Source organism: Felis catus, chromosome E3 (genome assembly GCF_018350175.1).
Source record: "Felis catus isolate Fca126 chromosome E3, F.catus_Fca126_mat1.0, whole genome shotgun sequence".
Lineage (NCBI taxonomy): Eukaryota > Metazoa > Chordata > Mammalia > Carnivora > Felidae > Felis > Felis catus.
The window spans coordinates 10,389,576-10,451,033 of record NC_058383.1 but is presented as its reverse complement, the minus strand read 5'-3'; the positions used below and the strand labels follow the sequence as shown (position 1 = coordinate 10,451,033).

General features: G+C 52.9%; 2 long non-coding RNA genes across 4 annotated transcripts; one reads left to right on the top strand and one right to left on the bottom strand.

The window, feature by feature from the left end:
- The first annotated feature begins 9,036 nt into the window (after positions 1 to 9,036).
- On the top strand, positions 9,037 to 16,994 carry LOC109495162. The gene is made up of 4 exons (XR_002150414.2): positions 9,037 to 9,119; positions 9,493 to 9,870; positions 15,102 to 15,159; positions 16,936 to 16,994. It is a non-coding gene; the product is annotated as an uncharacterized LOC109495162 (long non-coding RNA).
- Positions 16,995 to 17,868: 874 nt separating this feature from the next.
- Positions 17,869 to 51,575, bottom strand: LOC105261297. 3 transcript variants are annotated; one of them, XR_006591156.1, is made up of 5 exons: positions 48,572 to 51,575; positions 45,805 to 46,584; positions 39,864 to 39,940; positions 39,378 to 39,471; positions 17,869 to 18,904 (listed from the first exon to the last, which is right to left on the bottom strand). It is a non-coding gene; the product is annotated as an uncharacterized LOC105261297 (long non-coding RNA). The 3 variants fall into 3 exon arrangements; XR_006591157.1 differs by having other exon boundaries at positions 39,378 to 39,940; positions 45,371 to 46,584; XR_006591155.1 differs by lacking the exon at positions 48,572 to 51,575 and having other exon boundaries at positions 45,371 to 47,044.
- Positions 51,576 to 61,458: the final 9,883 nt, after the last annotated feature.

Sequence of the window (61,458 nt, the reverse complement as noted above, 5' to 3'; positions counted from 1 at the left end):
TTGTTCTTGCGGTGTGGACTATGCGTGCTCCTGGCCCGAAAGCCCTCCAGACTCCTGAGGGTCGCCTCCCCGTGCCGCCCCGGGGAGGACATCATGAGTTAGAACTTCACTCCCGAAGACAGAGGTGGGGTCGCTGGGTGGGCATGACTCCTGGCCCCACGCAACAAATACCAAGGTGGACATGGTTTTGTGTGGTTTATATACTGGGGCTCTGAGTAACATTTCATTTGAAGGAGGGCTTTGGGGGCGTAGAAATCCTGGAAACGGCCACTCTGGTGGGAAGGCAGGGTCCCTGCCCATCCATTCCCTGACCCACCCCAGTTGCTGTGTGACCCTGGGTAACACCTCCCCGCTCAGGCTCGGACCCCCCTCTGAACAATGGCTGTGCAGAGCGGAGAAGGTGCCGTCCTCTAGCTGGACGTCAGAACCCGTGGGGGTTTCTAAGTCTCACTGCCCAGGCCGTACCCCGGACCACAATCTCTGGTCTAGGGCCCGAGTGTTGGGGTTTTCCCAAGACCTTCTGATGCACAGCAGAGCTTGCAAAACATTGGGGCCAGACGGCCCATCTCTGCAAGTGACTCTCCCACAGGGGACTCCGGCTGTCTGGCCCGCGGTTCTCAGGGTTTGATGAGCACGAAAATCGTTGGTTCTCAAAGTGCGGTCCCCGGACCAGCAGTAGCATCAGCACCACAGGGGACGAAACTTGTTAGCAACGCAGATTCCCAGGCCCCGCCCCAATCTTCGGACTCGGACACATGGTGGGGGGACCAGCGATCTGTGCTATAATGAGCCCACCAGATGATGTGTGAGCACCTTCAAACATGAGAACCACGGGCCTAACCTTGACCATCAGACCAGACCCCTCTGTGTGAAGGTCACCTGTATCTTCCACCCACAGCTGCTGCTTCTGGAAAGAAGGAGGAGCCACCAGAGGGTGTACTAGTCAGCCATAACCAAAGGACTACAGACTGGGGGGGGGGGGGTGGGCTCAGACAATAGGAACTTATTGTCTCGCTGTTCTGGAGGCTGACACTCGAGATGAAGGGTTGGTTTCTCCCGAGGCCTCTCTCCTTGGCTAGCAGATAAGATGGCCGCCTTCTTGCCATGTCCTGTGTGGTCATCCCTCTGTGTATGTCTGTGGCCTAATCTCCACTTCTTACAAGGGCACCCATTCTCCTTCAATGACCTCATTTTGACTTAACTAGCCTCTGTGAAGACCCTAGTCTCTCCTCCTTCCTGCCAGGCCGCAAGTGCAGCGAAGGAACATTCTGGAACTAAGCCCTCTGGACGCTCTGATTCCTTCCCTGACCATCCACACATTCATTGCACCTTCTCCCGAGAGCGGACCCTTTGGTTCTGATTCTTGCCTAGAAGGACAGAATACCCCGCACCCGCTCTGACCTCTCTGAGGGGTCTTTCCCAGTCACACTGTGGCACCAGCTGGTCCGAGTATCCAGGCGGGGGGATATCATTGTTTTCATTCATTTCTTTAAAAATACTCTCCGATTCCAGCTGAACTGCCCCCTCTTCTCCCAACGGCCCGGACGAATGAGACCGCTGGCCCCCAGAACCATGCGTGCGAGAGCTCGCTGATGTAGAGAAAGGGCATCTGAGAGTGTTAAGGGGAGGCCTGGGAGGGGGGATCAGGCAGAAGAGGTGCCAGGTGGGGGGCCAGTTGAGGAAGGCTTCCCCGAGGAGGTGAGATGCGGCTTTGGAGGCTAGCCTCTGCCGAGCTTCTGCCACCTGTCAGCGCCATTCTGGGAACTTCCGTGATGTCTTGGGGCTGCGTTGACCCTGGAGGGGCCCCCCCTCTGAGGGCGAGCTAATTCCTGGCGACAGCAAACAGCTTGTCTGGGGCCATGCTTTTCATGGATGAACCAACCCATCCAGAGCCTACACCTCAACCCCCAACTTTATGGGGCTCTCACGCTCCAGGCCAGTACCCACTGGCCCTAATCACGCCGTGGCCAGGCATCAGACAATTGGGGGCCATCTCTACACCCAAAAGCCCACCTAACTTATTCAGAGTAGCCAACTCTGAGTCCGCTTATCCTGACTCACCCTCTCCTTCCCACAGCAACCACAGCAAAGGGTCCTGTCCGCATTCCTTCCCCCATGGCCTTCTGACCAGCCCTGGGGCTTCCCCGTGTGGCTCTGCCTAGCTAGCCCCTCTCTCTTGGGATCTGCGAGTAACAAACTATCTTTCCTTTTCTTTTTTAAATGTTTATTTATTTTTGAGCAGGGTGGGGCAGAGAGAGAGGGCGAGAGAATCCTAAGCAGGCTCTGAGCTACCAGCACGGAGCCCCATGTGGGGCTCGATCTCATGAACCAGGTGAGATCATGACCTGAGTCGAAATCAAGAGTCGGATGCTTAACCGACTGAGCCCCCCAGGCGCCCCTTGGATCATCTTTTCAATGGCGATCCTCTCCTGATCTGTTGGCCTCACCATACCCGACCTGTATTTTGAAACATTCTCCTGCCATTATCAAAAGAGCAAACTGAGGCCCAGAGAGGTTAAGCGACTTGCCCAAGGCCCCACAACCAGTCATGGCAGATGGGATCTGAGCCTTCATTCAAGTCCAGCGTCTCTCCCCAGCCCCTGTCCTCAGACAGAGCAAGGCCTGGGAGGGATCGGAGGGGAAGAGCAGGGTGTTGGGAGGGGGGCTGATGCACATCTCCTGGAGCCGGCCCTTCGCACTGGGGGTCTTCCCCTGCCTGGCCCATGCCCTCCCCAGGCTGGCCTATCACTTCCTCTGCTTTTGGGATCCATCTCATCTCTGGATTCTTGAAGGAGGTGTGGAGAGAGGGGGGATGAAACACCGGCTCTCTCGGGAAGAGGGGCAGACCTGACTTAAAGGCTGGCCCCACTCCCTCTGGATGTCAGGAATTTATTTCACCGCCGGGAGCTCCTTGGGAGATGGCTCTAGTCTCGACGCCTCTGCGTCCCCAGCACCCATCTTGACCTGAGCCAGAACTCAGACCCAGAAGGGGGTAAGTAAATGGGTGGATGTCTCCCGCTGTCTGTCCCTTTCTCTCTATCTCTTGATCTGTGTCTCTCCGCCTGCATATCTCTCCTTCCAGTCTCTCTCTGTGTTCCTGTATCTTTCTCTGCCTCTGGGGGCGGGGGTTCACTTCTGCAGGGCCTGAGCATTTCAAGTCCCCGGATTTGCATTTAAGTAGTTTATGCTATGCAGACTCGGCTGCCTGAACTTTCCTTCCAGGCCCCAGGGGAGGAAGTGTGCCCCGTGGGATAGTCTCTGTGGCCCTGGGCATGGGTGGTGGCTTTCAGGTTTGGGGCAGATGCATCCCGTCTCTGCCTCATGGTCCACTTGAAATCACCAGGGCGGCCTGGCCAGCCCTCTTGCTGACCCCTGCTGATTGTACAGGATGACACCAAGGCCTGGGGGAGGTGTCCGTGAGGGTGAGTGGGCCTGCATGTGTCAGTCTTACGTGGGTGTTACCTCAATTCCACAAGAGCATTTCTTTCTTTCTTTCTTTCTTTCTTTCTTTCTTTCTTTCTTTCTTTCTTTCTTTTTTTCTTTTTTCTTTCTTCCTTTCTCTTTCTTTCTCTACCTCTCTTCTTTCTTTCTTTCTTTCTCTCTTCTTTCTTCTATTTTTTTAATGTTTATTTATTTATATTTGACACACAGAGAGAGACAGCATGAGTAAGGAAGGGGCAGAGAGACAGAAGGAGACAAAGAATCCCAGGCAGGCTCCACGCTGTCAGTGCAGAGTCCGAAGCGGGGCTCAAACTCGCGAACCGTGAGATCGTGACCTGAGCTGAGAGCAAGAGTCCGGCGCTTAAGCGGCTGAGCCAGCCGGGCTCCCCCCACAAGGGCATTTTAAAGTGGGAATAGCACACGCAAAGTGCACAAAGCTTAGATGGGCAGCTTGAGGAGTTTTGCATGTCTATACACCCTATCGCCACCCCCCACATCAACGTACAGACCATTTCCAGCCCCGCAGACTCCTCTATGTCTCTTCCAAGCAGTACCCGCTGGAGATCACCGCTCAAGCTAGTGTCTGTCACCATAGATTAGTGGTGCCTGTTCTTGGACTTTGTTGTGGGGTGAGTTGTGTCCCCCCAAAAGATACATTCAAGTCCTAATCCCTGGTGCCTGTGAATGTGACCGTATTTGGAAATATGGTCTTTGCAGATATAATCAAATTAAGATGAGGTCATACTGGAAGAGTGTAGGCCCTAAACACAGTGACTGGTGTTTTCATAAGAAGGCCATCTGAAGACATAAGGACATAGAGACACAGGGAGAAGACAGCCATGGGAAGACACGGGGACACACAGACACACAGGGAGGAAGACAGGCACGTGAAGACAGAGGCAGAGATTAGAACGGAGCACCTGGAAGCCGAGGAACGCTGATAGTGGCTGTCAGTGACCAGAAGCCAGGAACAGGCAAAGAAGTTCTTCCCCAGAGCCTTCTAACACCTTGATTTTGGACTCCTGGCTCCAGAGCCGTAAGAGAATACATTTTCGTTGTTCCAAGACACCGCGTTCGTTACGGCAGCCCCAGGAGACTCACGCAGACTTCGTATAAAAGGAACGTCACAGTCCGTGTTCGGTGTCTGATTTTCCGTGCTGTTACTGTGTCTGTGGGATTTGTCTATGCCGTTGTGTGTATAACAATAGCACATTCGTTTTCATCGCTCGTGGTATTTCATTTTATCAATTTACCACCGTTTATTTACCCGTGCTGATGGCAATGTACATTTGGGCTGTTCCCACGGTTTTGCTATCGCAAATAATGTCGCGGGGAACGTTCTTGACATTTTGCGGAGACGTGTCCTCATTTCTCGTGGGTACAGGGCTAGGAGCGCAATTGCTGAAGTTTATGGTAATTGTATGTATAATTTTTGAGGAACTTCCAGACAGCTACAAAGTGGTTGTACGGGGGCGGGGGGGGGGGCGCCTGGCTGGCTCAGTTGGTGGAGAGTGCAACTCTTGGTCTTGGGGTCACGAGTTCGAGTCTCACCTTAGGTGCAGAGGTTACTTAAAAATAAAATCTAAAAAAAAGGGGGGGTGCAGTGGTTGGCCCATTTAATATTCCCATCAGCAATGTCTGAGTACCAGTTGTTCCTCATCCTGTCAACACTTAGAATTGTCAACTTTTTAAATTTTAGCCATTCTGGTGGGTGTATACGGGTATCTCATTGTGATTTTAACTTTTATTTCCCTGATGAGTAATGATGGTGAACACTTTCCCACATGCCTTGTAGGCTTTTGAACATCCTTGTTTGTGAAGTGTCTGTTCAAGTCCTGTCCACTTAAAAAACTTTTTTTTTACATTTACTTATTTTTGATAGAGAGAGACAGAGCACAAGTGGGGGAGGGGCAGAGAGAGAAGGAGATAGAATCCGAAGCAGGCTCCAGGCTCCGAGCTGTCAGCACAGAGCCCGACGCGGGGCTCGAACTCACGGACCGTGAGATCGTGACCTGAGCTGAAGTCGGACGCTTAACCGACTGAGCCACCCAGGTGCCTCTCCATTTTAAAAACTGGGTCATTTACTGTTTTTCTATTGAGTTGTAGGTGTTCTTTTTATTTGCTGATATAATTCTGTGATTGGTTATATGTATTTGAAGGATCTTCTCCTACTCTGTGGCTTGCCTTTCTTTTAACGTTGCCTTTTGGTGAGTCGAAGTTCTTGATTTTAACAAAGTCAATTTTATCAATCTTTTCTCTAGTGGTTGGTGCTTTTTCTGTCCTGTTGGGAAATCTTTGCTTACCCAAATGTCATGTAGTTATTCTCCTAGGTTTTCTTTTAGAAGCTTTACAGTTTTACCTTTAGCTTTTATTTTTATTGTTATGTTTTTAATGTTTATTTATTTTTGACAGAGAGAGAGAGACAGAGCGTGAACAAGGGAGGGGCAGAGAGAGAGAGAGTGAGAGCGAGAGACAGAAGCTGAAGCAGACTCCAGGTTCCAAGGTGTCAGCCCAGAGCCCGACGCGGGGCTCGAACTCACGGACCGTGAGATCGTGACCTGAGCCGAAGTCGGACGCTTAACCGACTGAGCCACCCAGGTGCCCCTACCTTTAGCTTTTAACGTTGACCCAGAGAATTTTAAATCTCAGAGAGCCAGGCCTCGGCCTGCCCCCACATCCCCTCCCCGAGCTTGGTGGCCCCGGTGTCTGGGAAAACTCTCTTCCTCCTGGGTCACTGGCCTACTGCCGCTTTCCCTGGCCCCCGTTCTTCCTCCAGGCCCTGGAATTAATAAAAGCTCCGAGCTGCCTGTGGTTTTTGCAATGAGTGTTTGTGCCGTCAGGATTCAGGCAGCGAGTGGGGTCCCCCATCCCCTCTCCATCCGCACTGTTTTTTTCCCATCTGGTGCAGGACAAGCTCACCGGTTCACACAGCTCGGTCTGAGGGTCCCCAGACTGAATCTCCAGGAAGCCTCCTCACCTGATCTTTTCTTCCTCTTTCCTAAACCCACCCAACAACCTGGACCTTCCTGGTCACTCCTCTCCACTCGTTCATAGATTCAAGGCCAGGGAAGCTCGTCCCCTCTCAGGATGGCAAATAGCTTCCATCACCAACCATGTTTGCCTGGCAACGGTGGCCTGAAATGGGGTTAAGAAGGATTCTGAGGATATCCCGGTTTAGCGGGTGAGAACCATGCAGTTGCTTGGTAATGTCTGCCTGGGAGCAGGCAGTAGGGGTTGTGCTTTTCATGTCTCTGATCTAGTCTGAGTCCCCATTCCCCATTAGGACTAATCCAAAGTAGAGGTCAGATGCTTAACCAACTGAGCCACCTAGGTGCTCCCTCCTGCCCTTTTAAAAGTTTATTTATTTATTTTGAGAGAGAGCATGTGGAGGAGGGGCAGAGAGAGAAGGAGAGAAAGAGAATCCCAAGCAGGCTCTGCCCTGTCAGCACAGAGCTTGAGGACGGGCTCGACCCCACGAACCGTGAGATCGTGACCTGAGCTGAAATCAAGAGTCGGATGCTTAACCCACTGAGCCACCCAGGCGCCCCTCCCGTGATTTTCTTGATGCCAATATTCGAGATATAGAATGAATGCATCCGGGGTTTCACGTGATGGTCACCTGCCCACTTCCTCCACCCTCCAGCCCCAGTCATTTTAAAAAGAATGGAACTTGGCGGCTGACTGTGGTTCCCCCTTTGAAATAGTTCTCTCCAGGCGACTTTCAGGAAAGGCATCCACAAACAAGGCGGGTAAACACAAAGGTGTGAAGACCCTAAGTGCTGATGAAAAGCACGGGGGGGCCTCTGGGGTGTCTAAAACAGTCCTTGGGGACTGCTCCAGCACCTTCTGTGACAAACCCACCCGTCTTGACCTGACGTACCACCCTTTCCCGCTCTGAGCTGGCCTCGGGATCCTCCACCCTTCTCCAGACGTGATACACACTTAATGGCACGCATACACGTGCGTGCACACACACGCACACACGGGGACGTGAACACAGACAGTGTCTCTCTCTCTTTCTCTCTCCCACTCACATGGCAGTTAAGAGCCAAGGTTCTGGGCTCACGTATCTCAGGTTCAAGTCCCCACAGTCCCATTTTGAGCTGTTTGACTCTGGGTGAGTCACCCTCCCCGAGCCTCAGTTTCCCCTGTGGTGAGGAGTCAAGGAGCACGTTGCACACGTCGGCTGTGGGGTAGCCGCTCGGCAGACAGTAGTTGCAGCCTCCTTGCGGCCCTACTGGGATCCCTGGTGCAGGAAACTGGGGCAGTGAGAGGGGTGTGGCCCGGCCCCAGGGGTTCTGCAGAAAATTCGTCTCCATGCCCCCTGCCCAGAGCTCGGCACTGGGCCGGGGACATAGTAGAGGCTCAGTCAAGCCCTGTCTCGGGAGGGAGGGCGGGAGGGAGGACCAGGATTTTGCTCTCAATCTTGGGGTTGTTTTCCCTCCGCGAAAGACTTAATTTGTTTCAGAGGCATAAAGGGGCATAAATTCTGCCTGTTTCTGGACCAGCTAAGCTGGGAGAAGGCCACTGCGGCCTCCGCTGGACGAGAGGGGCCCCGGGAGGCGAGCCCCACCCTGCTGCTCGGTCTCACTGCCCTCCTGGGCCCCATGTTCTGTGCCTTCTGTCATGTCCGCCACCCCGGCTGGGCCCCGGCCAAGCCCTTGCTCGCTGGTGAGGGCCAAGCCGCGGCCGTGCCAGGCTTAGCGGAGGCCCTTGGCCAAGAACAGCCGAGCCGTTCTCAGGAAAGCTGGGGGATTAAGCCGCGGGCCAGCGGGGACTCAGGTATCTGCCTCTTGCCGCAGCTTGGGGATGAGGGGCACGGCGACCTCCCAGCTGCCAAGGCTGTGAATGCGCGGGGACCGGCGCGAGCCGCCCACCCGGGGACACGGGGACACAGTGCTGCCTGGGCCAGCTCGCTTGGGGACGGCCTTCGGGAAGGAGCCGAGGCCACATGGCTCCTGCCTCCTGTCTCAAATAGTCCTAGGTCCCGGGGCCTGGAGCACTGTCCCCCCCCGGCCCAGTGCCGGACTGAAGCCTGGATGACAGCAGCCTAGTTCCTGTCCCCGATGCCCCAGACGTGGGCTCTCAACTCCTTGGAGTCTCCTGGGGTTGGGTACGAGCTCTCCTCCTCACCTCCCATCTAGAGCGTGCCTCTCCAGTCCTGTCCCGTCCAGATCCAACCCATCCTTCCTTCAGGACTTGCTTGCCTCCGGGAGACTTCTTTGACCTCGGGCTGGATTGAGGTCTCCTTTGCCTCCCTCCCCCCCACCCCACCCCCCGGGGCCCTATGGCGTGACATCAACCACCTGGACTGCCACCACCATCTGCAGTCACCTCTGTCTCCCTTAGACAGGAGGCCCTTAGAGGTCACCCTTCCTGCCTCTACTCCCCGGACTCTCTCTTGTGACCCTAATGTTCTCGTTGCCCTCTGGGCTGTGCCTGCCACTGGCTGGGCCCCATCAGAGCAGGTGGCCGTCTGACCTGGCCTGGTCCTCTGTCTGGGCCTCCTCTAAGGCCCCTCCCTGTGGGCTCAGGCGGGTGGGGGTGTCTGCAGGGACGCTGACTCAGATGTTATTTTGGGCTCCCCTTGGGCCCGGCATGCTCTGGGCCCTCAGGCCTGTTTAGACGGCTGGGCCGGATGTGACCAACTCCAGGCACTTGGTTCTCCGCAAGGCTGGGTGAGAGGCAGGCCAAGGCAAATGCCGGCTGGGGATGGGGTGGGGGGGGGCGGGGCGGGCAGGAAGGACAGGCCTGGCAGGTCAAGGGACCCAAAGAGTGACCGAGGCCCTGCTCACCTCAGGCTTTGTTCTTAGCTCCAGGGGTCCTAGCAGAGGCCCTGAGCTGGGGGACAGGTGCACTCGGCCTTGAGAGGTCATTGTCTGGTAGATCCATGGTCTCAGAATCTCAAATTAGAATGCCGGTCAGAGGCGTCAGAGGGCATGGCCTCAACGGCCCTCACACAGACATAACACCTGTGCCCCTGTGGCAGGGGCCTGAGGCCCATCTCGACCTGGGTCTCTGACTGTCCCCCTCTCCCACGCCCCATTTTAGAGCTGTCATCTCAAAAGCTGCTCAGCCAGAAGCCAAGAGGCAGGTGTCCTGTGGGCCCTGGGCAAGCTTCTTCTCCCGGCGGGCCTCGGATTCTTTGCCTGTGGAAAGAGGTATTTGGTTCCAACACCCTTTGGACCCTGGTGCCCTGTTCACCTGTGGGCCAGGACAACCCCGGTTCTGCTGTTCTGATGCGGCCCTTCCAGATGGGGGCTGGTCGTGCCTGACTCTCTCTCCCTGAAGTTGTCTGTCCTGAGCCTCTGCCCCGGGCCCTGGCCAGGAAGAGTCTAAGGAAACGTGAACATCTTTGCGCTCTGTCCACCGCGTCCAAATTGAAAGCAGAAGAGGCCGGAGCCTTTGCTGTTAGCTCCTGCAGAGCAGGTAACCAGCCTAGGGCTGCGGCCGGGGGCCCAGGTGCACCCCGGGGGCTGACGCCTGTGCAGGGTCCATCACCGCCACCAGTTACCTCGGTGGGAGGTCTTTCTGAGGGAGGGTGGGGCTGGGGCACTGACACTCTCTCCAGCCGCCCTGGGGGACCAGGGAAGCACACCCATCCCAGAAATGTTCCAGAGCCACCTGAGTGCTGTGCGTGTGGACAGCACTCCCCACCACCGCCACCTTGCTTGGTCACCCGCAGCACAAGGCCAGGGACCAAGGTGAGATGAGACAGAAGGCCGAAGGGGAAGGAGAAGCAGGGCATGTGGTCAGAGGAGGTGTCCCAGGGAAGGCCCCGTGGCTGGCAAGACACCAACGGGAACAAAGCCTGATGTGTCCCTGTCGCCATGAGGTGAGGGCGTGGGGATACAGGTGGGCCCCTTCCTATGCTCCTGTCTAGGTGGAGACTCAAAAGTTTCTAACTCTAGACCCCTTGGAGTTGGAAGGCCTCGAGGGAACCCATTGTATGGAGGGTAAGACTGAGGCTCAGAGAGGGGCACGGCTTGCCCAGAGTCAAGGCCCGCGACCAGTAGGGGAACTGGCAGCCAGGTCTCTGTCTCCCACGTTCAAAGACAGTGCTTGGCCAAGAGGAGCCTGGGCGTGGGTGGGGGGCAGTAGACCTCCATTCCCAGCAAACTGCCCCCCCCCCCCACTCCAACCTGATCCCAAACCCAGAGATATTCCCACCGGGTCTCTCGGGCAGGTGGTGGAGAAGGGTGGCCTTCCAGGGCCCGGGCCCCTTTGGACTGAGGACATGGTTGGCCCGGGAAGCCCAGCATTCAGGCAGCCGCCCAAGTATGTGGACGGCAGTGTGGACAGCATTCTCGCCACGTTCCCAGAGCACGCACCAAGGAAAACATGGAATGTTTCTTGGATGACACAGTCTCCATCCAAAGTCATGCATTCCTGTGGGAGGGCAGTGAGGAGGGGTCGTGGCTGTCTGCAGACGTGGGTCCCCAGGTTGTGCCCAGAGCCAAGGGAATCTGTGTTGGATGCATCACCTGGTGGCTGTGCCATTGGCTCGTGGCTGCAGTGCCTGGGCAGTGTGTCAGCAGACGCTGGCCTTGTGCGGACGGCCGACGCCCTGGTTCTCTTTCCTCCCCGGGGCGCTCAACTAGGACATCTCCCGACTAGCCTGCCCTGGCCCATGTGTATCTCCAGCCCCGAGCAGGCAGCAGGTGCAGCCCTCGACCTTGTACACATTGACTTTCCCTTGTTCATGTGTCCTGCCTGGGCACCAGCTGGTAGGTCCCGTGCCCTCTACTTAGAGGGGGGCGTGTCCTCAACCTGGTCTGGACACAGGGTCACTTAAGGCAGTTTACCAGCATGGGTTCTACCACCGTTTGAGTTTGGCTTGAATAATACGTCCTCTCCCCACCTCTAGCCTCAGTTTCTCCCTCTCCTAGCAGTCCTGGCCATTGCCTTCACAGTGGTCACTGTGATCAGGATGGAGGGCAATGGGTCAGGGCTGGGCTGGGGGGGGGGCGGCGACAGGGTGAACATGTGAGGGGGTGGTGTGGAGGCCCCATCCTTTTGGTGTCTCAGTGATGGCCTCTTCGTAAAAGGAGGGAGCCTCTGGCTTTGAACTTGGAGATTCTGAGTCCTGGACAGTCCGAGGTGGAAGTTGGGGACCCGGAGAGGGCACACCTGAGGCTTCCAGCCTAGACAAGCCCAGTCAAAGGGGGTACGGTCTGGGAAGAGTGCTGAATTCTCTGACCAAGAAGGCTGGGCTGACACTGGGGGGCAGTGGGAGCTGAGGGCTCCCTTCCCTCTACCTTCGAGAGGCCGCGATGACTCTGGAAGAGCGGACCTGGGAGACGGAGATGGGTTTTGAAGGTTGAATAGGAGTTTGCCAGCAGATCAGAGCAGAGAGGGATTTGGGAGCCAAGACGTCATGTGTGCAAAGGCCCCAGAACGTCAAGAAGTGTGGGCACATCCAGGGACGTGCGGGAGGTCAGGAAGGCTGAGCGTGAGAAGGGCCATGAGGAGCCACGAGGGACGGACCTGGCCTGGGGGCGGTGATGAAGGGGAGCCTGAAGTCGGGGAAAATTCTGCAGCAGGTCTGCCTTGAGAGTGGATGCAGAGTTGGGCAGGGTTCAGTGATGAAGCAGAATCTGAGTGGGAGGGGTGGGGATGGTCTGAGCAGTGGCACAGAGGCGGCAGCATGGGGAAGAATGAGGGGTCCAGGACGGCTGGTGAGGGAATCGAGGCCTGGCCCTGGAAGGCCCTGGAAGGTCCTGAGGCCTCCTTCTGTCCAAGACGGCTGCCTCGTCCTGCTCTGGTCTAGGTGTCTCTGGCTGGTACGGAGAAACCGCAGTGCTCACCCCACTATGGTTTACATCGCTTGCATACCTCTGGGATCTTATCTCCAAGGGTCTGTCGTGCGTGCCCACCTTGCCAAGTGGTCCCGTCGCTACTTGCCTCATAAATCAGGCCTGTCTCTCTCCACCACCTCCCCGCTCCTGCCACACCCTCCTGGTGCTGCCTGGCCTCACCCCGAGTTCCACCCAGCTGGGGAGGCAGAGAGGGGCCCGGAAGCAAGCCCGGGCCCCGCCCGGGAGCTCCGGAGCTGCAGGGAGGATGTCCTGGCTGACCTGGTTTTCAGGAAATATTCCCAAAGATCTCCAAAGATGGCTCCTTGTTGGGGGGGGGGGGTCAAGCCTGCCACTTCCTGCTGCGGCCCGACCTAGGGTGGGGTCAGGAGCGGGCAGATCCTAGTTGCCATTCTCAGGAGGCTGGACAGCAGCCCTCTTCGAAACTCACAGGCCTGTGTCTATACTCCACGTGAATTACAGCCACCACTGCTCTTCCAGGCCTCCCGTCCCTTGTCTGGAAAATGGGTGCATTCACTCATTCATTCAACAAACACGTACTCTGTGTTTGTCCCTGTGCCAGGCCCCCGCATGGAGATAAATCGAACAGAGCCTCCTTTCTTAGAAAGAGGCAGAAGATAGTTGGGGTCTCCCGCCCTGCCTAGGCTGCGCCCCATCCACACGGGCTCAGTGCAGCTCACCCTGCAGGACCGCCTCCGGCAGGACCACAGCTCAGGAGGCTCTTCCGGGCCAGAAGGCGGCTCTTTGCCTCCAGCACCCATCTTGCTTTCCCACTGGGCGTTTCTGGAAAGGGCCAGGGAAGGCTTGGGGCCCCACCCTCTGGTCTCATTCCTGGCTGCCCACATCAGAGGCATCCGCCTGGGAGCTCGGCAGATGCCCCTGAGGCCTCCCCGGACTCTGGGAGGACCTGAGCTCGAGGCATTTAGTCTCTGGAAAAATCTCCTTCTAGGCTCTTCTTCCCAGCAGTGGGCTCCTGAGAACTCAGGTGGGGTGGGGGGAGAATGAGGGTGGTGCGGCCTGTTGCCTCCAACGAGCCTGCCAAAAGCCACCTGTTGTCAACCACTGGCCTCAGCCTCGCTGCATCTCAGACACGAAAGCAGGCGAGCTGGAGGATTCTACCTCTGTCAAGTTCAGAAACGGCCAAAGTAGTCTCTGGTGGGAGACGTCAGAGAGGGCTTCTCCTTGCCGGGGCGGGGGCCCGGCGGGGGGTGGGGGGAAGAGCTGTGACTGGAAGGGGGTATCAGGCGGCTTTGCGGGGGGGCTTGACCGAGTTCTGTAGGTTGACGGGGGGCTCTCAACTCAAGTGTGAATTTTCACAAACTGAACGCATTGGTTCAAAAAGGAGTTGCGGTATTTTACGATATGTGTATGTATATGTACGCGTGTGCATGTGCGTGTGTGCAAATCTCTCCCTGTCTCTCTGTCTCTCTGTCAGTAACAGCAGCCACTTAGCTCTATATTCGGGACAATCTGGCTAATGCTCTCTCTCCACGCGATTGGGTTCAATGCTGGGGAGGTGGGTGGGTGGAGGGAGGTATGGACTATAGGTCCCGCCCTCTCACCCTGGACTGGCACCCTGGGGATGGGGAAGGGCCCCTGGAGCCCCGTCCAGCTGCAGGGACCAGCGGCGCTGGCCAGAGTGGACAACTGTAACCCCCTCCCGTCCCTGCTAGCTGGCAAAAGGGGGCTGCTCGGGCTATAAACCCCTCAGGGCAGACCTGTGCACCCCGGAATAGCTTATTGTTGACCAACCAACTGCCCAACATGCAGACTGCTGCCCACCGCTGGTCAGGATGCCCAGAGGCAGGCTGGAGGACGGTTGTCCCAGGGGTCAGGGAACCTTCTGGAAAAGAGCCGTTGGTTCAGCTGGCGTAGACTCGGGGACAAAACAAAGGGGACAGATGGTTGGATATTTGCACACACACAGTCACGGACATATGTGGGTGTCCACATGCCTAGCTTGGCCCCAGACATCCAGACACACACGTACCCTGCTGTTGAGGGGAACTCGTCCCACCCCGGACTCGGAGAGCCTTGGGGTCAGCGCTGGGGCCTGTGTTGGGTGGCCCTCTGTTGGATGACCAAAGGGGTGAGGCACAGCTACCTGGAGCACCCCAGGGCCGCACCCTGGTGGAGTATAGACACACTGGGAAGGGTAGACATGTCCTTGCCAGGTCTCTCAATGGCTTCTCGGTCTGGCTATGTCTTGGCTGGAAGGTCTGGCTCTAAAGAACCATTGGAGAAACCAGAGAGGATTCTGGGAGCAGCAGTGAGGTAGGGGGGCACAGATGGAGTCCTACACTGGAGATCTGAGTCTAGGGCCCTCTGTTCCACGAGGATGCCACACGTGTCCTCGTCCCCTCGCCCCTGCCACCTCCTGATGGCATTAGCCTTTCACCTCCCCCAGCCCTGGCAGCTGGCCGGGGTCCTTCAAGGGTCTGCTTTTCCTGTGCAGCATTTGCCAGTGACCCTTGACCTCTCCCTGACCCCTCCCTGACCCCTCTGCTGCCTCCTGCCTCCCACCCTCATTGCATCCCAGCCCTGACCTCATGTCTGCAGGGCTGCGGGCAAGGGTGAGATAAGGCGGGCATTGCACTACTCCCTCCTGGGGACCGACGGGAAGGGCGGGCCGGGCTGCCAGCCTCAAGTGCGCCCATGACTCACCAGGTGGGCAGGGCCGAGGCTGGCATCCGGGAGGAAATGCCACTTCCTCTGGATAAGGCTGCAGGCCCTCCGGTTTTGCCTTATGGTGTGTGCACTTGGGGTTTTGTTTCAAGTTCTCCCCCTCCTATGTTACAAAGATATTCTCCAACGGTTTATTCTCCCCTTGCTTTTCCTATCTAGGTCTGTCTTTTATCGCTTTGGAGTCACCTTCTTAGGAGAGACTACGTCTGCTTCGGTGGTAATTTTTCTCCATAGAGTGAGCCCATGTCCTCAACCCGACTAACCATTCCATCCTTAACCCGTGGACCTGGGGCTGAGTTCAGCTCCCTTTCTGTTCTGTCGCCCATCTGGCTGTTTTTGTACCCGGATCATACTGTTTTCCCGGCCGGGGCTTCGTAGTCTGTGCTAACAGCAGGCAGGGCCAGTCCTCCCCTCTGGGTTCTTTTTTTCTCAAAGTCAGCTAGCCACTTACAAATCTTTATTCTTCCATATATTTTAAATGTTTATTGATTTTTGAGAGAGAGAGAGAGCAAGTGGGGGAGGGACAGGGGTTGGGGGGACAGAGGATCCGAAGCGGACTCTGTGCGGACAGCTGAGAGTCCGATGTGTGACTCGAACCCATGAACCATAAGATTGTGACCTGAGCCAAAGTCGAACGCTCAACCCCGACTGAGCCACCCAGGCGTCCCCTCCGTATATTTTAGGGTAAGTTTATCAAGTTCCCCAAAAATATCCAGCTGGAATTCAGGATCTTGGTTCAGAGGAGGCCTCCGCCGGCAACACGGCAGACGGGAGGAGGATGATATTTGTGCGTCTTAAGCAACAAGGGACTGCGGTTCTGCAATACACATGGGATGGCTGTGAAATGAGGACGGATAGACTGCAGCCCCTATAGCAAAATGGGCAAAGGGTATGAACTGGCCATTTGCAGGAGAGGAAATGTAAACAACCAGAGAACAGAAAGGACCACTCAAACTCACTTATAATCAGAGAAATGCAAATCAGAATAATAAGAAGATACTGCTTACCACCCATCAGGCTGCCAGGCAGTAAAGAGGTAGGTACTGGCCAGTGTTGGCAGGATGTCAGCAGGAGTGGCCCCAATGAGGGGCCATCCAGCAGCGCTCCGTTCAGTCAAGTGCATGTAGAGGCAGGGAGAGGGCTTCCCCAGGTGCCCATCGGTGGAGTGTGTGTGCAAAAGGTGGCCACGCCCACACCAGGGCACCATGTGACAGTCACGTGTGAAGCCACAAGCCCAGTGGAGATGAGACTAGGTTGTTAGATCTCAAAAACAGAGCACGAGGGGCGCCTGAGGGGCGTGTGGGTGGCTCAGTTGGTTCAAGAGTCTGACTTCGGCCCAGGTCATGATCTCGAGGTTCGTGAGTTCAAGCCCCGAGTCGGGCTCATTGCTGTCAGTGCCGAGCCTGGAGCCTGCTTCGGATTCTCTGTCTCCCTCTCTCTCTGCCCTCTTCCCTGCTTGCACACACACTCTCTCTCAAACAAATAATAAAATAAAACATTAAAAAAAAAAGCAGCGCGAGTGGAAAAAATAGCCCAACTCCACTCATGTAAATAACACCCCCCCTCAACAGCCAGACATGTTTTAAAAAATGCGGTGAAATTCACATAGCGTAACATTGACCCCGTTTTGAAGCATACAGTCCGGTGGCATTTGGTACAGTCATGATGTGGTGCAGCCACCAGCCTAGTTCCAAGACATGCCATTCCCCAAGAGGAACCTCCGTGCCAGTTAAGCATCCAAGAATACACAGGAATAAAAAAGACATGCTTGGGAAAGTTTGCCTGTGGGGGCACGAACAGGATTGAAAGGAACAATATAAATGAAGCTTCCTCGGCACGGGGAATATAGTCGATAATACGGTAACAGTATGATAATATGGCACCCGGACTTGCAGAACGCATGTGCATATGTATTGTTGTGCACCTGAATTCATACAATATTATTTTTTATTTTTTTTTAAATTATTTTAATGTTTATTTATTTTTGAGACAGAGAGAGACAGAGCATGAATGGGGGAGGATCACAGACAGGGAGACACAGAATTCGAAGCAGGCTCCAGGCTCCGAGCTGTCAGCACAGAGCCCAACGTGGGGCTTGAACTCACGGATCGTGAGATCATGACCTGAGCCGAAGTCAGATGCTTAACCGACTGAGCCACCCAGGCACCCCGGACTCATACAATACTGTATGTCAATTACTCTCCAATAATAAAAAAAATTAAATCAGTCAATCGTCTCTACTTGAGGGCCAACAAGAGATTTAAAAATCACATATAGGGACACCTGGGGGGCTCAGTCGGTTAAGCATCTGACTCGTGATTTCGGCTCAGGTCCTGATCTCACGGTTCATGGGTTAGAGCCCCATGTTGGGCTCTGTGCTGACAGTGCGGAGCCTGCTTCAGATTCCCTCTCTCTCTCTCTCTCTCTCTTTCTGTCTCTCTGACCCTCCTTGGCTCACATGCACTCTCTCTCTCTCTCAAAATAAATAAATAACCATTAAAAAAAACCCATATAAACTGGAGGTTCGGGTTCCCTCTACTCCAGGCATCCAGGGATCAGAGACCCTGGAAAGACCCCGATGCCCCAGAGGAGTGTCCCCTATCCCCTCTCGGCTCCTGGCACACGGTAGGAGACCAGGGTGAAAGTGGTAATTTGGCCTTGGAAGGAGGTGGTCGGGAGGAAGCAGCCAGTGTCGGGCGGGGGCTGAGAGGTGGACCCTGTAGGGGGGTCTATGGGGTGGTGCTGTGGGGGTGGAAGGGGTGGGAACCTGAGGGCCGTGTCAGACACCCCCCTTCTGCTGGCCCCTGGTCTCCAGGGCAGAGCAGGGCTTCATTTTCTGAGCAAGAAACCCAGACATGAGGTTTGCCAGAGGCCTTTTTGTTTTTTTGGATTTGAGCATTTATTTATATGAAAAGTCTTACCAAGGTATAAACATTCTGGGCCTTTGCACATGCTGTGGACTTAGCTGGAATGTTCCCTCCAAGCCCCCCTCCCACTGGATGTCCGCCTGGTGAACTCCGGCCACCCCTGGGGGGCACCTCCTTCAGGAAGCTTTCTCTGCCCCATGTCTTTCTCTGCACCCCAGGGTGCTCACTCCCCCCCGGGGGGACCCACAGCCCCTCACGTGTTGGTCGCCATCCGTTTCCGTGTCAGTGCTCCCCCCCGCCGCTTGCCGGGGATTCTCCAGGGCAGGAGGCTGCCTTGTTGTATTTTCCCCGGTGGTGCAACCCCATGGGGTTCAGAAACGTCAGGTGCACAGATAACCGGTGGGTGTTTAGCTGCACCTGCCCGGGCTCTGGACCAGGGTGGGGGCTATCTTCCCAGCGCCCGGTTGTTGGAGTCTGAATCGAGGTGGTCTCCGGGCCCCTCCTCAGCTCCCTAGGAGGCTGGGGCAAACTTATTCTCTCCTGCCAGAGACTCAGGGCTTGTGACAGGGAGCTCTGGTCCCCAGGGTGCTGGGCATTCAGTGTGTGTGGGTAGTCAAGACCCCCGACTCCGGAAGGGAGAGGGGAGAGAGGGGGCAAATGAGGCTGTCACGTTGGGGGGCTTTCTGAAGGGCCCAGGGCTCCTATTTCCATCTCAGCTGCCCTCGGTTGGCTCGAAGGACGAGGACACATGCGTAGCCTGCTCACCACCCGCCCCGAGGCCTTCCATGGGCCCCCGCCCCAGCAGCTTCGCATGCCTTGTCTCCAAACGGGTTCAGTCTTCCCAGACAAGGGGCCTTGTCTGGGCCAGTCTGGGGGACTTTTTTTAAGCCCCCAGTTTGGGAACGTGAGGGAGAGAAGGGATTTTTTTTTTTTTTTTTAATGGATGTACTTTGGTTTTCTGTGCAACCAGCTCCCAAAGTCACTGCTCCCCTCCTCGCTTGGCAGGGCTGCCCCCCTCGTGCTGTTGACCTTGGCTGCGGGTTTGCGGGGGCTGGAGCTCTCACACCATAAATTCCTGTCTTCTAGGAATCCAGCCTGGGAAAGAAAGGAAACACGGAGGAGAATATTTGATTAACATTTTTCCAATGTGACCACATCACAGAGACGTGTGGCCGGAATTCTCACCCTGGACTGGGCAGGGCAGGACTCGGCTCGTGCCCAGCCGTGGGGAGGGTGGGCTGGGCTGGGGGCCCTTCTGGCCCGAAGGAAGAGTGGGGTCTGAGCTGGCATTGTCCCTCGGGATGGAGGTTTTTGGATGGGAGCCGGGACAGGTCAGACCCCGGGACAGATCTCCCCTGGGAGAGCTCACCTTTGACCTCAGCGGTTCTAGGGCTGCACCCTGAACTCGGGACGGGCCCCAGAGATGCGAGGCTCTGACCTTGTTTTAACCATCAGCTCTCCACTCTGGACAGAGCCCTCTCTGAGCCCAAACTGAATCTTGACCCTAATTCCAGACTCAGACCTGGCCCAGTGACCTCTGACTCCAACCCCAGGCCCAGCCGGGGCTTTCCTCTGTCACTGAACACTCACACAGAAGCCCTTCATGCCTCCCTCTCCGTCCCCAAACCCTGAGCCTTTGTCCTCAGCCTGGAACTAGTTCAGTGGGACTGTCCTCAACCTCACATCTCCAGGCCTCTGGCCAGCCGGCCCCTCTCCTCCCCTGTCTCTCCAGGACAGACTCCTTCTACCAAGGGGTGCCCACCTGCGCCTGGGCCCCTCCCCCCACCTGCTCGACCACCAGCTATCATTGGCACTTAAGCACTGCACCATCAAAGGAAGAAGACAACCTTCCCGGAGCCCCACTCCCACCTCTGGCTGCCCCGTCTCTCACCTCCCTGCCCCGGCCAGTCTCCAAAAAGCTGTCTGCATACTTGTCTCCACTCCTCACCTCCTTCTCACTCCCCAGCACACTTCGTCGGCCTCCCGCTCCCACCCAGGTCAGTGGGGACCCCACGGAGCCCAGCCCCACCGGCACTGCACTGGTGTCACCTCAGCCTCATCCAACACCGGACCACCCGCCCCCCCCCCCCAAATACCGTCCCCTTCCGGGCTCCTGGGACCTCACTCGACCCTCCTTGGTCCAGATGGGCGGTGCTGTCTCTGCCTGGATGTCCGTCTCTGGCACCTCAATCTCAGCAGTCCAAACCCAGAGACCTCCTCTTCCCCCCAAACTGCTCCCCCCGCAGTGCTCTGGGTCAGCGGCGCAACTGTCCCTGTTGAACAAACCTGAGTCACTTCCACACACGTGCCTCTTCCTCCCCGTCCCAGGTCCAGCCGCCAGCATGCCAGGAAATCTCATGCTTGTCCATGCCTAGATTTCCACTAGGACAGCCCTGTCCTGTTACCCACACCCACGGCTCCCTACCCTCGTCACCCCTCCCCCCTTACCCCTCTGCTCCCCGCCTTCCCCTCGAAGCTGGCATCCGAGTTCCACCCTATCTCTTGGGATAGCTTTCCCACCCTACCCTCATCCCCTCCTGCCCCTTCTAATCCAGTCTGACCTGTTAAAAACGCCAACCGTAGGGTGTCACTTGCCTACCCCCCGCACTAACTGCCCACCACCTGTAGGACAACATAAGAAACCCTTGCCGTGCCCACAAGGCCCTGTGTTCTATGGCTTCAGACCCCCACAGTGATCTCGCCTCGAGTTCTCTTGTTCCGACTCTGGGTCGGCCACCCCGGACACACCCGGGTGTATCATGTGCCCCTCTCCCTGGAGTCCTCTTTGCCTCGTTCCCTCCGGCTGGTGGCGGCGTGACTGGCTCATGTCTGCTCAACCGTCGGCTTAGTGCAGACATCACCTCTAGCGGGAAGCCTTCCTTCCTTCCGAGGGCTGGTCTGGGCCCCCTGCTCTGGGCTGCCATGGGGACCCGCGGAGCACAGATCACATGAGTGATAATTTCCTGGCTCACTGACCTGAAGTTTGGAAGTCCCCCAGGAGCAGAGACCGAGTCTGGGCGCCCACCACTGTTTTCCCTGTTCCAGGCACACGGCAGTCCCTCCAAATCATTTTTAGAATGAATGAGACAGGGGGTGCCCGGGTGACTCAGTCAGTTCAGCATCCGACTCTTGATTTCGGCTCAGGTCATGATCTCACAGATCGTGACATCAAGCCCTGCGTCAGGCTCTGAAGCCTGCTTAAGATTCTCTCTCTCCCTCTCTGCCACTTCCCGCCCCCCAAATGCAATGAATGAACTAAAGAGAGCTCTAGGTGGGTGGGTCCCTGGCTTCTTTCCCTCCATGTCCCGAGGGACAAGAAGAGGGCAGGTACAGAGGAGGGGATTTGCGGGCTGCTGAACTAATGCATTCATGAAAAGCCAAGGTGGCAGTGGGGCCAAAGGGGAGGAAGGCTGTTTTCCCAGAAGTGGGGACTGATGGACCCAGAGTGGTGGGCGGGGAGGGACAGAGTCCCGGGAACTGAGCATTTCCCCTTTCCAGGGACCAGGAGGACATTAAGGCTCAAGGGAGGTAACAGGAAAAGGAAGCAGGCCTGGGTGTCTGGGGAGAGAAAGAATAGGTTGGGGGGGCCCGGGGGACACCCTTCAATCAGGTTTGCAGCCCTGTGGCATGGAAAGGATCCTCACTTGATAAAGGGGCTCTGAGGCCCAGGGAGGGTCTGCAGCTTGCGACAGCGGCCAGCGGCAGAGCTGGACCCTGGAACCAGGACCTGGACTTCGGTACACGTTCTCAGTTCCCAGAAGATTACACCCCTTTGGCTTTGGTCTTCACTTCCCATGCTCACATCATCACCCCTGGTTGCCCACCTGGCTCTCCTCAGCTGAGAGCCCACCTGGCTCTTGGGAGCTTCCTCCACCGCTCACTCACAATCCCCGTTTTTGAGTCTCTGGACCTGGTTCCACACTGGTCTCCCATTCCCCAAACCCACTAACCTCTCCACCCACCCATCCTTCCTCTCCCTGCTGCCCACCTCAGTCCTGTACCTGAACCAATCCCACACCCCGCCCTCCCCGACCCCCGGGATCATATATACATTGATGTAGCGTGTACTGAAATGGTGGGGAGTGAGCCAGGTATTAAGGACAAGCATTTTTTTCTTAGAACACCACCAATGGACCCTGTATTTCATCTGGAAAAATACATGGGGGACATTTTTTTTTTGTAAGAAATTCAAAACAAGAAGAGAAGGAAAGGGAACAGGATCCTGTGCATAAGAACAGTATTTGCTGTGCACCCATGTGTCAGACACTGTACTGAGTGCCTCACATGCATGCTGACTACAACCCCATGTGAGGTTGTCACGGGGGGAGCCTCCACTGCCATCCCCACCTCATATTTCTATGAGAAGGGACTTCACCAAGAGGACGTTCCTGGCCTCTCTCTCCTCTCTTGTTCCTCTTTCATCAGGATACTTGTATTTCAACTGTGGTCTGTAGTAACTTGATGGGGGAAGGCTCTTCCAGCAGGTGGAGGGAAGACCCAGGGGGTCCAGCACTACCTGTGACACAGGTTCAAGTGTATCTAAGTCAGGGATGAAGGATCAGAGTGCCCACTGAGGCTTTGCTTTTTGGCTTGATTTTCTAATCATATTTTCATATCTTTTTCTTGTCATATTGCAAAGGCTGGACTCTCTAGTACAACGTTGAATCAAGCTGTGGCAGTGGACAGCAGTCCTCAGTAATAAGGTTAATGTTTTATCTCTGTGACTTATTCCTGTAGCTATCTCTCAGTTTGTTCTGAACGTGTGAGGAAGATGTTATTTATAGAATTCCTAATACTCCATTTTACAGCTGAAGAATTCTGAGGTAGCTTGCCCAAGGTCACACATTTATTCAGTGGCAACGCTCCTATATATAAATCCCAGTGAGTTCGACTTCAAAGACCATAATCTTAGCTATTATGCTATAAAGCCTTCCATAAAACATGTTCTAAAAGAACAATAATTTAATAGCGTGCTACTAGAGTAGATCAGAAACACGCACCATTGGAACAAAACACAAAGCAGCAATTATATACAAGAGCCTTCTATATATAAAAACGTAAGACTTGGTAAAGCAAGTATTATAATGAATTGGAGGGACAACAATTTGGGGTGTGAGGAAATTAGCTAACACTTTATATTTATAAATTTATATTTAAATTATCTCCAGGCAGATGACAGAGTTAACACTTACATAAGTAAGTAATAAAATTCTACAGTAGCTAGTAGGAAACATTGCAGTCTTTCTTACCTTCTGGAAAAGCATTTATACATTTTTGTTAACTTCCTTAGCTTTTCTTAAACTTCCCAAGTGGTTTATAAGTTTCCAAGCAATAGAAGAAATCACAAGGAAAAAGATGAATCTTTTTGGCTCTAGGATGGGTGGTATGTGGGTGGCAAGGGGAAGGGGTAGTGCTCCAGGAGTGACCACGGGGGACAGGGCCACAGTAACCAGAAATCATCTTTGAAGATCGAGAAATACACACCAACACACCACTGCCAAGTCACCGGTGTCTGGAATCCCTGGGCAGCCTGTGAATGCCCACACGGGTCACACTGTCAGGGCACAGTCACACCCTTGGTTGTATGCTAGAACTCTGGTTTACAATCTCACACCCTTGAACTTCCATAGACATATCTTCTCTTGGCTTTGCCATCCCCATCGACCTCCTGCCAACGCGCACCGTTGGGGACTTGCTTTGAGATGTCTGTGCACATGTAGGCGCTTGCACACCCAATGGGAAGGTGCAGCCCGTGGCTGGGCACAGGTCAGGGCTCCACCCGTCTGCACGGTCCAGGCCTCTCTGGGTGGCCACCTCTCTCCATGGTGTGGTAGCTGTGGACCCTGTTAGACTCCACCGGGCCAGGAGGCCTGAGCCCAACCCACTGGCCCAGTGGGAGCCCACTCGGCCCGCTGCTCCACTCCCTGCCCCCACATGGGACCCCTCTCCAGCCCAAGAGGGATGGCACATCTCTGTCTGCTCTGAGCCCTATCTGCAGACCCTGAAGATGAGTGGCATGTTCTTGGCCAGGGTGCAGGGTCCCATCATTCCTTTCACCTGCAGGGTCAGCTCTGTTCTCCAAGGGCACCTACCCAGGCTGAGGCACCACCACCTTCTCGGGGGGGCTCCAAGGGAGCAGGGCGGACCTCCGCTTTGTGCCTCCCAGGTCTGCTCCTGCCCACCAAGCCCCGCATCTGCCCTTTACCCTCCTCCAGTTGGTCCAGCCCCAACACCCAATATCTGTTTAGGCTTGCCTCCCAGCCCCGGAACTCCCCCCCACCCCAACCCTCAGGATTTGAGCTCTACCCACAGCTGTGTCTGGAGCTTGGCTGAGCGTGGGTCCAGTCTCCAGGCCCTTGTGAGCCCCTTCTCTGGCAGGCCAGACCCCCATGCCCTGCCTCTGTGCCTGGGGACTCCAGCCAGAGCTGAGCATAGTGCCTGGCACATACCGGGCCCTCAACCAATATTTGCCAAGGGAATCAATTCCTCAATCATCCCCTCAAATACTCCAGTGAGCTTCTCGACCCATTCCCTTAGTCTGGACCCTACAGGTGGGCTGCTTTGGACCAGGGGATGAGAACTTGCTTGACTCCATTCTGTCCGTGCCCCCTCCTCCCTGCCCCCCAACGTATGTATGCAGGGATGGTGCGTCCTTCCCAATTCAATGTGCCTTCTCCTGGACACGAAGACCAGGGCCTTAGTGCCACAAAGTACCCTGAATGGTGCCCTTTCTGTTGACCTAAGGTCTTCTGCAGGCCTGGCTCACCCTGGACCATAGCCACTCTGTCCCATTTTCCAGTCCGGCTCTCCCACCCGGACCCTCCTGTGTCAGGCGACCTTATGCATTTCGCTCTTGGGGCTGGATGGAGGGTTTCCAGGCAGCTCCAAGGACTTGCTGAACCACCTCCCTTCTCAGCCAGCCCTTGCTTCCCCCTGCCTGTCGTCCTGCAGCCTTGTGGTTCGAAATGAAAAAGGTGATGGGGGGAGGGTTAATCTCCTTGTAGGTCAATGTTGCGCAAGATTTACAAGAAGCGTTAGGGCAGGTGGGACCCACATCTCCCTGCATGCCTTAGAGAGTCTCCCCACCTTACTGTGCAATGACCCCGCCAGAAAGCTCGTCCTCCCGTCTCTGATCTCGAAGAGCTTGGGTTTGCCCTCAGCCCCAACATGTGACGCCCTGTCCGGCGCACCCACAACAAGACAGGGAACTCTGGGAACAGCCGGTGTAGGGGAGATGCTTCTAGTCGCCTGCACCTGTGTCCCCGAGCTGGATGGCTAGTGTACCCCTCTGGCCGGGGACAAGGCTACAAGTGGGGCTCAGGCTTTTTCTGGGCTTCAAATGCACTGACTTTTCCAGGGACTTGCCCCCAAACTTGGATTTCGTGGGTCCTCGCTGTGGCCCCCCACGGGACAAGTAGCCCGCTCTTGGGCACCCAGCCTGATTGCTGCCCGACCTGAAGTCTTCGGGGAGGGAAAAGCATGTTTTAAAAACACACAAAAACCCCATCCTGTCTGAACTGAACATTTTCTCCTGCTTGTCCAACACCATCATTTACATTCTTGGGCTGGTCAGCAGCCAAGATATTTATAGCATTGCCCTGGCACTCCATCTTGCCTAATTGGCGTGGCCGACGGGGCCCCCATCCGTCATGGTAAGTGGGCCTTTCACCGGCCTCTGGCGGGCTCTCAGCTGCCCGGGACATTCCCAGGCCTGGGGGAGGCTGCCTCCCCATGCCCCCCACCAGTGGGCCCGGCCATGCCAGGGGAGCCCCCAGAGCGAGCGTGTGACTCAGGCCAGCGGCCCCATCCAGTCCGAGTGACTTGACGGCCTCTGCCAGACGTTCCCAGGCCTCCCTGCTGCCTTCGAGGTCCCAATCACCCCTCACTCCACCCTTCTGATGAACAAAGGTGGCTCTGTCATTCTGCTGTCTGGTGACTTCTCGGGCTCCTTGCTTTGCAGGATGGAGCTTCAGCTCCGTCAGCCTGGGGAAGACCATCACCATCCATCCCATGACCCGTCCAACCTCCTCGCTCGCTCTCCGCCCCAGCCACATGCCGTTTCCCACAAGGGAAGGTGTGCTCCAGACCTTTCTATGGGCCCTCCCCTGTGCCTGGCATGCTTCACCCCCTCTCAGCTTGCTTAACCTCTGTTCCTCCTCTGGTGTCTGCCTTCGACGCCCCCTCTTCTGTGAAGCCTCACCACCTGCACCCCACACTTCCCACCCTCTGGGGAAGCCCTGGGCTCTCTCACCACACCATCCAGCACATTCATCATCAGACTGTCCTTGCTTGACCTTGAACTCTCCGGGGGCCAAAAGGCGGGCCTCCTTTGTGCCCCCAGGTGGTTATGGAACAATCCTCAGCACTGCTGAGAAATCCATTACTGTGTCCCTTGGGTCCTAAGGATTGAATGGTTTTTGTTCCCCAAGTACCGTATTTCACCAATTCCCAGACGACGACGCTGTTACCACAATCTCACATCTTTGAAATTTGGGATGGCGCATGCTGATTTAGATCTTGGAGTCTTTATCTGACCGAATGGGCCGTAAAACAGAGGTACACCTTGCAACCGCTGACTTCTCGGACTCGATGGCCTATAGCAAAGGCATCGAGGACGGTTCGTGACCGAGACGGCAGGGCGGCTAGAAGGTCAGACCTCAGAGCTGCCCGCCCTGGGCTCTGAACCTGGCTCTGCCGTATTCTGGTTGCGAGATGCTGGGGTGACTGACCCTGGCTTCTGAGCCTTGGTTTCCACGTCTGAAACTTGGGGAGTGTTGATGTCGCCTCCCTCGGTGGGTGGTGAGGTGACTGCATTCAACACGAGAGAGCGCTGGAAATGCTCAAGAAATAATGGCCACTGCAATTACCCCGCCTGGTAATGCATCCAACAGAGATTTGAATGCCATCCCGGGGTGGGGATGATGGCTGGCAAGGCAGACACGGCTCTCACGGGCCTTGGTTAGTTGGAAAGGCAAAAAGGTAAACACGCAGTTATAAATCAAGGAAAATTCCTACAAAGTGGCTCTGAGGGAACAGACTTGGGGCGACCCAGTCTGGAGTGCCGAAGGATGCAAGGTACGTACCAGCCAGGATGGGAGGGACCGGTGGAGGGGGGACCCGCTCGGTGCAAAACTGCAGGGAAGGGCTTCTAGACAGAGCGAGCAGCCAGTGTCAATGCACGGATGCAAAGAGAGCGAGACAGCGAGGGGAGAGTAGATGGAGGTGAGGTCACGAGGTCATGCCAGGTCACGGGGGACCTCGTAGCCATCGAGGGGTGTCAGTTTGGCTCCAAACGCAGTAGGAAGCCTCTGGGAGGAGGCAAGAGAACGGTGGGGTCTGATGTATGTTGGAAGCTGGGGCAGGGGGCCGGAGGGGGTGGAGAGCAGCTTAGCGGTGCTGTCCAGGGAGAGCGGGTGGTGCCTCGGGCACAGCGGTGGCAGCGGGAACCGAGGGAGGCGGATTCGGGATTTATTTTGGAGGTAGAATTGACAGGTCTTGGCAATGGATCGATGTGGGTGGCGAGAACCAGGAGGATCCAAGGGTGCCTCCCAGTTTTCTGGCCCCAGCAACTGGGCGGACGATGGTGCCGCTTCCTGAGACGGGGAAGATACGAGGAGGAGCAGGTTGGGGAGGAAATCGAGAGTTTACTTTCGGACGCGTTAGGCTTGAGCTGCTATTTGCCTTTGCCTGGCTCACGGCTAACAGACCTCCATGGGCCTCAGAGCTGCAGGGAGGCCAGAGAGCAGGCTGTCTCCAGCCCACGTGTGGCCCCAGGAGGTGTCTCAAAGCGCTGAAATTGCTCAAGCATCTCTTATCCCGCCTTGTCAATGCCAGAGGCCACCAAGACTTCCCGGTCCCTGGTAGCAAAAAGCCCTCCATCCTGCGGCCCAGAACGACCGAGGCCTGGTCTACGGGCCCACTGGTGGTGGTGGGGGGGGGGGCAGGCGTCCACATCTCTCTTGGGACTCCCCATCTACTACACGAACTCTGGGCCGGCCCCTTCTTCATCCCCCAGTTCAGCCCCCACCTGCACATCCTGGAGCCTCTGTAGAATTCTCGAGAACCACACAGCCTCCAGTCCAAATTCCGCCTCTCCCAGCCACATCTACCAGTTATGAGCTAGGTGGCGGAGGGCGAGCGTTCCACATCTGTGCAGTGAGGGTGATGACATCAGTGCCCCCCTTGGGGGTGCTGTGAGCAGGCGTTGAGCCAATGCTTGTAAGAGCTTCAAACCAAGGCTGCTCAAAAGCAAGCCCACAGGCTGCTCTTTGAATTATTTATTATGGCGAGGCACCTCGCTCAAGCCGGCTGTAAAGGCCCGAGTGTGACATCCCCAGGCTGGGACCCCAAGCCTTCCCTTCTTTCCCGGCCTTCCCCTCTGGGGGACCCCCGACAACGCTTGGGTGGTAGGTGGTAGTGCCAGTTAACGGGAAGGGAGGGGGCACTGAGTCACCCCCTATTGGCACACGGTGGCCTCTGGGGCCTGCAGGCAGGGTTGGCCTTGTCTGGTGACTAGAGCAGGAGCTGGCAGGGGGCCAGGGAAGGGGGGACAATGGGCCCTTGTCTTCGCCGAGCTTTCTCCTTCCAAGATGCTCCAGCCCCCAGACAAATATGACCTCACTCCTCCTTAAGGATCCAGGACGGAGGACAGACATCGGCCCTGAGTTGGACCCACCCATCCCGTTTCACAGACTGGAACACCAACTCACTGCGGGGGAAGAAGACAAGGGGGCACTGAGGCTCTGGCCCCGGTACCTGGCCTGAATCCATGCCCTGTCGGGTGGCCACCCCCAGGGCGGGGACCCCAGAAGGGCCAGGCAGCCACAGCCCAGATGATAGTGGGCACGCTCGTGGGTCAGACAAGCTGTGATCAGGTCCCGCTGCCACCACTCCCAGCTGTGTGCCCTGGACAATTCAACCAGCTTCTCTGGGCTTCAGTTTCCACATCTGATAGGGGCCTGGCCGCCTCTTCCCGGCAGGGTCCGGTGTCCTTGAACATCCCTGACGAAGGACAAGGGCTCAGACCAGGCTGCTTAGAGCCGTGGTGCCCGCCCTCTACCGGAGGGGTGATCTTCCAGGGCAGACAGGTTTGCTTGGTGATGGGGATTAGGGCCCACTTAACCCAAGCCCCCAGGGGATGCTCATGCCCCAGCCTCCACCCTCCACCCTCCACCCTCTGCCCTCCACCCTCAGCCGGGGGCCCTGCAACAGGAGGGCCAGGTGGGGGCCCGGCATTTCCCACTGACCCGTTCTGAAAGGACATTTTCAGACACTGGTCCTGCTAGCCTCACACACCCCTGCCCGTGGCAGCCCTGACTTCTGACTACCTCCACCCTGCCCAGAGGGTCTTCTTCTAGCTCGTTCTCCAGCCCCACCTCTTCCCGGGAATGGCCCCTGTGCCCCACCTCCTCTCTAAAGTGCCCTATTGGTGGGGCGCCGGGGTGGCTCAGTTGGTTAAGCATCCGACTTCGGCTCAGGTCATGATCTCACTGCTCGTAGGTTCAAGCCCTGCGTCAGGCTCTGTGCTGACAGCTCGGAGCCCGGAGCCTGCTTCAGATTCTGTGTCTCCCTCTCTTTCTGCCCCTCCCCTGCTCACACTCTGTCCTTCAAAAATGAATAAATGTTAAAAAAAAAAAAATGTGCTCATGGTAATCCATGCAGATGTGTGAGCCTCGGGTGAGAGCAGGGACCTCGGGGCTAGAACATGGTGGCCACAGGATGGGTGCTCATTTCATGATAATACGCATTCATTCTCAAAGGTCATTTAGAATAACCTCCCACTGCAATGAAGCAAGGAGGGCCCAGAGCGGTCAGCTCTCCACGAGCTCACACGGCCTGGGCCGGAACGTCTGGGCCCCATGTTAGTTCTCAGAGACGGACCCCCTTCCTGCAGGGTTCAGCCCAGGGACCCAGGTAAGGGAGACAGGCAAGTGAGGCTGGGGCTCTCCTGGAGGCCACCCAGGCTCTGGCCTTTCCCTTGGCCCCAACTTCCACTGCGCTGCATTCCCAGTGAGATAAACAAGGGATCAGTGGGAGCAAAATGAATGAAGTAACGGGGAAGATATGAGCGGCCGCGCCCAGCCCCCGGCCCGCCCTGCCCGCTGCCCGACAAGGAGGGCTTTGGAAGAGGCCAGGCACCCCCAGCCTCGGCCGGTGCCAGGCACCAAGGGAGCTCCGCCCGGGCCAAGCCTCGGCTGATCCCCAGGCTCAGGACACAAGCCCCTCTCAGAGCTCCTGGACCCTCCGTGGGCCCTGTCCCGGGGCCCCACCCTCCTCCCTGGCCTCCTCAGCCCCCAGCCCTCACCGAGCTGGAATTAGTTCAAATCTGGAGGCTTGGTGATCTGGGGAACGCCTCACTCCCGTGCGCAAACTGACCGAGCCCCCGAGCCATCTGGAACAGCATGGGGCTCGCCACCCTGGCTCGGTTGCGGCTAAGGTTTGGCCCAGGGCGGCCCATCCACGTCTGTGGGAACCCGCTGTGCCTCTGCCCGCGAGTGGTGGGAAAGCTGTTTATTCCTCAGACTTCCCCACGCCCAGTGCCAGCCGCTTGTCCCGCGGCCATCCTGTCCTCTCTCACTGGAACTCTGGGGGGCATCTCCAGGACCAGATGGGAGGCTGGCACTGCTGATTCGGCCTGGTCTCCAACCAGGCTGGACGCGGGCTCAGGCACCTTCCGCTGCTGAGATGTAGACAAAGAGCCAGTGTCAGCTGGACGGGGCCCCGCCCACTGGCTCCGGGGCCTGGCTTCCACCGCAGGGAACCGGGGCCTGTCTGTGATCGGGGACCCCCAGAGCAGAGTGCCCAGTTGCACCCTGAGCAGGGAGCCTGACACAGACGGGGCCCGCCCACCGGCCTCACCCTGGGCCTTCAGGCGCCCACTTTCCCAGCTGACTTCCCACCACCCCCACCCCACGCACCTTCCGCTCTGACCATCAAGAGCCACGTCTGATTTCCTGACACACCTTCCCTCCTCCATGTGAGGGTCCCTCGATCTGGAATTCTTGTTCACCAGCCTCCTTCTGCACTCGACATCCTGGGCCTCACTGCCTGCTCCAATGTCACTCCGAAGAGACTTTCCTGCTCCCCGCCTTGTCTGTACTCGCCCTTCATTCTGACAGCTACTAGGAGCACTTGTCACTCTGGACTAACTTGCGCCCCCTCCTCACCGGCGCTGTCTGAAGTCCCAGATGGGGTCAGCCCAAGACAGCTGGGAGAGAAGGGCCGACCAGCCTTGTGATTGTGCACGCATCTTAGGGGTCCCGAAGCATGTATTAGCGCGTAGCTGGCTCTACCATTTTTCAAAGAAGATTGAGCCCCAGGCAGGGAAGTGACTTGCCCAGACTCACTCGGCTTTGCTGGCCCCAGGGCCACACTGGTCTGACCCCTGTGATCATTCCCTGCCCCGCCGGGGGGGTGGGGTGAAGGGGGAGCTCAGGGACCGGGACCACAGCCTTGGATGGTGGTTCAGACACAGGCTCACCTGGTCCCAGGTCCCAGAAGGGAAGGGGCTCAGGGGAACACACGGCAAAGAGAAAAAGAAGAGTTCTGAGACGGAGGACTTACCCAGAGCCGAGGCCCAGAGCCAGGGGCCTGGACACTGCGAGCAGCCAGCAGGAGACCATGCGACACGGGCACCCAGGACACAGAGCAGCCCGCCCCCGTGGCACGCCGGGAACACGGGTGGCGAGACCCGCCAACTCACTTGAACTGGGGCCCAGAGCCCCACCCCCACCCCCCAGCCAGCACTGTGTCTGCCCCCAAGGGCCTCAGGGCTCCCCCATGAGTCGCCAAGTAGGGCTGCCTCTCAGACCTGATGCTAAACACACCCGATTTCAGCAGACAGACGTGGGAGGCACCCCCGAAGAGGCCAGTGCCGTCTGAGCAGAGCAGCGATGAGGTGACCCCTGACTCCCTGCCAGGAAGCCACTTAGCGGCAGCTGCGGGCGCACCGGAGACACCCAATCTGTCAGCATGGGCCACGTGACTGGCCGGCGTCCAGCCGTGGCCTCGAAGGGAGCCACCAGAGGAGGGCCAGATGTGGCTGAGGGCCCCGGCTCAGAGGCGGGAGGGGGCTAAAGTCACCATCCTGAAGGAGACACCTGGCTTGGTGACGAGCTCTGAGTTCTCGAAGCCAGCTTTGACGACAATCCACCTGCTGCCTTCTCTGTCCTCCCTGTGAGGAGCATCTCAGAGGCTTGCCCGGAGCACTAAGGTCAAGGTCCTAAGGTCTGTGCCTTGGCCACTTACGAACTGTGCAGTGGCTGTGGGCAGGTCCCCTCACTGCTGACCTTCATCTTCCTCTTCCATAAAATGGACAAAAAATCTCCATCTTGAAGGATGATGCTGAGCAATGCATATGAGGTGCTCAGGGAGGGGGGCAAGAGGAGAGAGAAGTTGGGGTATTTACCCCCAGGCTCTCTTCATGCCTGGTCATAGCTTTGCCAGTGGTTGTACCTCTAGGGTCTTGGCTTCCGGGGTGGGGGGTCCGCACTCCACGAACACCCTCCTTTCTGGGACCCCTCCAGGCCTGAACCGGGCAGATCACAGCTCCCCACATTTGCTGTGTTGGGCCTCAGCCTCCCTTCTTGGTTCCCTTGCCCCCACCCCTTTCTGCACACACTCCCTTCCTTATAGCCACTCTGTTAATCTCTTTGGAGGTGTCCCCACCCCCTGCCAAGACCCCCCTGATACAGAACCCAACACAGGCCCTGTTGTCCCGGAGCTGCTTAGCAAATGATATTCACCCCCACCAGCTTCCTCACCCTGGTCTCAGAGCTGGAAAACCAGGTCCTTTAGCCCTGAGACCTGAGACGCCTCCCCCACCCCTTACCAAGTTGGCTGACTTCTCCCAGTGGCCCAGGCTTCGCCTTTCCCTTCATCCACTGCACAGCCTGGTCCACAGGTCCAAGCTTCTGACTCAGTTTCCCTACCAGGACAAAAGTCTGTGCTGAACTCCCACTTCCTTGGCTCAGGACTACTCATGCTGGCACCTCCTTCCTCATGGAAGCCAGCTGTGTCTACCAGTGGCTGGCCTGGACCACCCCACTCCCGCTGGCCATGTGCATCGTGTATGGGCCAGATGGGGCATCCCCTGTAGCCAACTTCCCTTCCCTCCTTACTGTGCCCAAGCCTTGCCAGATCTCTCTCTGGACAGTGGTGTGGGCCTTCTGTAGCCTTGCCTCAGCATGCCCAAAAGGTCCCTTAGGCTCACATCTGATCTAACAGGCTAAAGAAATGGAGTGGGCCACAGAGGCCTTGAATGCCGAGTCCAGCAGCTCAAGTTGTAGCCTGAAGGCAGTGGGCTATCGAAGGGGGCCAGCAGGGGCTGGTGAGACTGCAGGTGAATAGCAGAGGGATAGAGGTGGGACAGGAGCCTAGGGAAGCAGTGAGGAGTTTGCTAGTAGTAACCACGAGAGAGGAGAGGGGCTAGTGGAGAGGAAGCCCAGGCTGCAGGAGAGAACGCCACCATGCTGTCAGAGGGGGACTGAGCCTCTGCTGTCTGCCCTGTGAACCAGGATTTGTTCTGCCTATGCTGTTGGCTTTGAGAAAGACGGCCAGGGAAGTGTGTTGTGACCTCAGGTGCCAGGGGCCAATGGGGCAGGAATGGAAAGAAAGGGAGTGGACAGGAGGGATATGAGCAAAATGGGGATTGTGTGGCTTCAGGCAACACAACAATGGCTCAGTTGTGTCTTGTGGGAAACTGAGGACACCCAGGCCTAGGAGAGCAGCAGTGACATATGCACAGTGACTCCTTGTCAACCTTGAGCCCTTCTCCTTCCCTGCTGTAAGAAGGCTTCCTTCAGCAGTGTCTGAAAGTATAAAATCTCTCCACATCCTGCCAACACTAGAAATTATTGTTTTTTTGCATTTTAGCCATTCTGGATGTGTATGTATGTGGGGGGGGGGGCGTCTTATTGTGGTTTTTCATTTTCATTTCCTTGCTGGGTAATGATGTTGAGCACCTTCCCATGTGTTTATGAATCACTGGAATAGCTTTGTGAAATGCCTGTTCAAGTTTTTTTGCCCATTTAAAAAATAGGGTCTTTTTTTTTCCCTTTCTGATTTATGAGAATTCTTTATATATTTTGGATGTAAGTTCTTTATCATATATATACATTGCAAATATTGTCTTCTGGTCTATGGCTTGCCTTTTCACTTTCCTTCTTTTCTATCTTCTTTTATTAAGTTATAACTTGAAGGCAATTAAATGCACAGATCTTAGGTACAGTTCAATCTTTGTTTTGAAAAATGCATGTGTTACAAACTTGCAAGTAATAGGCCCTGGAAGTTTAATGCATAGTATACCAAATATAGACAATTATATTATATTATAATCATCAGACTTGCTAACAAGTCTATATTTAATTATATTTAATTATTCCAACCACAAAAGAAATGATCATTATTGATATGACATAGGTGCTACCTATCAATATGATGGCAATCATATTATAATACATAAATGTGTCAAATCAACATGTTATATCTTTTTTTAAAAGTTTATTTATTTATTTTGAAAGAGAGAGTGTGCGTGTGAGCAGAGGAGGGGCAGAAAGAGAGGGAGAGAGAGAATCACAAGCAAGTCCTGTGCTGTCAGCCGAGAACCCGATGAGAGGCTCGATCCCATGAATGAGGAGATCATGACCTGAGCCAAAATCAAGTCAGATGCTTAACTGAGCCACCCAGGTGCCCCAACATGTTGTATATCTTAAATTCACACAATGTTGTATGTCAAATATATTTTGATAAAAAAAGAAAACATCTAAAAAAGAAAAAAAAAGGAAAAATGCATACACTAACGTAACCCCTACCCCATCAGGACACAGAACATTTCCATCATTCCAGAAAGTTCCCTCATGCCTTTCCCAGTCAGCCAGCAACCCTGATCTATTTTGCATCATCATAGATTGATTTTGCCTTTAGTGATGATTTTTGATAAACAGAAGCTTACAAATTTTAAGAAGTCCAATATATATTTTTTTCTTTTATGGTCAGTACTTTTATGTCATGTTTATTAACAAATATTTGCCTGCTCCAGAATCATAAATTCCCTTATAATTTCTTTATGGTTTCTGCCTTCATATTTAGGTCTATGATCCATCTGGAACTAATTTGTGTGTGTGTGTGGTGTGAGGTAGGAATGAAGGTTCTTCCTGCCCCTGCCCCCATACATATATCCAGGTGTTCCAGTAGCATTTATTAAAGAGATCTTTCTTTTATCATTCAACTGACCCCGTGCTACCAGTGCAGAGCCCAATGCGGGGCTCAATCCACAAACCATAAGATCATGACCAGAGCTGAAGTAAGATGCTTAACCGACTGAGCCATCCAAGTGCCCCAACATGTTGTATATCTTAAATTTATTAATCTAAATTTACATAAATTGTATTTGTCCCTTTGTCATAAGTCTAGTGACCATACAGGCAGGGTCTGTTTCTAGACTCTATTTGGTTCCATTTGATTCCTTTTTATCAGCAATTAAACATGGTCAGGTCTCCCCGCTGCCTAATCCCCTCTGACCCTCCCTTAACTCCATTCTCTCCTTCCAACTCTCTACTTCAAAACAAAGATATTTCAACAGTTTACCATTTCCACCCCTCATCTCCCACTTTCTTCTGCAATCCCTTCCCAAGGTTGGCTCTGTCACACCCATAAAACAGCTCCCTCCTGGTTCACCAATGACCTTTTGTTGATTAATCCAATTCATCTTGCCTTTTGCCCCACATGGCCACAGCCTTTGACAGCAGTTTCCACCTTCCAGTCAATGGATCCCTTTTCCCTGTTCTGTGACTTGCACTCTTGATTTTCTTCCTATCTCTTCAGCTACTCCCATCTCTTGCTACTCTCCCTTTTCCATCCCTAAAGTCAGGGCTCCTTGAGACTCGGTCCCAGGTCCTCTTCTGTCTCACTTCCCACATCCTCATCTGGGGCACTCATCTCCTCCCACGACTTAAATCACCCTCCACGGTGAGGGTTATCCACTCTGGCTGCACATTAGAATCCCCTCTGAACTATGGGGAAATCCCAGTGCCAGGTAGAATCCTCAGAGATTTTATTGGTCTAGAGGTGGGGCCCAAGATTTGGTATCTTTCAAATCTTTCCAGTCTTCATTCTGAACCATTAAGAAGTATTGAGATCCGCTAGTGATGCCCAAATCCTTCACTCCAACATGTCTGTCTCCACATAATGCCACACTGCAAACTCAGCTCAAGTCTGAGCTCACCTTCCTCTCCTTTCCAAACTCACACCCCAGCAGCATTTACTTGAGTTAGAAACACAGGGGTTATTTTTCGTTCCTCAACTTCCCTCACTTCAGACATCCTCATGGCTAGCCAAGTATTTCTAAATTCCTCCCAAGACAATTCACCTTTTTCCACCCTTGTGCCTACTACAAGCTGAATGTTAGGGGCATGGGGGTGAGCAGAGCAGACTTCCTGCCTTTATAGGACTTACAGTTTAGTAAAAGATGAGTGGGAATGGGAGTGAGTGAGTGAATCAACAATCATGTATTTAATCTCCCTGACATGGTCCTGAACATCGCCCTTGCCTCCCTGGTCACTTGGTGTAATTTGTACATTTATTTTTTACAGCTTTATTAAGGTTCGATGGACATATATTAACAGCATGTACATTAACAGGCACAGTTTGTTATGTGTTGACTTATATACACCCATGGATGTGGGTGTACGATCTGATGGGATCAGCATCACATTTAAGATAACGAACACATTCATCACGCCCAACAGTTTCCTCCTGTCCCATAGTAATCTCCCACTGCTAACCTCCCACCAAGTCCCCAGACAACTCGCTATAGATTTGCTTGAATTTTCTAGAATTTTATATACTTTTTTTTTTTTTTTGGTCTGGCTTCTTTCATTCAGAATGATTATTTTGAGATATATCCATATTGTAGCAGGTATCAGTAGTTCATTCCTTTCATTCCATCAGAGGAATATGATTATACCTCTATTTGTTTATCCATTTACCCATTAATGGACATTTGGATTATTTTCAGTTTGGGACTCTTACAATTAAAGCTGCTATGAATATTCATATATCATGTGTGTGTGTGTGTGTGTGTGTGTGTGTGTGTGTGTATAGATGCTTTCATTTCTCTTGGGAAGTACCTGGGAGTAGAATGGCTGGGTCCTGTGGTGGGAGTATGTTTAGCTTGTTAAGGAACTGCCGCACTATTTCCCAAAGTTGTTTCATGTTTATACTCCCACCAGCCATGAATGAGAGTTCCAATTTTTAAACTGGGTTGTTTGTCTTCATACTGAGTTGTAAAATCTCTTCATATATTCCAGATACAAGCCCTCTGTTGGCTCTATTTTACAAGAATTCCAGTCTGTGCCTTTCCTTCATCATTTTCTCAACAGTGTCTTTGAGGAGCTAAAGTTTTGTATTTTAACAACTTCTAGTTTATTGATTTTTTCTTTTATTATTTGCGCTTTTTAATATTGTATTTCAGAAATCTTTGCCAAACTCAAGTGGTAACTAGGACTTTTTCCCCCTAGGTTTTCTTCCAGAGTTCCATAGTTTAGCAATGACAGGTCTGTGATCCATTTTGAATTTATTTTTGTGTATGGTGTGAGGTAGGGGACTTCTACCGGTCTTACTCCTCCTCTAATCCACACTGTAGGGTGGTTTGGCCAACATTCAAATCTTACCATGTCACTCCCCTGCTTAAATGGTCTCCCACAAGGCAAACCAACCAGCTGCAGCTGTGTAGGTGCCTCGGCTCACAGCTGGCCTTAGCTGACCTCTCCAGTCTTTATCTCCTTGTTCCGTGACCACCAAAAGCTACTTCTCAGACATCGAATGTTCCTCCCTCGACCCTGGGTTTGGCACATGCTGTTCTTTCTGCCTGGATGCACACTCCCCCCACAACTCCATCTTCCCTATCACCATAAACCTCTGGCGTTTCTTGTGGGTCCTTCCCAGATTAATTTAGACATTGCCTCCTCCCCCAGGAGCCTTGGACAGGGTTCAAGTGATGCCTCTGAGCCCCCAAATTGTGCTGATACACTGCTGGTCGCTGGAATCATAATTATCTAGTTATCTGCTTGTTTGTCTCTCATCCAGCTCCTTCAGGGCAAGGACAGGTTTCCCTCATTCAAGACATGAGTCAAAGTATTTAACAACCTCTCCAGGACACACTGGCTGAAAGTCAACCCGGCCTTGGGGCGTTTGGGTGGCACAGTCGGCTAAGCATTCAATTCGACTTCAGCTCAGGTCATGATCTCAGGGTTCGTGGGATCGAGCCCCGTGTCGGGCTCCATGCTCTCGGTGCAGAGCCTCCTTGGGATTCTCTCTCTCTCCTCTCTCTGCCTTCCCCCACCACCCTGCTTGTGCTCTCTCTCTCTCTCTAAATAAACTAAAAAAGAAATTGAAAATCAGTCTCGTCTTTATCTGTGTCCTCAGTGGCACGAAGGAGGCCTGGTCTGTTGTGGCGTGAACGCCCCAGGCATTATGCCTGCACACCGTCCCCTCCACCTGGGCATTTTGCTCCTAGGCACACTGACCTCATGTGTGCTCCCTTGGGGGCGGGGAGGAGGCCTTTGGGAAAAGGAGGAGCTGGGGCTGGAGAGGGCTGCAAAAGCGGAGGTTTGGGCAACGCAGGTTGTGGAGGTTGAGGAAGAACGGGCCCAGGACCTCAGTTCGGGGTGGGTTTCGGGGCCTGAGTCGGGGCACAGGGGGGAAACCCTGGGGAGGATCTGTGATTCAGGAGCTCCGGGCCCCAGGCAACTTCAAGGCTTTTGCACGGTCCTGCCAGCTCCGGCCAGGCAAGGGGGTGAACCTGAGGTCACCCCGAGCCTCTCGCTTGCTCTCTCAAACAGCCGCCTACCACAGGGGACCCGGGAGGCCAAGTCAATAACGCGAAACCATAAAATGTCGAAGGCGTTGAAAGTTTGGACAGAGGAGCAGACGCAGCAAATGGGGCCTTTTCCCAGGCAGCTCGTGTGGAACAAGCAAAACAGATTTATGAGCGTCTGGTGGACACGGAGTTGTGGGGGTTGGGGTGGGCGCTGGCCCGAGACGCGGAAGTTTCTAGCGCACAGGGCAGATGATAAATGAGAATTAATTGCACAGGTCCCATGACCATGATTTAATATGCGCGAAACTCTGCCTCTTCCTTTTGTGTGCTTTGTTACAGTGTCATTTGGAGGAACATAAATGCATTTATCGGCGCTTTTGTGGGCTCTCCCAAGGCCTCCCAGTCCCCACTCAGTCCTCTGTTCTCCGAAAGGCAGACAATCAGAGAGAGATATTGGCCTCTGCGTGTGTATGGGGAGGGGGGGCTGCAAGCCCGTCCTTGGCTGGGATTGTGGGCTCCCATGTAGCTGCATGGCCTGCCTTGGGGTCATGGAGCACATCTCATTCTTGCTCTAGACTCTGGACCGTCCGTGAGGCTTCGAACGTGCACGCGTACGCGTGTGTGCACCCTCGGGCTTCTCCTGAGTGCGAGACTTTGCCATAGGGAGGACCGAGGAGCTTGGCTGTTCGGAACCATCCCTCCCTCCAGCCTGTCTCTCGGGGATCAGCTGCCTTGTGGGCAGCTTCTTACCTTCCAGCACGGTCCAGGAAAGATGATGCATCCGTTTCTCAGATGCCCTTGGCTGGTGTGGAACAGGTGGAGGCTTCTCGGGTTCCAAGGCAGCCTTGAGACGTGGGAGGAACAGAGATTGTCTGGGCCTGGTCACCTCAGCCTCTGCGGGTCCTGACGGGAGCCCCTGTCCACCCAGGTTAGTGGAGATGGGTTGACCAGAGTCAGAGAGCCTGGGAGGTGGCTGCCTCTTTGGGAGCTGCACGGCCTTGGGCTGACCCTTCTCCCTCCCCAGGGCATCCCTGAGCCACCCTGCCTCAGTCACAACCACCCCACCCACCAGCACCTCGGCCAGCCCCAGAGGGCCCCGGGCTGGTCCCCAGTCTCCAGAGCCCTGGGCCCAGTGCCGGGGGAAGCTGCAGGGGCCCCAGGGGCTCAGAGGCCGCAGCTCTGGGGGCAGGAATCCTAGGCAGGTGGCCGGGGACCTGGTGTCTTCGAGGAGCTTACAAACCCTCCGGGCCTGCCGTCTGGAGTCTCAGGCAGCAGTCGTCTGATTGCCACTGTTTGCTTCTGGAACTCCAGTCCTGATGGAAGGGAGTGTGTTTGGGAAGTGTTAGGGCGGGCTGTCAGCGCATCATAAAGGACGAGCAAGATCAACAAAGCCCCCGCCACCTTGCACACCACCCGGCTCTGCCACCGGTGGTGTCCTCCCCTCCACCCCCCCTGCCTGGCCTGGGGATCTACAGCCTATTGGGGGCCTGGTGGGGAAACCTCAGCCCAGGGCCGCTCAGCTGCATGAGTACTCCAGCTCCCGAATTTCCCGAGGTGGAGGCACCAACTTTGGTCATCAAACAATCTAGGGTGAAGGTGTGACCTCAGGTAACCTGTCATACTGTCATACCAGGGTGTCTGAGAACTGCCCCAGTATTTTGCTTCTGGGTGGAGAGAAGAGAGGGGCCGAGGGGTGCCTGGGGGCTCAGTGGGTTACGCGTCTGACTCTTGATTTCGGCTTAGGTCATGATCTTGCAGTCCGTGGGTTCAAGCCCCGTGTCGGGCTCTATGCTGATGGGGCACCGGAGCCTGCTTGGGATTCTCTCTCTCCGTCTCTCTCTCTCTCTCTCTCTCTCTCTCTCTGCCTCTCCCCCACTCTCATTCTCTCTCTCTCAAAATAAATAAACTTCACAAAAAAAAAAAAAAAGGAAGAGACAGGCCTGAGTAGCAGCTTTGGGTCCCTTAATTGTCTCTAGGGACATCAAGGTGACTGCCATCACCATCGTATTTTGCTGTGAAAAACTCTAGGCCTCTGAGGATTTTCCTGTCCAGCCCCACAGGAGGTCTTTCACCAGAAGATTCGTGGAGGGACATCAGAGGACTTGCTAAATTTTACCTGTATGCTTACAGGTGCATTTTTCCGGGCAGAGCCTCAGAGGTCAACAACTGTAGCTCAGGGAGGGGAGGGACAGAGGGACGCACAGAGAGACAGGCCCCGGGTCTGCAGTGAGGGCTGAGCGCAGCCCTTCTAGATGCCCAAAGGCGTGCTGTGAGGCTGGAATCGATACAGCCCCCCTTCTATCCAAAGGAAAGTGAGAGGCGAATGAGGCCAAGGTCACACACACCTGTAAAGGAGAGAGCCATCCTGGAAGCCTGGCCTGGAGGTCTGCGGGCTGTCTCTATCAGAGACAGAGCTACAGATGGCAGGCTCTGGGTGGTGTGTGTGTGTGTGTGTGCTCACACCCTCACGTGCAAGCCTCCCCACCCCCCCCCCACGCACATGCACACACACATGCACATCCATGAACGCAAACCCCAACACACACACGCGTGCGCATCTGTGAGCACCCAGGGCACGCCCTGCCCCCCGCCCCCCAGCATGTGGCAGAAAGAGAGGGTTCCCACCCGGCACCCACCGGCCGAGCCCTCGCTCACGCCCGTGGGTGATAAGCTCTCCCACCACTGCTCCGGGCGGGTGAGGCTCAATGAAATGATGGATGAGAAGCCCGGGGGCCCAGGGGCCCAGGGCCCGGGCGACGAGCGAGGCCTCAGCAGGATGGCATGCAAACCCCGTCCAGACTGGGGCGTCACCCGGAATAAGATCATGAGGCAAACACGAGCAAGGCTGTAAACACGGGCAGACGATGGGGGAGACGGGCCCTGGGGCTCCATAAAGAGTGTCCAGCCCGCCAGAGCTCAGGGCCCGCTTGGCTCGGGGGCGGCCGAGGGGACGGACGGTGGGCGGGGGGCTGCTCCGGGCTTGGCCGGGACAGCCGTCTCGGGCCGCGGCTGGCCGGTCCAGCTCCGATTTGGCTGGGAAGCCTGGCCTCCGCACAATAAACAACAGATAAATCGCAATGTGTCTGGAACTGGTGGAGAGCGGGGAGAGGTGCACGGGGGTCACCAGAGGGCCTCTCTCCCTCCTTGGCGGCCTCCCCCTGGGAGGAGGGCCCGGCGCTCCAGGGGGACTCAGCCCTGGAGCCCCTAGAAACCGCTGGGGGTCAGGGGTGCTGGGACCAGAGACAGGATGCGTTGAGTATGTGGAGCCAGAGAGGGACTTTGAGGTGAATTTCCACCTGGAAAATTCCAAAGGAGTGTGAGGGCTCAGTGTTGGGTTGAAGGGCTGGAGGGCGGGGGCGGGGAGTCCCCCCTCCACCCCGCTCCTCTCCCCCAGCCTGCAAAGCCTCAGCTGCTCTGGGCACCCCCAGCCAGGGACATGGCCCCGAAGCATGGGACCCTCCCCTTTTCTAGAAGAGGAAGCGGAGACAGAGCAGTGAGGGCTTTGTCTTCCCGGCCTCTACCCTGCCTCCTCTTTGTGCACCCCCCCGGAACCCCTCCTTGGAGTCTCTCCCTCGCCCCCAGGCAACCTCATGCACCCGCTCCACCTGCTGAAAACCCCCTCCGGGGGCTGCATTCTGGAAACATCCACCTGCACGGCCCCCAGGCTCCTTGTAGGCTCGGGCCCCAAAGGCCCACTGCACTGCTCCCCTGCTGTGGACCTCACCCCTCCTGTCCCAGCCAGAAGCCAGGGTGCTGGGCCTGACCCGCTCACCCTTCTCCACTACCGGGCCCATCAATTCCTCCTCCCCAGGTGGCCCTTCCTGTTCCCTCCCGTCTGCCCCCTACCCCCGGGCAGCTCGGCCTTCCGTTCCCCGTGGCTGACGTGGCGGCCAGGAGGTTCTGCGAGAACGACTTTGTTCCCCTCATTGGCTCCGCACAGTCTTCAGGACAAAAGCCCATTCTTAGGGTGCCAGAGGGCCCACCTGGCCTGTCACTCGTCACCCATTACCTTCTGTCCTCTACCACTGGACACCCACCCAGGCGACCTTTTGCAGGGCCTTGAATTTCGCCATGTTCCACCCGCCACCAGGTGCTCCTGGAATGTTCTGGCAACTCACCCCCTTCCCTAGTCTGAGCAGGAGTTATGGCCCTGCCCCAGGAAGCTGATATGAAGGAAGAGACTTGGACCTGCCCTGAGAAGTAAGTTAGTCTAAAAGGGGAGACACAGTCATACTCTGCAAAGGGTTTGAGGGGGGAAGGCACAGCCTTGGCTCAAAAGTCTAGTCTGAGGGGGGCCCGGGGCCTCCTCTGAGAAGCCCTAATCAGAGCAGGGAGCTGTCACCCTGCCCTGAGAGCTGTGACCTGTGGGAGGATGTGGCCCTTCTCTGACAAGTCTGCATTCAACTGGGAAGGTCACTGGGTGTGGGCCTGCCCCCAGGACACCTTCAGTTCCGGGGAGGGCCTGTCAGCACCGGGTACAAGCCTGCATCCACCTTCAGGCAGCCCGGGCCCAGGCGACGCCAGACGCCAGACACAGGGCCAGGCCCGATGACAGCGTTGGCCCTGCTAGCGGCTGTAGGGCCAAAGCTGGGCACATCCAATACTGGCCCCGACGGCCTGCCGAGGAGCGCAGGGGGCAGGGGCACCGGGTGGCCTGTGGGTAGGAAGGGAGGCGGGCACCCCTATTCCCCTAACCCAGGCAGCCCCTTGTCCCAGGGCAGAGACATCTAGGACCACTCTGCTGCCCTCACAGGCCCACCCGGCCACATCAGGCCGACTTCTGTGGGCAGAGGGGTCCCAAGTCCTTAGTTCTTGGAGTATAGGTCCCCAGTGGCCCACCTTGAACCAGAAGCTCCCTAGAGAACGCAGGGGTGGAGAGTCACTATCTGCCAAGCGCCCACCATGCGCTTTAGCAGCACCCCGGGGGGAAATGCCCTTGTAGGCTCAGATAGGGTGAGTGGTTTGCCCCAAATGCACAGCCAGGGGGTGGGAGAGCTTAAATTCAAATCCAAGCCCTCCCACGTACCAGGCTGCCTCAAAACCTCCTTGGAGGGGGTCGGGTCTCCCCTATCAGACACCGATAACTTGTGCCTCTCTTGGGTCCCATCAACTGGCCCCAGACCCTGTGGCTGCACACGGCCGTCCTGCTTGAATACATAGTCCAGTCTTCAAAGAACACCCCAACAGTACCAAATGCAGGAATGAATGAAGGAATGTATTCCTTGTGTCTCCTCTCCGGGCCAGATCCCACACAGGCCACTGGGACCACAGAGAGAAGGAAACAGGGTTGATTCCTGACTAAAAAAAAAAAAAAATTATGTTTATTTATTTTTGAGAAAGAGAGAGAGCACGAGCAAGTGGGGGAGGGGCCGAGAGCGAGGGAGGCACAGAATCCGAAGCAGGCTCCAGGCTCTGAGCTGTCAACACAGAGCCTGATGTGGGGCTCGAACCCATCAACCGTGAGATCGTGAGCTGAGCCGAAGTCGGACGCTTAACCGACTGAGCCACCCAGGCACCCCTGATTCCTGATTTTCGTGAGGACAGCCTAGAACCCAAATCAGTGCCCCTGAGCATAATAGTCAACAAGCCATATGGGGTCACCGGGAGGGAGGGGCAGCCGGGGGGGAGCAGTCCACCCCTCAGGCCAGAGAGGGGAGTCAGCAGCATGCTTCATGGGGTGGGGGGGGGCATTCAGCCAAATCTTTGGGGAAGGATTTTCCAGGCCTAGGGCTGAGGAGATATTGCCAGACAGCCCAGACTTTCCAGGGGCCACACATGTTTCACACAGGGAGACTGGGACCCAGGGCGCATGGAAGCCAGGGGCCTTGACGGCTGACTAAGGAGCTGGAACTTTCTCTGCAGTCAACAAGGAGCCAGGGAAGATGTAAGGCTCAGGGCGACACCCCCAGCTTGTCACTATTGTAAGCCCACAGTGATGGTCGATGAGGCTGGACAGGCAGGGTGGGCCTGGGGACAGAGGATGGTGAAGGGTTCCAGTAAGGGACGGGGAGGTTCGTGCTGGCACAACGGCCATGTGGCCGCCATTACAGGGCTGCCAGGGCATTGGCGGGGAGGGAGGGGCCGGCAGGTTGGCTCGCTGAGAGAAGACACCCAGAGGAAGAGGGAGCGTGCTGGAGGGGAAGGTGGTTGGGTGCGTAGGCCTCAACTTTCCTCCTTGTACCTGGGCCCCAGCTCCCCCCCTCACCTCAGATAGCTTTCCTCCAGGTGGGTGGTGGGCAGTGAGGGAATCCTTCACCCAGGCAGCCTGGAGCTAAACTCAGATGACAGGCTTGGCCAGAGGCGGGCTCGGAGGCCTGATGCCTCCCGTTCAGTGAGGCTGTGTGCCCACAGGCAGAACCCAGGCACCTACTCAGACCCCGCGGCTGTCATGGCGGGCTGCAGGGCCTGGGCCTGCTTTGGACGGGCACTGAGGCCTACTGGTGTGAGAATCTGTGCCAGGGCCATGGGGAAAGAGGGTGGTGGCCCCAGGAGCTTGGGCGTTCCAGCCGCCCACGGAGCAACAGGCAGCAGGCCCTGGCAGGGAGCAGGCTGGACTGTGGGTGGCAGGGAGCCCTGGCCCGCAGGCAGCTGGCTTTCTACTCCTCCCCGGACCACCATCCAGCTCATCACTTTTCCCCACGGGCCCAGTCAAGTGGATGGAGACGGGGGGCTTTCGTGTGTGTCTCACGAGGGGGCATCAGACAGGCTTGGCATCTAGCCCCAGCCCTGCTCTGGCTCAGTACCTTGGGCAACTGACTGAACTTCTCTGAGCCCGTCTCTCCACTCTGAGATGAAGAGATGAACTTGGCATCGTGCCTGGTCTCTGGTGGGGACTCACTGAAGAAGGGCAGCTGTAGACGAAGACAAAGCAGGCAGAGACCCCTGAGCGTGACTGCGGCACAGGAGGAAGGGTCTAGATCTCCTGCCAGAGATCCTAATGTTGTCGTCACTGTCTTGATTATTGCCTCCTAGAGGCCTCCTCTGGACAGGGGTCCCGGGCCTCTGGGACCAGCACAAAGAGCACAGGAGGGGGGGGAATGTCCAGACTCCCCTTGACCACCCCTTGACCACCAGTCTTCATGACATTAGAAGGTTTTGCTGAGGGTCAGAAAGACATCACCAGCCCGAGGTGGCAGGAGGGAGGGGAGCCCAGTTCTGGCTGTGGTTCCACCCTTACCTGGCCTTTCTCTGGCTTCAGTTGTCCTTTGTACCCAGTGGCCGGGCATCCAGCTTCTTTGACCCCACACAGGCCACTCCCCTTCGGTCTCCAACACTGCTTGCTCAGATTCCCATAATTGGGATGCCCTCTTCCTCTTCTCTGGTGTTCCGAGCCCTCCTGGGGCCCCAGCACTCGCCCAGTCCCGGGATCCTTGCCCCAAAGCAGCCCAAGTACTTTTTACTGAGTCCCACAGCCAGGTTTGGGCCTGTACATTCCCTCTCAGCCCAGCCTGATGGCCAGGGGCCCAATCTTCTCCCCTCTTTGGCTCAGGCCATGCGCTTCAGGGCAGGAAGTGGGCCTCGGTGTCCCCATGTACCCCTCGCAGCCTGGGCACGTGACCCCAAGCAGTTCTCCCCGCTGATTCTACCCCCACCAGCTCTGCGTCCCCCTCTGTAATGGAGGGGGGCGACACTGCCCCCCTGTGCCTCGTGCACAGGTAAGAATTCGAAGTAAGTGCTGTCCGTGGATGTTCTCAGTGAGTCCTCATTGCGGTCCTGGGAGGTAGAGTCTGTTGTTTATTCCCTGTTCATAGGTGAGGCGATGGAGGTTTGGCAGAAGCAGTGAGTGGCTTCCCCAAGGGCTCAGAGCCGGTGAGAGAGGGAGCCGGAAATGCACCCGGGACAGCAGACAGGGCGCCCCGCTGGGCCGCGCTGCCTTAAAGGAGCAGAGGCTGTGCACATACTGTGCACCCTGTCGAGCTCTCCGCGGGGAAAGGGAGGGTCGCTCTTGTCATTTGACCTGTGGGAGAGGGAATCAGTGACTTACGGAAGCCACGCTGAGCCCATGGCACAGCCAGAGCGCTGACCCCCACTTCAGGCTCTTCCCCTACCTCGGGACCTCCCATTTCCTTGAGTCATATGTGAGGACAAATCTCCTTGGCTCCAGAGCACGTGCATCAGGTGGCTCCGACCATGATCTGCCCACAGAGTCTTAGGTGTTGGCTGCGTGGGCACCGAGCCAGTCGGCCCCGACCTCCCCACCACCAGGCCACCATCACCGCGCAAGGCAAGAGTCCCAGTTTACAAACGCATGAGCCCAGAGGCAGCCGGGACACGCGGTTCTGGCCACACCCCGCATCTCGGATCACCTCTTCAACCAGAGACATGCCTGTTTGTTAAGAAACGTCTAGGGGCGCCTGGGTGGCTCAGTCGGTTAAGCGGCCGACTTCGGCTCAGGTCACGACCTCGCGGTCCGTGAGTTCGAGCCCCGCGTCGGGCTCTGTGCTGACAGCTCAGAGCCTGGAGCCTGTTCCGGATTCTGTGTCTCCCACTCTCTCTGACCCTCCCCCGTTCATGTTCTGTCTCTCTCCATCTCAAAAATGAATAAACGTTAAAAAAAAAAAAAAAAAAAAAGAAAGAAACGTCTAATGTGGGGCACCCGGGTGGCTCAGTCAGTTGAGCATCCGCCTCTTGATTTCGGCCCAGGTCACGATCTCATGTTTGTGGGATCAAGCCCCGGGTCAGGCTCTGCGCCGACCGTGGAGTCTGCTTAAGATTCTCTCTCTCCCCCTGTCTCTCTCTCTCTGCCCCTTCCCTGCTTGCACTGTGCCCACCTCCCCCCCCCCCAAAAAAAAGAAATGGCTAATGACGTCAGGGGTCCGACCTGAGAGCTGGGTGGGGGATGATGAACTTGGTAGAGGTGAGGGTGGAGGTACGTTCGGAGGTGAAGGTAGAGGTGAGGGAGGAGGAAAAGATAGGATGGAGGAGATGTCAGTGGTGACGGTGACACTGCTGTGGCGAGTGATGTTGGAGGCAACAGTAACAGAATAACAGCTGGAGGAGAACTGCTGAGAGCAGCTCTTGCTTGACCCAGGCCCCGACCCTGAACATGGCTGCTCGTGCAGCCACAGATTTCACTGCAGTCTCAGGAGCCCCTCTCACCGGTGTCACTGATGAACATTTGGCTCCAGGTAGGATAAGGGGCAGTAAGGGGACCCAGTTGCCTCCCAGGCGTGACTCAGGCAGCTGATGAGGTGGGGGTTCCCAATCCAGGAAGAGGCTCAGTGTCTGGGGGGGGGGCGGGGGGCAGACAGTTGGGAGGTAACCTGGGGACAGCCCCTTCCGTTCCAGAAAGGAAGCAGGGCCCAGGCCGCAGTCACGCGTGATAGCAAAGGCATTACTGAGTGCATGTGGAACGGCCCTGGGCTCCCGGGCTATCAAGGGAAGGAGGCCAAGCCCAGCAGAGGGTCTGCTGAGGATGACACTGGGACAAGAAGGCTCCAGGTGCGGTCCGAGCATGCGCTCTGGGGCGGCCCCTGGGTTTTCCAGCATCTTTGGCGAGCGCCCGCAAATCCCTCCTCTGTGGCCATCATCGACACGCGAATACTGCAGGCCCGCCATGACCAGGCCTCAAGCTTTTCCATTACCCACGGGCGTCCTGCCCCACCCCGCCGCCGGCCGCAGTCCCCCGGCGCACCCACTGCTGGCCTCTGCCAGGACCCCCGGCGAGGGCCTGGCCTGGAAGAGCCTTGCCGGGGTGCCGGCCAGCCTCCCCAGTGTGCTGCCCGGGCAGTGGGCCTTGCCAGGTGTCAGACTCAATTTCCCGACCCTTCTTGTCCAGAGAACCAAACATCTCGTCCCTCCACCCAAAGCAGGTCCTCCCAGGCCGCTTCCTTGGCAGCACGAAGACCCCTGGGGGAAGAGGGGCCAGTCAGACTCACCAGCCAGGCGGGGGGTGGCGGGGGGAGCAGAATGCAGGAAGGTCATTCACCCCATTTGTCACCTACCTCTCAGCAGGCTGCCGGTCAAAAGGGAGGCAAGGTTGCCGGATGGAGGGGCCGGGGGGGGGAAGGGGCAGCTGCGGGCAGGGTGGATGGCGGTAATGGGGTGGGGGGAACGCGGGGCCGGGGGGTCTGGAGACATGGGTTCAAGCCCCTGACTCACCCTGTCCCGTGGGCAAGACGGGCCCAGCGTTCCGCTGGTAAATAAGGTCAGTGAGTAACAGGACTTTTGAGGTCCCTCCCACCTTCCATTAGTCAGCAGACTTCCCTCCCACAGCTGATCCCACGTCCCTTGCACAGCTTTGCATTGGTTGTTGTTGTTGTTGTTGTTTTGAAACAACAGCTCTGTTGTGATAGAATTCACATACGGTATACTTCGCCCACTTAAAGTGTAAAACTCAATGGTTTTCAGCATACGCGTGGAGTCGTACGGCCATCTCCACAGTTAATTTCAAAACATTTAGTGGCCCCTTTAGCCACCACCAACACCCAACGCCCGATCCTTCTGAGACCCCCATCCCCCACCCGTCCTAAGAAGCTACTAATCTACCTTCTGTCTCTATAAACTTGCCTCTTCTGGACATTTCATGGAATCATTGCTCCTTTAGAGAAGGAGGACACTGGGCAGACTGACTGCCTGTTGCCCCCAAACCAGCTCCTGTCTGAGGCCCCCTACTGCCCCAGGCCCTGGGCTCCGCACTGCCAGGCCTTTGGGCCGCAGACTCGTTCTGTTCCCTCCATCTAGCGCGAGTCCCATCTCTCTCTCCTTCTTGGTGACCCCTTTCCTTTTCTTCCCCCAACACTCACCAGCCAAACCCCTCTCCCGGGACCACTGTGACATTGTCCACTTCTCACTTCCTTCCCACGGTGGGAACAGTCCTAAAGTAAAAACCCAGTCCAATCACCCTGACCCAGCACAAAATCTTTCCACAAGTCTCCATTACCCTCAGGATACGGCCCGGACTTCTGCCCCCGCCCCAGTGTGTTCTGATCTGGATCCCCCTGATCAAAGGTGTGCGTTTGGGAGATGATTCCAAGAGATAGGAGGGAGGAGAGGGAAAGCGCAGCAGGGGCTCAATTCTGCCAGAATCTCCGGGGATTGCACAGAATGCTACCCAGGTTGGTCTGTTCCAGGGACAGGAGACGGGCATTTTTCTGGTGGCCCTCATCCCTCACGGGCCAGGAGAGCTAACCCCCATCCCCACATTCCAGGTTGTACTTGCTGTTGGGCCAAGAGGGCCCCCAGCTTGGAAGGCTCAGACAGAGAAAGATGCTACAGTCAGTTCTCTTAGAGCACTCCACCCAGATCCCCTTTGCCAGGCTCTGCACCCACACTATGTGGGCTGTGGACCTTGGCCCTTCTCCAGAGAACACCCCTCAGCTGATGGGAATCATTAGCTTGGAAGCTGAGCAGCCTACAGTCTAGGATAAACTAAAATGGGGGCTCCCTTGCCTCGGGTAGGGGGTCAACACTGGGATGCAGTTTATGCTCCAGACCTTCCCTGTGGATCGGGCCGAGAACCAACTTTCTCTGAAGCCACATTCTGCTTCCCCCGTCTCAGGAAATCGTGGCACCTAATCCTTAACTCGGGCTCTGCTTCTGGGGAACCCAACAGAGCCAGGCACGTGTGTGCGAGGCAGGGCTGCTGACATCAGTCAGGGCTGCCCACCAAAGCAGCGGGGGAAATCCTAGGCGGGCGGCTACACCAGCTCCGGAGCTTCTGACCACAGAGGCCCGACACCTCTCTGTGTCTCCCCTCCTATCTCATTCCTCCCAAACTGCAGCCAAGTGCAGTAGCGCAGGAGGAAATGTGTCCCTGGGGAAATGTGGGGCCCACCCCATGTCATGACTGTCTTACTTTGGTCTGGACCACAAACCTCACAAGGCCACGGGGACAAGAACTTGGCTGCACGTGGGCCTCGGAATAGAGTTAGAAGGGCAGACTTGGGGACCAACAGCCTCGGGCAGAGTCTGGCTGGGGGTGGCCCTGTAACTGGAAGGTCAGATTTGAAAAGGAGAGCAGAGGGTCCCAAAGGCAGGCATCAGCCTTGAGGGGGGCCCATGAGGGAGTAGCAGTGTTCTCACATGACATTCAAAGTCCCGTGTGGGTGGGTGGATAGTCCAGGGAGCTGAGGGCCAAATACAAAGGCCAAGGAGGGGTGATGACTGGCTGGGGGTGGGTGGCGGAGACAGGGACTCAGGTCTGTCGCAGAAGGCTCAAGTCCCACAATCAGGGATGGCCCTGTGAGAATAAGGCCCACACTCAGAGAGCAAACATGCGGTTAGATCCAGAGGCTGGCTGACTTAAGGTAAAGCCCCAGATGGATGGTCTAGAACTATTTAAGTCCCCCGGTCCCAGGGCAGGTCCAAATGGGCCTAAAGCCTGAGGTGGAGCTGAGCCCACCGGTGAGAGAACAAGAAAGAGGCTATCAATACCAGGAAAGAGAGCTCCCCCTAGGTCAGGAGGCAGGTGGCCCAACTCTATACACCCAGCAAATTTGAATAAATGCCTGCTGACTGGCTAGCTCTCGTGTAGCCAATCAACAGCTCTGAGCACCAGTTATGAACAGCACTCATGTTAGGTGATTTAAGGTCCTGTCCACGCGCTTAGCATCTCTTCTGGAATTGCGTGGATACTGGTTTTCTGCAGACACATTCAGGCTTCTGCCATAGCCTAGCACCCCCAGAACTAAAAGTACCTTGGGACCCAGGATCATGCCCACTGACCCTCTCAGGGAGGCCCGATGAAAGGGGGCTCCTCAGAGTAGAACCACATTTCCCCTCGGGTTGCAGCTGAATGAATAAATGAAAGTATAAAACTCACCTGGTAAAGGTAAATATATAGTCAAATTCAGAATACTCTAATAATTTAATGGTGGTATATATATTACTTTTAACTCTAGTATAAAGGTTAAAATACAAAGGGCTTTAAAATAACTATACCTGGGGTGCCTGGGTGTCTCAACGGCTAAGCATCGGCTCTTGATTTCGGCTCAGGTCATGATCTCACAAATTTGTGAGACAGAGCCCCACATCAGGCTCCAGGCTCAGCATGGAGTCTGCTTAGCATTCTCTCTCTTTCCCTCTCTGCCTTGCTTTTACTCTCAAAATAAATAAATAAATAAACTTAAAGAAAACACAGCTATACCTACAAGAATTTGTTAACGGGAACAATTCTATTTACAATAGCATCAAAAAGAATAAAATACTCAGGAATAAAGGTAGCTGAGGAGGTGAAAGATCAGTAGAGCGAAAACCATAGAACACTGATGAAAGAAATTGAAAAAGACATAAATAAATGGAAAGATATCCCATGTTCATGGACTAGAAAACAACATCGTTGAAATGTCCATTCTATCCAAAGCAATTGACAGATTCAGTGCAATCTCTATCAAAATTCTAGTGACATTTTTTTTTTTGCAGAAATAGAAAACACAATATTGGAATTCACATGGAATCATAAAAAAACACTGAATAGCTAGTGTAATCTTGAGCGAGAAGCTGGAGGCATCACACCTTTTGATTTCAAATTCTATGACAAAGTTATGGTGATCAAAATAATATGATACCAGCAAAAAACCCAGACATATCAGTCAGTGAAACAGAGTAGAGAGCCCAGAAATATGCCCTTGCATGTGTAGTCTACTAATCTTAGACAAAGGCTCCAAGGATACACACTGGGGAAAGGATGGTCCCTTCAATAAATGGTGTTGGGGAAAATTAGATATTTACATGTGAAAGAAGGAAGTTGGACTCTTAAACCCCACACAAAACTGAACATAAGATCTGAAACTGTCGGGATGCCTGGGTGGCTCAGTCAGTTAAGCATCCAATTCTTGGTTTCAGCTCAGGTTATGATCTCACAGTTTGTGAGCTTGAGCCCAACATTAGGCTCTGAGCTGGCAATTTGGAGCCTGCTTGGGATTCTCTGTCCCCTCTCTCTCTGTCCTTCCCCTGCTCATTCTGTCTCTCTCTCTCTCTCTGTCTTTCAAAAATAAAAAGTAAAAAAAAAAAACTTAAAAAAAAGATCTGAAACTGTCAAACTCTAAGAAGAAAACATAGGGGAAAGTCTTCTTGACATTGGTCTTGGCACCAAAACACAGGCACCAAAAGCAAAATTAAATAAGTGAAGCTACATCACATTGAAGTTTCTGCACTGCAAAGGAATCAACCAACGAAATGAAAAGGCAACATATGGAATGGGAGAAAATATTTGAGAACCATATATCCAATAAGGGGTTAATATCCAAACTATACAAGGACCTCATGCAACTTAATAGAAAAAAACAAAATGAAACAAAAATGAAAAACAAGGATCCTAACTTCAAAATGGGCAAAGGACCTGAATAGAGCTCTTTCTCCTCCAAAGAAGACATACAGATGGACAACAGGTAAAAAAAAAAAAAAAAAAAAAAAAAAAGGCTAAGAGGTATATGCATCATATGCATCATAATCAATCATCAGGGAAATGCAAATCAAAACCACAATGTGATATGACCTTACGTCTGTTAGAATGGATATTATCAAAAAATTTTAAAATAACAATTGTTGGAGAGCCTATAAAAGAACCTATGGGAACCTATGGGGTGCCTGGGTGGCTCAGTCGGTTAAGCGTCCAACTTCGGCTGAGGTCATGATCTCCGGTTCATGGGTCTGAGCCTTGCATTGGGCTCTGTGCTGACAGCTCAGAGCCTGGAGCCTGCTTCAGATTCGGTGTCTCCTTCTCTCTCTGACCCTCCCCCACTTGCACTTTGTCTCACTCCAAAAAATAAATATTTTTTAAAAATTTTAAAATTAAAAAAAAAAAAGGAAAGGGAACCTTTGGCATGCTTGGGTGGCTCAGTTGGTTGGGCATCCAACTCTTGGCTTCAGCTCAGGTCATGATCTCACAGTTCATGAGATCAAGCCCCCCGTTGGGTTCTGTTCTGACAGCGTGGGGCCTGCTTGGTATTCTGTCTCCCTCTTTCTCTCTCTGCCCCTCCCCTCTCTGCTCTCTATCTCCCTCTCAAAATAAATTTAAAAAATAAAAATAAACTTAAAAAAAAGAAAAAGAACACTTATACACTGTGAGTAAGAATGTAAGTTGGTACAGCCATTATGGAACACAGTATGGAGTTTCCTGAAAAAATTAAAAATAGAATACCATATAATCCAGCAATCCTAATCTGGATAGCCATCCAAAGGAAATCAAATCACTATCTCAAAGAGCTACTGCGCTCTCATGTGTATTTCAGCAATTGTCAAAGCCAAGATATAGAAACAAGTTAAGTGGCCACTGATGGATGTATGGATAAAGAAAATATGGCAGATATATAATGGAATATTATCCAGCCTTTAAAAAGGAAGGAAATTCTGCTCCTTGTGACAATGCGGATAAGCTTGGGAGACATTATACTAAGTGAAATAAGCCAGACACAGAAAAAAAAATACAGTATATCATTTATATGTAGAACCTAAAAAAAAGTCAAACTATATTAACAACAGAATGGTGGCTACCAGGGTCTCAGGGTTTGCTGAATTGAAGAGATGTTGATAAAAGAGTGCAAATCTTCAGTTATAAAACGAATGAGTCCTGGGGACATAATTTACAGTATGATAGCTATAGTTAATAATAACACATTGTATACTTGAAATTTGCTATGAGAGTAGATCTCAATTATTCTCATGTCAAAAAAAGTATAACTATGGGAGAGGATGGATATGTTAATGATCTTGATTATGGTCAATATTTCACAATGTGTACATACATCAAAACATCATGTTGTGTATTTTAGATATATACAATTTTTATTTGTCAGTCATATCTCAGCAGAGCTAGGGGAAAAAGAAGAATTAACATCAGTTTTTCAAGAACTCATCCAAAAATAGGAGGCAACATTTCTCAACTCATTCTTTGAGGCCCTGATAACCAAAACCAGACAAAGACAATACAAGAAAAGAAAACTACAGACTAATAATCCTTATGAATACAGACACAAAAATTCTCAACAAAGTACTAGAAAAATGAATCCACTAACATACAAAAAGTATTATACTGTATGACCAAGTGGGATTTATCCCAGGAATGCAAAGTTGATCCAACATACAAAAATCAACTAAGTTGATATACCATATTAACAGAATAAAGGGCAAAACTACATAATCATCTAAATAGATTCAGAAAACGTGTTTGACCAAATCCAACACCCTTTTTATAGTATGCACATTCAACAAACTAGGAATAGAAAGGAGCTTTCTCAATTTGATAAAGAGCATCTATGAGACATTCACTGTTAACATCATACATAATGGTGAAAGCCGGAAAATTTCCCCCTAAAATCAGGAATAAGAGAAGGATGTCTACCCTCACCACTTCTATTCAATGTTGTATTGGACATTCCAGTTAGGGCAATTAGGCAAGAGAAAGAAATAAAAGCATTAAAGTTGAAAGTATCAAGCAGAATTATCTCTGTGTGCAGATGACCGCATCTTGTACATAGAAAATCCTATGGAACAGGCAGACACACACACACACACACACACACACACACACGTGCCCCTTTTGGAACTAATAAATTAACCAATCTTGTAAAATATAAGAGAACTACTAACAAATCACTGGAAATGAATACTTCAAAAATGAAACTAAGAAAACAATTCTTCTCATCATATGCAAAAATTAGCTCAAGTTATCATAGATCTAAATGTAAGTGCTAAATCTATAAAATTCTTGGAAGAAAATATAGGTGCAAATCTTTATGACCTTGGAGTGGTGAAGGTTTATTAAATACAAGGTGAAAAACAAGCAAAAATAGAAAAAAAAACAAATAAATTGGATTTCATCAAAATTTAAAACTTTTGTATATCAAAACACCATCAAGAAAGTGAAAAAGACAACCCACAGATTGGGAGAAAATATTTGCAAACAGTTTATCTAATAGAGGACTGGTTTCCAGAATATATAAACAACTCTTACAACACACTACTAAGAGATAAATAACCTATTTTTTTAATGTGAAAAGGATTTTAATAGACATTTCTTCAGAGAAGATATACTTACAAATGGCCAATAAGCACATGAAAAGAAGTTCAACATCATTAGTCACTAAGAAAATGAAAATCAAAACCACACTATGATGTATCAAAACCACTGTGATGGCTATAATAAAAAAGAAAGACAATAAAAAGTGTTGACAAGAATATGGAGAAATTGGAACCTTCATACATTGCTGGCAGAAATATAAAATGGTGCAGCCACTCTGAAAAATAGTTTGGCAGTATCCTGCAAAGTTAAACATAGAGTTACCAAAGGAACAATTCTACTTCTATGTATATACCCAAGAGAATTGAAAACATATGCTCACGCAAATACTCAAACACAAATGTTCAGAGCAATGTTATTCACGATAGCCAACCTCATGCCCATCTACTGATGATTGGGTTAATAACATAGTATATCCATACAATGGAATAATATTCAGCTGTGAAAATGAATGAAGCTCTGATACGTGCTATAACATGGACTTTGAAACTTGGACTATGCACTTTGAAAACATCATGCTAAGTGAAAGAAGCCAGCCACAAAAGGTCACATATTCTATGATTCTGTTTATATGAAATATCCAGGATAAGCAAATCCATAGGGACAGAAAGTGGTTGCCAGGGACTGGGAGGAGGAGAAAATGAGGAATGTCTGTTAATTGGTATGGGGTTTTGAGGGTGGGGGGGGGAATGAAAACGTTATGGTATTAGATAATGGTGATGCTTGTGTGACACAATGACTATATTAAAAAACGATTGAATTATACACTCGAAAAAGGTGAATTTTGTGGTATACGAATTGTACTTCAATAAAAAAAGAAAACATAAGAAATCTGTGTCTATATCTACTAAAATTTGTATTTTATAGTCAAAGTTTCCAACAAGGAACAATTCCAGGCCCAAATGACTGGAACTGGTAAATTCCAACGGCTTCACTGGTAAATTCTAGTAAACAATTAAGGATGAGGTAATAGTTAGAGACTTTTAGAAAATATAAAAAGAAATACTTCCCAACTAATTTAATGAGGCCAGTGTTAACTCTGATGTGAAACCAGACAAAGATATTGCAAGGGCAAAAAATCCTCACAAAAATAGATGAGGGATTAGCAAACCTTGGCCTCTGAGCCAAAAGAGAGCCTGCAATCTATGTTTATTAAAACATAGCCACACCCATTAATTTACATATTGCCCATTGCTGCTTTCAAACCACGGTGACAGAGTTGAGTAGTTGTGGCACAGATTATATGGTCTGCAAAGCCTCAAATATTTACTACCTGACTCTTTTAGAAAAAGTTTACTGATCCCTGCTATAGGCCAATAGCTGTCATCAACAAAGATGTAAAAATCCTTTAGAAAGATTAGCAAATCAACCCAGAAATATCCAAAACAGATAAAACATTAAAATCAAGTGGAATTTATCCCAGAAATACAATGTTCATTAAAAAAAAAAAATCTGGGGTGCTTGGGTGAGCTCAGTTGGTTAAGAGTCTGACTCTTGATTTCAGCTCAGGTCATGATCTTACAGTTCGTGGGATCGAGCCTCAAGTCAAGCTCTGTGCAGACAGTGGGGAGCCTGCTTAGGATTCTCTCTCTCCTCTCTCTGCCCCTCCCCTGCTTGTGCTTTCTCTCTCTGTCTCTCTCAAAAGAAATAAACATTAAAAAAATATATAAAAATATTTAACAATCAATGTAATACAACTTATTAATGGAATAAAGGTTAAAAATGACACAGTCCTCTCAATAGTTGCAGAAAAAGCATTTGATAAAATCCAACATGCATTTATGATTAAAATACTTTGCAGCAAACTAAAAATAGAAGGGAAATTTTCCCATCCAGCATATAAGAAGTTTGGAAGTCACCACTCCGTCTTAACAAGTCGAAGCCTGAATAAACTGAAAAATCAACAACTCTTCTTAGATAAATCAGAGAAGTGAGGTCATGGGGAAAACTGCTGCCCCCAAAATTGCAGTGACAGATGAATAACAGAGAATTTACAACTTACTGGAGCAGAAACCCATGGGCAGAAACCAGCAGGAACCAGTGCTGGGATAGGGAATTTCTGGAAGCTCAGTGTAGACGAGTCTGAGAGAGAAAAACTCCAGGGGGATCTAGTCACAGGGCAAACCCCTGCCCCCCTACTTTGTGACTTTTACCTCCTGGAGCTCTCCCAGTTTTTCACAGTGAATATCAGAGAAAAATTCTCTCTCGCTTCTGGCAGAGGGAGGGAAAACAAGCCATTATGAAATACAACAGAGCATTCTGTTCTTCTTAGCAAAGTCTGCCCTCACAAGAAACTGTCTAATCAGAGCCTCCCTTGCTGGGGTTTTACCAGAGCCTCGCTGACTTGGGGAAAGAGAAATACCCAATGGCAGTCCCCTCTAGCTCCCCTGTCCCACCTAAATGGAATTAGATAATGATGATGGTTGCACAACTTGCAAATATACGAAAAACTATTGAATGGTATGCTTTAGAAAGGTGAATTTTGTGGTATGTGCATTATACCTCAATTTAAAAAAAAATAGAAAGCCCAAAAAAGTCTGTATCTACTAAAATTTATATATTATAGTCAAAACTTACTTCATAAAACTTTCACTTAGAATAATATCCAGAATATCAATCCTACGGCATCTGCTCTCTGATCGTGATAGAATTAAAGTAGAAATCAAGAACAGAAAGACAGCTAGAAGATCCCCAAATACCTGGAGATTAAACAACATGCTTCTAAACAACGTACGGGTCAAAGAAGAAACCTCAAGAGAAATTAAAAAATATGTTGAACCAAATAAAACGAAAAAGTCATTTATCAAAATTTGTGGGATGCAGCAAAAGCCGTGCTTAGAGGGAAAGTTATAGCACTGAATGTATTTAAAAAGAAGAAAGATCAAAAATCAATCAACTAAGCCTCCACCTTAGGAAACTAGAAAAAGAGGAGCAAATTAAACCCACAGTAAGCAGAAGAAAAGAAATAATAAAAATGAGAGCAGAAATCAATAAAATTGAAAACGGGAAATTGATAGAGGAAATTAATAAAACAAAAAGCTGGTTCTTTGAAAAGATCAGTTGAACTGATAAGCCTCTAAACTAGGCTAATTAAGAAGAGACAAAGGGCTCAAATTTAACATCAGAAATGAAATAGGAGACAGTTATATAGGTCTCATGGACATTAAAAGGATAATAAAGGAGTATTTTTTTCGACTCTTTGCCCACAAATTTGATAGCCTAGATGAAATGGATCGATTCCTTGAAAGACACAATCTGCCATAACTCACACGGGTAAGAAATAGACAATCTGAGTGGGCCTATACCCATTAAAGAAATTGAATCAATAATTAATAACCTTTCCAAACGCAAAGCAGCAAACCTAAATGGGTTCCCTGGTAAATTCTAACCATGAGCTCCATTTGTTCAAGAGATAGAGAACCATTCCGGTTATCCATCTAATCATTTTTGGTAATTGTGGTTATTGAGGAATCAGTCCTGTGGGCTCCATTGGGATGTCTCCCATCAGTACAACAGAACTGCTTGGGGCTGTGGCATGAGACATTGGAGGAAAGAAAAGGGAAAAAAAAAAAAAAAAAAAGGATTTCTCTCCTTTCTCCGAGCTTAGGAAGTCCCTTCCCTGCTCCTCGGGCCAGAGCTAGAAGGTTTCGCCTGGACGTCTCGCTGTTTATGCCAATGACCCTTTTTGGTTTCCAGCTGTATGTGCTCGGGCTGCAGGGTACCGTAGGGCAAAAGAATTAGTAGACTCACCAGTGGTTCAGGGGTACTCCAAATTTTTGCCTTCCTTCCCAACGGTCTTGCTAATATTGACTTTTCATCGTCCTCGGATAGATCTTCCATGTATTCTGTCCAGGTTTCACAGCTGTATTCAGTAGGAGAGACAGGGTGGAGTATACAAACTCCATTTTACCCAGAACCGAAACCTAAAGATTTCTGGACACACACGAAAGCGGAAAGAATTAATCGCCAGCAGATCGTCTCTTCAACAAATATTAAAGGAAGTCCTCCAGACAGAAGAAAAATGATACCAGATGGAAATATGGATGTACATAAAGGAATGGAGAGCGTCAGAAATGGTAAGTACGTGGGGAAACGTAAGAGCCTTTTTTTTTTCTTATTTTTAAAAACCTTTTCACAAGATCATTGACTCACTCGAGCAAAAGTAATGACAACGTATTGTGGAGTTGGTCACATGCACAAGCACAATATATGACAGCGTGAGCACAAGACTTAGAAGGGGAAAACCAGAAATATAATAATAGGGCAAAGTTTTTACGCTATATTTTAAGTGGGAGTATGCTGCTTGATGGTACACTAATAAGTTAAAGATGTGTACTCTAAGCCATAAAGCAATCACTAAATCATAAAAAACTGAGAGTTATACCAAATAAACCAACGAATGAGATCAAAGAGAATCATAAAAAATATTCAATTAATTCAAAAGAAGGCCAAAAAAAAGGGAAAAGGCAGCAAAAAACAGATGGGTCAAACAGGAATCAAATACCAGGATGGGAGATTTAAATCCCACCATGTCAATAATAACATAAAATGTAAGTGGTTTATGGCGGGGAGGGCAAACTATGCCTGCACCGTGTTTTTACATGGCCCTCAAGCTAGGAAAGATTTGTATATGTATGAAGAGTTTAAAGAACAGAAGAGGAGAAGGGTAGGTAGCAAAGACCATATGTAGCCCACAAAGCCTAAAATATTTATTACCTGGTCCTTTACAGAAAACGTTCTTCAACTGATGGTCTACATGCCCCCAATTCAAAGTTAAAAGGCAGAGGGGCGCCCGGGTGGCTCAGTCGGTTAGGCGTCTGACTTCGGCTCAGGTCATGATCTCGCCGTCCGTGGGTCCGAGCCCCACGTCAGGCTCCGTGCTGACAGCTCCCAGCCTAGAGCCTGCTCCAGATTCTGTGTCTCCCTCTCTCTCTGTCCCTTGCCCAGTTGCGCTCTGTCTCTCTCACTCTCAAAAATGAATAAATGTTAAAAAAAAAAACAACATTAAAAGTTAAAAGGCAGAGATTGTCAGATTGGATAAGAAAGGCCAGACCCAACGACGTTGTCTAAATAAACCAAAGAAATTTAAAAATGAAAAAAAATATAGGAGTGGCTGGGTAGTTCAGTCAGTTAAGCATCCAGCTCTTGATTTCAGTTCAGGTCGTGATCTCATGGTTCGTGGGATTGAGCCCCACTTAAGGCTCCTTGCTAGGTGTGGAGGCTTCCTGGGATTCTGTTTCTCCCTCTCTCTGCCCCTCCCCTGCTTGTGCTCTCTCTCGGTCTCTTTCTCTCTCTCTCTCAAAATAAATAAATAAATACAAAAAAAATTTAATGAAAAATTATATATGATAATAGAAACAATATATATATGAATATAATATATAATATAATAAAATCTGTCTCTGCACTCAGTTCCTGGCACACAGCCCCTAAAACCCATGTAATTTCCTAAGTGATAAGAGCGTGAGGAGCATCTTTTGTTTTAATATTTGGTCTCTGACCCCAGTTCTTGACACAGAGTTCCTAAATCCCTTGGAATTTCCTGGGTGATAGCATTGTCTTTTGTACTAACGAGCTGGCTCTTGGTGAGCTCCTGGATGGGGGCTGGTCATCCCATTTCCAGTCCCTCCCCCTTCTCTATAGAATGGGATGTGGGGTTTAAAGTTCCAAACTTCTAATCATCTGTGAGCCACTCTAGCAAATAAATCAAAACTGAAGAGGGGGGTTGTGGGAACCTCAGATCTATAGCCAATAGGTCAGAAGCACAGGGTGACAACCTGATTGCAATATATTTTACATATATTATAAATATATCTATATTTATATACTTATATATTTTATATATTTATATATTTTTTATATTTTATATAT